Source organism: Equus caballus, chromosome 19 (assembly GCF_041296265.1).
Source record: "Equus caballus isolate H_3958 breed thoroughbred chromosome 19, TB-T2T, whole genome shotgun sequence".
Classification (NCBI taxonomy): Eukaryota; Metazoa; Chordata; class Mammalia; order Perissodactyla; family Equidae; genus Equus; species Equus caballus.
In genome coordinates, this window is record NC_091702.1 from 9,219,777 (window position 1) to 9,290,553 (window position 70,777).

The window sequence follows — 70,777 nt, forward strand, 5'->3', positions numbered from 1 at the left end:
ATATATAAAGCCTGCCATCTAACATTGCTTAAATTGGTACCTCTGCAATAAAGAGAAAATAAATTTTTCTTTAATTTGTATGTTCTACATGCGCTTTGCTGCTCCTTACTTTATTCCTAGGAGTTACCCAGTAGAATTGAACTAATTAGCCATTTTTATTTCTATTGAAACACTAGAAAAAAGTGTTTGTGGCACATGGAATTTGTAGTTAACTTGGTCCTCCTAAGCATTTTTATAAGAACTGCCTAGCCTAAGTCCGGGCTCTGCAGTGAGGGTGGTCTCTGCCCAACAGGGAGAGCAGAGTCCTCCCTTGTCACCCATGGGGAAGAAACGGAAAGAGCCAGCTGCTGCTGAAGAAGCTGGAACGTAATTTCCAGTTAAACGTCACTTTGTAATTTGTATTTTAAAATCACATGAATCAAGTTAGACTATGACCAAATATGGCTTATTTCAGCAATGAGGCTAGTCAGATATTAGAAAATCGATCATCGTAATCCATTGTGTCACCAAAATGAAGGAGAAAGTCCCACGATTACATAAATAAATAGAGAAAAGTAATTTGGTAAACTTTAGCCAGAATTTCTAATAGAAAGTCTAAGTAAAATAGAAATAGAAAAAAAAATACCTCAATGTAATACTCGGTTTCCAAAAAACTGACAGCAAAGGGTACGCTAAGTAGCAAAAGACTCAAACTATTTTGAGTAAAGCCGGGACTATACAGACTTTCCTACGATTTCATTATTATTTGACATTGTTTCAGATATTCTAGATCTGACCTGTTCAATAGGGTAGCTATTAGTCACATGTCGCTATTTACATCTAAAGGTTTCTCAGTCTCACTAGGCACACTGAAAGTGCCCTACAGCTACGTGTGCCTAGTGGCTACTGTGTTAGCACAGCTGTAGAACATTTCCATCATCAGAAAACTCCATGGGCCATGCTGTTCTAGAGAATGAAGTCAGAGAAGAATATCTGTATGTATAGTATGAAAGATGAGATTAAGTGATCCATCTCTTTTGGTTAACATATGTTTATATACATAGACAACCCAGGAGATTTTAGTAACCAAAATGTATAATGAACGAGCCAATTTAGATCCAACATAAACACACAACAATGAATAATTTTCTGTGTTATAGCTGTATACACCTAGAAAGGGAAATGAGACAAACATTACATTTACAAGAGCTGAAAAAACAACTCACAAGCCAGACACAGAAATAGATCTACTGCCTGATTTCACTTATGTGTGGAATCTAAAGTAGTCATACTCATAAAGGCAGAGTAGAGTGGTGGCTGGGTCTAGGGGGGTTGGCGGGAAATGGGGAGACGTGGGTCAAAGGGTACAAAGTTCCAGGGCTGTAGGATGAACACGTGCTGGAGATCTAATGCCCAGCATGGTGACTGCAGCTCACAATCCTGAATTGTGTCCTTGAAATTTGCTGAGAGTTAATCTTCAGTGTTCTCAGCACAAAAAAATCATAACTGTGTGAGGTGTGGATATGTTAATGAGCTTGATTCTGGTAATAATTTCTCAAAGTATACATATATCAAAACATCGCCTTGTACTCTTTCTAGTGAAGACCACGTACCCAGAAGCTCCAGAAAAGAGGAGAGACTTATTCCACTATAAACATTAAAAGTGTATTTTTAGAAAGAGAAATATAAATCAATTTATTCTGATATTTCCACTTCGACATTAAGACTAAAGAGTTTGTTCTCAACTTCCTTAATTTTATATTCATATCTCTTTTATGCTGAAATCTCAGTTGCTAGTTACATTAACATAATTATTTCTTTACTTTCTTCTACGATATATATCTTACAGTTTAAAAATAACAATTCCAGTATTATTACTAACAAATATGATTATTGAATGTCATTTACAATTTCTTTTGGATTCCTTTTGTCTTTGGGGTATCTCCTACCAGTTTTGTGCAATTACTGTGCCTTAAGAAACCTGGAATAATTCTCTCTGTTGCTCCTGCCAACAGCTGATTTATATTTAAGAGTCATTTGTTGTATTTTTTTCATGTTTTAGGAATTTTTTGGTGCAATTTTTATAATTATGAAAATAATTCCAAAGTGAAAATGATGAAACACATTCGGAGAGGTCTAGCTTCCCCTCCTGACCCCCAACCACCTGTTCCTTCTTCTTAGAGGTAACCATTTTTATTAGGTCTTAGTTTCTACTTCCATTGTTTATTTTGAAAACATAAACAAGTAGTCATATCTGGTCTTATATTGCCCCTTTGTTTCGTGAAAAGTACCTCCTGTAACACTGTCCTGAACCTTGCTCGTTCCCGTCCTGGTATGTCCTGGAGATCAGTCCGTAGCAGTATATGGAAACCTTCCTCATTTCCTTTGACAGCTGCTTGGGGTTCCATTGCTCCAATGCACCATATTTTATCCAGGAAATCTTTTATGATGGACTCTTGCTGGCAGAAGTGATTGCTGCTGGGTGTGTGGGAAAAAAGTACTCCGAAATAATAGGAAATACCTATTTTGGCCTCTGCTCCCAGTTCCTGGCACAGAGCTCCTGAAACCTTGTGCTGTTCTAAATGATGGAAGCACCAGTAGCATCTTCTGTTCTAGCATTTGTTCTTTGAGCCTGGGTCCTGACACAGAGCTCCTGAATCCTTTGTAATTTCCTGGGTGATAAGAGCATCAGTTGTTCTAACGAGGTGACTCTTCGTGGGCTCCTGAATAACTTCAGGATCTGAGCTCATCACCAGAAAGCCCAAGGGGTGATTAGAAGTTAGGCACTTCCAGTCCTACCCCATCCTCCAGGAAGGCAGAGGGTCAGGAAACGGAATTAGTGTCCATCAGGCCTATGTGATGACGCCCCCATAAAAACCCCACTAGTACAGGGTTTGGAGAGCTTCTGAGTTGGTGAACACGTTTACACACCAGGAGGGTGGCACATCTCAAACCCATGGGGACAGAAGCTCCTATGCTCAGGGCCCTTCCTGACCTCGCCCTATAAATGTCTTCATCTGGCTCTTTATCCACATCCTTTATTATGCCCTTTAATAAACCCGTAAATGTAAGTGTTCCCTGAGTTCTGTGAGCCATTCTAGCAAATTGTCACACCCAGGGAGGGGGTCATGGGTGCCCCAGTTGATAGTTGGTCAGTCAGAAGTGCAGGTGACAACCTGGCCCTTTTCAACTAGCGTCTGCAGTGGGGCCAGTCTCGTGGGACTGAGCCCTTAACTTGTGAGCTGTGGTGCCCACTCTAAGTAGTCAGCGTTAGAACGGAGTTGAATTGGGGAAGCCCAGCTGGGGTTGGAGGATGGCTTGGTGTGTGGAGCACTGCCGGGGTCCAGCCTCGGCAGAGTCCAGGTTCCCGCGGGAGAGATGGCGTCGGCGAAAACCTGAGGGAGGGGGAAATAAAGAGGACGTGAGGCTTGGGTTGGTGTTAGCAAGTCCGCCTTTACTGTGCACAAGTGTCGTTTATATATTTTTCAGGATTAGTACAGAAATGGTTCTACAAATATTCTCAGAGAGATAAGGAAGTAAAAAACGAGCACGAGAATATTTATTAGCATTCTATTCTATAGAGCATAAGGTTAATGCTAGTCTTCTCCGCAATTAACTAGTGTTTGTTGTCTCTAAGCTAAAGGAGATAGGTACCTAGACACCTGTTGTAATTCATGGCAAAGTTAAATCAAAGAGAGAAGGTCCAGGCCTCCGGACAGGACAGCAGTCCGTCTGGTTGCATCCTGGTGGAGCCATCCCTGCCTCCCTCAATCATTTACTCCATTAGTGTAGATGGTTAATGGGAACAAAAGGCGACTCCAGGGTGTCTTATCCCCAGGGCTATCTGCATTCTCAGCGGGCAGTTAAACATCTTTACTTTTTCGTGCCCTTTAGGGGGTGGAAGCATTCCTTTGTCTTTTAGATTGTAGAGCTAACAGTCCCTTAAGCACACTGCCAGAGAAAGTATCATTTTGTTAGTAAAGTAAAGGGCTGAAAAGCTAAGCTAAACTATATATCTTCAGGAATAAAAAACAGAAATAAGTATAAACATAACCTTACTAGAAAGCGTGCATATAATTCAGAAAATATCAGGGGTGTCGGCCGGCCATTCTTCACCGAGGGGCATTCTTGCACCCCTCGGCCATTCTACTCATCAATCATTTATTATTTATTGCTTTTAGGAGAAAACCTCTATAACATTTTAACAGAAAGCAGAAGGTCCAGAATAATATGTAGATACTTCTTGATCATCCAATCAACCAACTTAGAAGGACGATGCATATATATTTAGACAAAGAACTGGAGGGAGAAGGAAACATTAAGCAGACAGAGGCCATAAACCTAATTCGACATCTTATCTGGGCAGGATTCCTTTCTGATTGTCTCAAATGGGACTGTGTGCTCCTCCAATAATTAACTGAAAAATATCTTGAAAGTTACCTGCAGGTGGTCACATTCTCTTACTATATCTAATTTTCCCAGGAGGTAGTGCCTCCCAAGCAGCCACCCAAAGGAGTGAAAACTGGAGGTTAAGAAAGGAAAAGGAATGAAGGGCAATTAGAAGCAGCACAGGTTTCAGAACTATGTGAGGGGCTGGCCAGTTATTCTTCACCAAGGGGCGACCCTGCACCCCTCGGCGTTAATCGGCTGGACCCTGTCAAACAGCCGATCAAATGATGTAGCCACGGCTCCCAGCAGAGCACCCACACATCTGGCGTCAGGAGTGCTGTGTGGCAGTGGAGTGAGAGTCAGGAGGCACCCGGGAGGAAGAGTGTTTTTTCTGTGCAGGCACTCTCACACATTGATGGGAGAAATATTTAGTATTACAGCCATGGTAAGCAATCTGGTGAGAGGTATTGAAGATTTTAAAGATGTATATAATAATGTCTCATCTTTCCAAACAGTCAATGATCAAAAAAACGTAACTACTTTATGTGTCTATCTATCTATCCATCTGTCTGTCTAGGTGTATCTCTGTATGGGGAAAATAAAAAGATACGTATTAGGTTGTTGAGATGTGGGGCGGGGGTAGAAGTGGAGAAGACTTAGGGTAACCCAGAAAAAGCGAAAGAAAAAAAGGCTGTGGTTGATCAATAAAGCACGCGCATATTCACACTGGTGCATCTAGGAAAAACTGTGTGAATATACATGGAATATTTTAAAAATTATTTAGCAAATATAATGGGGGAAAAGTTGCCATTTAATATAGCAGTGTGAACTTTTAGGTTGCCCGGGAATGAGGTAGATGTAGAGGCCTGTGCGTAGAGAACTTTGCGTCTTACTGAGAAACATAAAGAAGGCTGGACAGAGGCATTGCGTGTTCCCAGGAGGACACTCGATACTGCAACACTGTCTGCTCTCAAATTATTTTTCCCTGGATTGCAGCTCCCGTAGGATTCTTATGCTGCAATTTGGTGAAATATTCTGTATTTCATGAAAGAGAAACAGCCCATTTTGGGGGAGCACAACAGTAAGCAGTACAGCATGGCAGTGGTGCAAGGCTGGGTGGTGGGTGGGTGACCAACTGTCCCAGTTTGCCCGGGACTGAGAGTGCCCAGGACCGGGGCTGCCAGCGCTAAAACTGATACAGTCCTGAGCACACTGGGGTGAGTGGTCGGTATAGCCGTGGGAAAGAGCGGGCAGCTCAGAAGAGCAAACGTTCACAGGGAACAGAGGATCACACTTCAAGGGGCCAAGGAAGGACTCTGTAAGAGGTGGTGCTCAGAGGAATGGTAACTATTTGGAAAAGAGCAAATCAGACCCCCCTCATACCATATTCCAAAAGAAATCCCATATGGTTTGGTGAATTAGATATACATAAAAAGTGAAAATGTGAAACAGTGAGAATTTCTATAGGTAAACATTTCTGCCATTCTGATGTAGGGAAGAACGTTCTAAGAATAAATCCAGCAGAAGATACCACAGAACAAAACACTGATCCATTTGAATATAGAGTTTATTTTTCATATACATCAGGAAACAGCACACACAAATGAGAAAGGGAGATTATAAATTGGAAGGAGGATTTGCAAAAATGAATGCTAGGCAAAACCCGCCTCAGCGAGAGGAGCCCAGGGAGCCCTGGCGGCTAACCGTGCGGTGCATCCTGGGTGGGACCCTGGGACGAGGGACTTAGGTGGGAACAAGGAAACAGAGTGATGTGTGGACTGTAGCTCGCAATAGCGCGTCAGTACTGGTTCACTACTACCGGCAAACGTACCATCCCACGGAAGGTGTTCACAGCGGGGAAACTGGGTGTGGGGCATGTGACAGCGCGCTCTACTATCTCCCAACTTTTCTGCAACTCCAGAGCTGTTCTAAAATCAAAGTTTATTAAACATATTCCTGATAAAACTGGCTAATATCTATACTATATAACTATATAAAACCTAATAGACAATATATGTAACATATATGCATATATACACACATAACATATACTGTAATGTATGACATAATGTAATATATAACTATACAACATAGAAATTAGAAAAATGAACATGTCTAAAGAAACATGGACAAAGCACATAAATAAGGAAATAAGTGGAGATGAGCAGCACTCGGGGCCTCTCGTGGTCAGCTTCACAGTCTGTGCGTACTCTGAGGCTGTTCAAACGTATGGAAGAAGAGTGTGGCATCAAGGGCGCAGGTTTTGCAGACACATCTCAATTCAAGTCGAAGCACCATCAGCAGCCGTGTGATTTGGGGCGAATCACTTCACATTCTTTCTAAGGCCCAGTCTCTCGTCTGTAAAATAATGCCAATAACACATGTAATCCATAGGGGTTTTGTGAAAATCAAATGGGATTATTCAAGTCTTTAGCACAGTGCCTGGCAGATAGCTTAGTAAATAGCAACTCACACTAATTTACAGATGAGACAATGGGAGCAGAGAGAGGACCAGTAACTTACCCAAGGTCACACAGCTGGTGAGTCATGAGCTGGGACTCAGACACAGAACGCTTGACTTCACATCCCACGTTCGTAACCACAACTCAAGTCTTCTTCGCTCTTATTGATGCAGTTCCGCTGCTGCTGCATAATGACCTGGGAAAATGCTCATGGGAAAACGCTGAGTAAAAAAAGTACATACAAAATTATGTGTATTGTATCAATCTGATTTTCCCCTGAAATTTTTGTATGTGTACTAAACATGCATAGATGAAAGACTGGAAGGAAATAGGCCAACATATTAAAAGGATGATCTTTGAGTAAAGCGTTGAGCACATAGGAGATGCTGTGTTCTCGCTGTGATCACTTGTGCTGGTGTTCTGGTGACTCACCTAAGTGCCTTGGGTGTGAAGGCAGCTGTGTTCTTCCTGCTCAGGACTCACTTCCTGAGCTGAGCATTCGCATCGCACTCCATCTGTCTGGGAACAGTCTCCCCATTGCTTCTGTGAAGGTGACTTTTTTCCCTTAGCTCTCTGTGTCTCTTTCCCTCTCTTTCCTATTTCTGTTTCTCTCTCTGTGCTGTGTTCTGTGTCCGTATTCCATTTCACCACTTTTCTCCTTAGCTGTGCTCAATCTGCGGTTTAACCTCTCCATTGAGTTTTTAACTTGAAAACGTTTTTCTTTTTAATTTCTGGAATTCTCTTTCACAACCACTTGGTCTTTTTCTAAAAACAAAAGTCTGTTCTTACTCCCTGTTTTCACTTAGACCTTTAATCGTGTTAACACGGCCGTTTTAGCCTGTGGGTCAGATGATTCCACTGTCTGAAGGGCTGGTGTCGAATGCAGCTCCTGGTTCTCACAGGGGCTCGTGGTGGTGCTCTCGTGTGCTCTGTGAGTTTTTGTTGTGCATCATGCTCGGGGCGGCTTTGCCTGTGTGGATCCTGTGGGAAAGATGACCCTCTAGAGCCGTGTTTGTTGCTTCTGCCTGGATTCGAGGGAGACCAACAGCGAGGGGTCCTTCATGCTGACTTTGACCTGGAGGATCACTGGACCTTGCAGGAGAGACACATCCTGAGGCCCAGGCCCGCGTGCAAGCAGGCTTGGAGCTCCACGTCCTCATGGGGGACCTTTCCCTCCACCTCACCAGGCCCAGGCTGTCTCCACGCTCCTGAGCCGGTTCTCATCTAGCTCGCCCTCACTGAAGCTGTGGGCCTGTGAAGGCTCCAACTTTCCCCAGGGGTCTCGATTCCAACCCCGGCCGTACTGAGGTCCAAGGCTCTGTCTCCTGCCTCCACATGGCCACCAGAACCTGAGCACCTCACTAGGGAGATGACCAAGCTGCCGTGGCCCAGCCTTAGAGCTGCCGAACTCCACGTCCGCTAAATGCTCTGGGCGTGGACCCCTAGGAGTTTCTTCAATTACCTGCAAACTCAGCTTTACTTAAAGAGGCTGACGTTTTTTAGTCCTTATTTCTAAGTGTGTCACTCTGTGGGAGGAGTTTCAGGTGATTTTGGCCCCCATGTTACTGGAAATGGACCCCAAAGATTATTTTTAAGGGAAAATAGTCTTAGGGTGTCAGGCAACATTGGCCTAGAAATTGTTTTCTTTTAGAAGGCCATCCTGTTTCTTTCATAGGAGAATGTCAGTGGATTTTTTTCTGCTCTATTTCTTCATCTTTAAATAGTTTTGCTTGCCTAAAAACGAAAACAAAACTGTCAGCCTTCCGGTTACCTGTGCTCTGCTGTGTCCTGTTTCGTTTTTTCATCCTAATCCCAGCACATTTGGCAAGAAGCCAGGTTTCTTGCCAGCTTCTTGCAAAGGACTCTAGTGAGGGTGAGGACAGGGATGCATCTCACATCTGTGCTTATAGATACACTATGAATGGGTCTATTTTTCTTTCTTTTTTGCCAAGGAAGAGTCACCCTAATCCAACATCTGTTGCCAATCTTCCTCTTTTTGCTTGAGGCATGTTAGCCCTGAGCTGACTTCTGTGCCAGTCTTCCTCTATTTCGTGTGTGGGTCACCCCCACAGCATGGCTGATGAGTGGTGTGCGTCTCCACCCAGGATCCAAACCCCTGAACCTGGGCTGCTGAAGCAGAGCACGTGGAACTTCAACCACTCGGCCACGGGTCAGGCCCTATGAGTCGTTTATAAAATGAGGAAAATGACCAGAGTAATGATTCCAAACTTTTTTGATGAGCCCTGCTACAAACGTAAAAGCTGTTTGGCATGCTTCTTAGAAAGGAGAGTGTAATTAATTTACTTTCATGCCTTTCAGAAACAATCGTGTACTGTGATGCAGACACAGAGCAGGTTGTAAGTGGTTGGTCATCCCCGTGTTTTCCTCTTGCTTCTCTGCCTTAGTCGTCCACAGGTAGCCTGTCTCCCTCGGAATGACGTTGTGCAGTGAACATCGATCTTGTCCTTGAGTCTTGTCCTTTCCGTCCTGGGCACTGGTGTGGTCGCATCTTTCTAAAGCCCCTCCTTATGATTCCCTAGAGCTTCCCCATGGCCTTCAGAACCACATCCAAACTCCTTAGCACAGCGTCACTGAATAGTCCGTGTCTAGCTTGCGATTCTCATCTCCAGAGATTCTCCAACGTCTGCCTTGCATTGAAGTTGCACCAGATTCCTAGGACTTCCGCCAAAGTCTACACTTTCTTAGGATAAGCTTCTGGTTGTTTTTTGTTTTGATGAGGAAGATTGGCCCTGAGCTAACATCTCTTGCCAATCTTCCTCTTTGTCTTTAAGAAGATTGTCCCTGAGCTGACTTTCTGTGCCAATGTTCTTCTATTTTGATGTGGGATGCTGTGATGACTGGTGTGGAGGTCCACGTCTGGGATCCGAACCTGCAAATCCCAGGCCACCAAAGCAAACACATGAACTTAAGCACTACAGCATCGGCGCGGCCCCAGCTTCTGTTCTTTGTTCTGTTTTGTTTATTGTTTGTACTGAGAAGATTGGCCCCGAGCTAACATCTGTTGTCAATCTTCCTCTTTTTGCTTGAGGAAGGTTGTCGCTGAGCTAACTCCTGTGCCAGTCTTCCTCTATTTTGTCTGTGGGACAGTGCCACAGCATGGCCAGATGAGCAGTGAGCAGGTCCAGAGCTGCCAAAGAGGAGCCCACGAACGTAACCACTGCGCCACTGGGCTGTCCCCACGGTCTTTCTTATAGCTGGTAGGAACATTATCGCGCAGAAACAGTATTTAAGCACTGTCTTATTGAGAGACACGTGGGTTGTTTGCAGTCCCTTTGTGTGAGAAGCAATGCTGTCAGTCACCTTGTTTGTATGTCATTTTGCACACGTGAGGATATCTGGAGGGTGAATTCCTGGAAGTCAGATTTCTGGAATGGAAGGTTTGTGTATCTGTAGTGTGGTGGATATTGCTGGACAGCTGTCCGTGGAGGTGATGCCAGTCTACACTCCCAGCAGGAGTGTAAGAGAGCACGTGTTTCCTCACACGCACACACACAGAATGTGGCCGGACTCCTGCTTTGCCAGTCTAAGGGGTAAGGGACATCTCGTGGTAGGGTTTTAAATTTCTCTTCAGTAGGAACACCTCACATGTTCGAGAGCCATCCATATTCCCATTTCTCTGCACTGCCTCGTTATATCCGTTGCCCGTTTGTCTACTGAATGAGTGGTCTTTTGTTATTGCTTTGCAGGAGCCCTTTATATACTAAGGAAATTGGTCCTTTGTAGGGAAGTTTCAGTTACTTGTTCCCCAAGTGTTGTCTTTCTTTTAAACCTTGCTCATGGAAGTATTTGCTGTTTGAGATTTTTTATGTAGACAGAATGTACATGCTTTTATTTTATGGCTTCGGAGCTTTGTGTGAAGTGGGGAAGCTGGATGAGAGCCCACTCGGGAATAAGGCCCAGGGGGATCGTAGTAATCGCCATATCACTGAGGATGGTAATGTGAATCAGAGGTGCCTCTTAGGAATTTATACAGCTCCATGACCTTCGCAATTCCCCAGATTTATTCTTTGTGTTGTCTTCTGTCTGTCTCCCCAGAGTGAGTCAAAGCAAAACCCTCACCGTGCAGAGGGCCCTTGTGCTTGTCTTGAACAGGAGAATGGAGCACAGGGGGAACAAGAGTCAATCTGATGGGACGAAGAATCCCAGCGTGGGAGCAGTGTTCAGAAAAGAGAGCATCCTGGACCTGCCTGAGGGAAGGACAAGGAAGAAAGTGCTAGAGAAATGGGGATGGGCACTTTCCACCTGGTGGGACATCCTGCCACACAGCGATGATGCAGGACAGCTGCTCAGAACCAGCGCCAGGCAGTGCTGATAAGGTCCCTGTGTAGTGAGAAGGTGCCTCTACAATAGCTTGACCACATGGTACTTCTAATTTGAATGACACTGCTTGAGGATACAGGTCAGTCACGTTAGGAAGCAGACGGCCTGAGTCTGAAGCAGTTGACTAAAGGTCTGAAGCCCAGTTAACAAGTGCTGCTGAGTCCCTGACCCCACTCCGTCCTTCTCGTTCCTTTTTGTCTTTCTACTCCTTCCTCCTTTCTTCATCAAAGTCCAGTGTTCAAAGCCAAATGATATCTTAGCCTTGTTTCTCATGGCTTGTTTCTCAATTTCTCTGTTAAAACTCATAGAACATTGCGTTTGTGAGTAATCTTTTAAGTGTTTCTGACTGTAGGTGTGTGCTTATGGTCCTTGAATCAGCAGGTGGCAATAAACCATTCCCGGGGTCCCCCAGACACTGGAGCTCTGGACCTGGGATACCCATTTGCATCGCTTCCACTCCACAGCCCGTTCAACACCAGCAGGTCTGTCATCTTCCTCTCTTCCTGGTCACTTGTGCGCCCTTTGAAGCCCAAGGCTTCCTCTCATTGGCACGTGACTCTCCATCTGACCTCCTTTCCTAGCATCGCATTGATTCCCTCTCCACTTGACTGCAGACTTCTTTCTGACAGCTCCCCCACGAGCTCCTCTGTCCCCTCCTGCCCGGCCCCACTGCCACCCTCTGAGTTCAGTCGTCCTCGGTCTCCTGCCTGGACTGGAGAAGTACCCTAACCACTGTCCTCTGCCTCAGTCCAACTCCCATGTGGCTGCTGCAGTGACATTTCTAAGTGCTCATGGGAGGGTCAGGGGAGCTCTTCCTTCTAAGCAGCTCTATCTTGTTTGCAAGTTTCAAAACAGGCATGTAGCACTTTTATCACTAAAAAGTACAAATATTACTATATTACCCTATTATTTAAATCATCCAATAGCTTTCCATTGATTGCAGGAGGAAACTAAATTCTCAATGTTATATGCTCCATTAGCTCTGCCACTTCCTCAGTCTGTCAGCTTCCTGAAGTGCCTTCTTGGTTTTCTCTTGTTCTCCCAGACAGAGACTCTGCCAGGGTTCTCAGAGATGCTCTGTTCCGGTTAACAACAAATAGCAGCTACCATGAGGCCTCACCAGTGAGCCCAGTGCCTTCCATGGGATCTCATTTTTCAACCCTGTAAGGTAGGCGTGACCATCTCGGTTTTCAGATAAAGAAACTGAGGATCACAGAGGTGAAGTGACGTCTCTGTGGTCACACAGGTGTTGGCAGAGTCGGGATGTGAACCCAGTTCGGCCTAACTCTAAGACTTCTGCTCTTCGCACTCTCCCGAATGAGATGTTCCAGTCATTGCGGGCCTGCCTCTTAGAGAAGCGCTCCTTCCTATCTTGACACACCTTAGGAGGCAGTTTACCATGGGAGTTCAGACCATGAGCTCTGGAGTCAACCTGCCTGGGTTCCAATCCTGTCCCTGACACCTAATAGGTGCGTAACCTAGAAGAAGTGAATTTCTCTGAGCCTCAGCTCCTCCAGCTGTGAAACGGTGTGGTAGCAATAGTTCCTCCTGCATAGAATTGTAGTTTTTAGAAAGGTGATCCCTTGGAAACACATAGAACAAGGTGTGGCAGATAACATACATCCCCTCAATAAGCACAGCTCTTATCATCACTATATTGCAGACTCATCTCCAAATTCTGTTGGCCCTTTTCTTCATCTAGAGTTCCCGATCAGTACATCGGAATCCCGGTTTGCTGTATGCTAATTGTCCCTTGTATGCATTCCTGTGTAGCAGAAAGTACCGTAATTATATTGTGTAGGCTTTGCTGTTCTGAGTGACTTTTGCAAAATGGAGCTTTAGATACACAACACGAATTTTACTTGTTCGTACATTAAATGATGAACGGCTCAGGTGCTGCTCGCTCGTTCAGCTGTTACAGATTGTAAAGATTCAATGGTCTCATTGCTTTAGCATTTTTTGTAAAAGTACTAACAATAGTAATTCCATGCTTTTATCGCAGGGTTCATCTTTCTGGCCCCGTGTGTAGTGATCAGTCCCAGTCGCTTGTGTTCATCGTGGGACCTGGAGATGCCACAGTGACCTCCCGGTGTCTGTCCACACCCACTCCTCTGTTGCTCACCTTCTGTGTCCGGCATCCAGTTTGGGCGTTGACTTGAAGCAGCTTTTTTAGGGAAGCCAATCATGAACGCAGCCCTGGGCTGGAACCCTGGGTTTGCCTGTGACTTGTGTGAGCTTGATTCAAATGCACAGTCTGAGCAAGGCCTTGGGTGTTATCTGTCCCTCTGCAGTCATTCCCATGTCATCTTTCCTTCTCCCTACTGCTGTCATGACCTGCTCTGCCGTTGTTTTCAAGGAATGGCAGCTTATGGCCCTCCACAACTTTAGTGGTACCACCTGTGGTTTCCTTTCCGTCATTCTTGGATGTTTTTTCTCCGTACCTTTTGAGATGCCCCTTGTAGTCCATACCTGTTGCCCTTTGACTTGAGATCAGTACATCTAAAGAATTCTCTTCCTCCTGCATGGAATGAAAAGGAAGGTTGGCAGGTTTTTCTCCATCACCTTTTTTGAGTCTGGAAGATGCCCATAGAAATGAGGCTTGAGGAGAGTATGAAGAGTCTTAAGGAATGCAGTATTTGGGTGGTCTTTGGAATAACATCTCCCTAGGCCAAGATTTTTCATGAAGGTATTGACATGAGGGATAATGGGCTTAAAGAAATAAGGAGCATCAACTGCTTTCCACGTGAAAGGCTATTTTACATGGGGTTCATGGCCTTGTTATGTTTTTTAATTCAAGCTCCTTATAGAGATCTGTTTTTTACCATCAATAAATATGAGGATCTTGCTTGATTGCCTTGTGTCTCTCATCCCTCGTGTTCTCTCATGGATTCATGGGCGGGGGCCTGAGGGACTGTCTTTTTGATAACTTCCTTTTTGAGAGTTTTCATGATTTATGTGTAGAAATGCCATTGAGTTTTGTGTGCCATCTTTGTATCCTGCTAGTTTGCTGAATTCATTTATTAGGTTGAGTAGATTTTCAGTGGTCTCTATAGAATTTTCTCTGTATAAGAGTATATCATCTGCAAACAGTGATAGTCTTACTTCTTCCTTTCCAATTTGGATGGCTTTTATTTCTTTTTCTTGCCTAAATGCTCTGGTCAGCACTTCCAGTACTATGTTGAATGAAAGTGATGAGATCACACATCTTTGCCTTATTCCTGATCTGACAGGAAAAGCTTTCAGTCTTTCAGCATTGAGTATTTTGTTCACTGCGGCTTTTTCCTATATGGCTTTTAATATGTGGAGGTCATTTTCTTCTATTTCTATGTGTAGAATGGTGTTATCATGAAGGGGTGTTGTATTTTGTCTAGTGCTTTTCTGCATCGATGGAGATGATAATGTTTTTTCTTCCCTTCCTTTTTGTGATTGGCCTGTTGCATTGATGGATTTTTGTATGTTGAACCATCCTTGCATTCCAGGAACAAATCTCTCTTGGTCACATCGTATACTCTTAATGTGCTGGTGAATTTTGTTTGGAAATAGTTTGTGGAGGATTTTGCAACTCTAGTCGTCAGAGGTAATGGTCTGCAAATTTATTTTCTTTAGTTGTCCCTGTCTGGTGTTACTATCAGGGTAATGCTGGCCTCAGAAAATGAGTGTGGAACTATTCTCTTTCTTTCACTTCTTTGACGAGTGTAAGGAGGTTTGTTGTTAATATTTCCTTATAAGTTTGGTGGAATTCACCAGTACGTTATCTACTCCTAAGTTTTCATTTGTTCGGAGAATTTTTTCAGATTTATTCAGATGTTAGTGACGTAAAACATATGTCAGTTTAAGGTGTGAAAGACGATGATTTGATACAGGTATGTGTTGAGAAATGATTGCCCCAATAAGGTGAGTTAACACCTCTATTCCATCACATAATTAGCTTTTTTTTTCCTAGTGATAACTTTTAAGATTTACTGTCTTATAATCTTCCAATTATGTAATACAGTATTGTTAATTATGGTCACCATGCTGTACATTAGATCCCCAGAACTTACTCATTTTATAGCCGGAGGTTTGTACACTTTGACCCACATGTCCCCATTTCCCCCACCCTGCAGACCCTAGCAAACACTATTCTCCTGTCTATTTCACTGAGTTCAGTTTTTTTAGATTCCATGTAAGTGAGAACATGTAGTATTTTTCTTTGTCTGTCTGACTTATTTCACTTAGCATAATGCCCTCAAGGTCCATCCATGTTGTTGCAAAAGGCCAGATTTCATTGTTTTCTATGGCTGAATAATATTGCATTCTATATTATATTTGTAGTTACATATCTATATATCACATTTTCTTTACATATTTATCGATTGGTGTGCACTTGGATCATTTCCATGTCCTGGCTCTGTGAATAATGCTGAAATGAAGATGGGGATGCAGACATTTCCTCAACTTATTGATTTCAGTTCCTTTGGATATACACCCATGAATGGAACTGTTTGATCCTAGAGTAGTTCTGTTTTTATTTCTTTGAGAAGGTTCCCCACTACTTTCCACTGTGGCTATACCCATTTACCTTCATGCCATCAGTGCATAGGGTTCCTTTTTCTATGCAGCGTCACCAGTGCTTTCTGTCTGTCATCTTCTGGATAACCAATTTGGTAGGTGTGAGGTGATAGCTCATTACAGTTTTGATTGCATTTCCCCAATGGTTAGTGATTATGAGCATCTTTTCATGTACCTGTTGGCCATTTTTATGTCTTCTTTGGAAAAGTATTCAAGTCCTTTGACCATTTGTAAATCATACTTTTGGTTTCTTTGCTCTTGACGTGTAAGAATTCCGTATATATTGTGGATATTAACCCCCTTTTTTTGGCTGATTGTTTCTTTTGCTGTGAGAAAACTTCATGGATTGATGTAATCCCACTTGCTAAGTTCTGCTTTTGTTGCTTGAACTTTCGGTGTTCCATCCAAATAATCATGGCCAAGACCAATTTCAAGGGGCTTTTCCCCTATGTTTTCTTGTAGTAGTGGTACCGTTATGGGTTTTACATTTAGGTCTTTAATTCCTTTAGAGATAATTTTTTAGAGTGGTGTGAAATTGGGGTCCAATTTCATTCTGCATGTGCTTACCCAGTTTTCCCTACACCAATTATTGTGGAGACTTTCCTTTCTGCCTTGAATCTTCTTACCTCAGATGTGAACTGTTTGCTGAGTGTATGTGTGTGGTTTTACTTCTGGGCTCCTGATTCTGTTGTGTGGGTCTATGTGTTTATTTTTAAACCTGTACCTTACCATTTTTATTACCATATCCTTGTAATAAAGTTTGAAATCAGGAATTGTGATGTCTCCAGCTTTGATTTTCTTTCTTGGCATTGCTTTGGTTATTTGAGGTCTTTTGTGGGTCCATAAGAATGTTAGGATTGTTTTTCCTGTTTCTGTTAAAAATACCCTGGGAATTTTAATGGGAATTGCGTTGAATCTTGAGATGGCATTGGATAGCATTGGGTGGTAGTTTTAACACCATTAATTCCTTCTGATCCGTGAACGTAGGATGTCTGTCCATTTCTTTGTGTCTTCTTCAATTTGTTTCATCACTGTCTTATAGCTGGCAGTGTATAGATGGTTCACCTTCTTGGTTAAATTTATTCTTAAGCATTTCATTGTTTGTGATGCTTTTGTAGACAGGATTGTTTCATTCATATCTTTTTTAGATGGCTCATTGCTAGCGTGCAGAAATGCCACTGATTTGTGTATTTGTATCCTGAAGCTTCACTAAATTCATTTATTAGTTCTAACAGTTTAGGGGAAAGTCTTTAGGACTTTCTCTAAATAAGATCATACCGTCTGCAAACAGAGGTACTTATATTTCTTTCTTTGAGGTTCAGATGCGTTTTATTCCTTTCTCTTGCCAAATTTCTCTGATTAAGCCTTCCTAAGTCTTGTTGAGAGTGGGCACACTTGGCTTGCTCTCGATCTTTTGCAAGAAAGCTTTCAGCCTTTCACCGTTCAGTATGCTCTTACGTGTGTGTTTGTTGTGTAAACCTTCTATTATGTTTGTGTATGTTCCTCCAATAATCAATGTATTGATAGTTTTTATCTTGAAGGGGTGCTGGATCTTGTCAAATGCTTTTTCTACATCTGCTGAGTTAATTTTCTGATTTTCACCTCCATTCGATTAGTGTGGCATGTCACATTTATTGATTTGCGAATGTTGGACTTGATCATGTTGTATGATCCTTTTTTGAGTTCTGATAGTTTTATTATAATCTGCCTTGGAGAAGATGATTTGAGTCTGAAATGTTGGGGTGACGTATTAGCTTCCTGAACGTGGATGTCTAAATCTCTCTCCAGATTTGGGAACTTGTCAGCGATTATTTTTGTCAATCAACTTTGTTTTCCGTTCTCCCTCTCTTTTCCTCTGGTGATCCAATAATGCACAGCTGTTTTGGTTATGGGATCCCATAATTTACATCAGCTTTCCTCACCCCTATTCATGCTTTTTCTTCTTGCTCCTTTGACTGGATGATTTCAAACGTCATGTTTTCTTCTTCACTACTTATGGCTTCTACCTTGTTGAATCTGATTTTGAAGCTGTTTATGGAATTTTTCAGTGCAGTCTTTGTGTCTTTAACTCTAGTATTGCTGTTTGTTTTGCCTTAATGATTTATATTTCTGTGTTGATCATCTCATTTGTTCTTGCACGATTTTCCTAACTTCCATTAGTAGGGATCTGAATTCAAGAGCTGACTGAATTTTTCAAGAGCAGTGTTCTGAAGCGTTGGTCAGATAGTTCTTATATCCCCATTTCTTCTTCAGACATTGGAGTTTTATAATTCTCTTTGGTGGTGTTATGGGTCTTTGATTATTCACGATCTTTGTGGCATTGCTGTGAGGTCAGAAAATTTGAGGAAGTGGGCGCCTCTCCCAGGCTTTACTGACGGGCTTGGGCACAGTGAGCCCATCTCGGGGTTCCATGTGGGCCATCTGGTGGGGTCCCGGGGCAGGCTTGCTGCTGGAGTCCTTGGGCAGCCCGGTGCTGGGGTGAGTGGAAAGCTTGGTGCATGTCATCCAGTCTGGTCCTGGGCACAGCTGGGACCTGAGTTGGTGAGTACCAGCCCTGGAGCATGGGTTTGCACGTGGTGATTGAGAACCGGGGGCGGCAGGAGTCATCCGGGGCCATGGGAGTTGGTTGGTGCTGAGGTGAGCTGGGAGTCTTTGTTCACGGGAGTCTGACAGAGCCAGGTGTCATGAGAGACAGCATGTGCTGGAGTGGGTCAGAAGTCTGGGATCCTGGGAGCCAGCTGGGAGCCAGGAGCTATGGGATCAGCCAGGGGTCGCAGGAGCCAGCAGGTGCTGTTTTAAGGTGGAAGCCTGGGTTCCTGGGAAGCTGTTGGTACCTGGTGCCGTGGGAGCTGTCGGGGACCACCTGAGTCAGCAAGCACATGTGTTAGTTGGGGACCTGGTTGTGGAGGGGCCTGCCAGGAGCCTGTTTCCCTGGGAGCTGCCTGGGGCTGCTGGACCTGTAAGGTGCCCTGGTGAGACATGGGCCTGAGTTCCCAGGAGCCCATCGGGAGCCTGGTGCCCTGGGATCTGCCTGGGGTCGCTGGAGTCAGTAAATGCTGAAGTGAGCTGGGGTCCTGGTTTGTCAGAACCCACTGGGAGCCCTGCCATGGAAGCTGCCTGAGGCCACGGGAGAAAGCAGGCACTGCGTCAGCCACAGTGTGGATCCTCCACTACCCACCAGGAGCCTGGTCCCAGGGACAAAACTTGGGGTCACGGGAGCCACCTCGGGCTGCTGAAGATGGCAGGCACTAGGCTGAGATGGGGGCCTGGGTTTCTGGAGCCTGCTGAGTCCCTGGTGCCAAGGACTCTGCTTGAGGCCACTAGAGCTGGCGTGAGCCAGGGTGAGCCAGGGGCCTGCGTCTGCAGGAGCATGCAGGGCGCCAGCAGGTGCATAGGAGTCAGCCTGCTGCTGGGCAGGCCGGCTCTGCATCTGCGATGAAGTCGGGCCCTCACTCCCTCTCCTCCTTGTGGGAGATTTGTGATCACTGACTCAGCCTCCTTCTCTGTCACTGGTCTCTTCAGTTGTCTGTTTCCTCATGGGTGAGACTGGGTAGGTTGCTTCTAGGAACTTACTCAGTCTGCTGGGTCACCCATTGTGTTAGTGAGCCAGAGCTCAGAAGCATCTCTATGATCTTTTTATTTCTGAAGCATCAGTTGTAAGACCTGCTCTTTCAATTCTCATTTACTTTACTTGATTCTTCTCTCTTTTCTGAGGCATTCTATCTTCTAAGCATTGGTCCATTTTCTTTTTTCAAAACATTAGCTCATCCTTTTGATCTTTTGCCTTCCTCCTCTATTTCCTTTTTTCTGTTCTCACCTTTGTGACTTCCATCTCTCTGCTAACTTTGGGTTCAGTTTTCCCTTTTTCTAGTGCTGTGTGTTGTCAGTTAGGTTGTTAATTTGAGATCGTTCTTTAAGATGTTACAAGTTAATCACTGTAAACTTCCCTCTTAGTATTATTTTTGCTGCATCCCGTAGTTTTGTTGTGTTTTTAATTCTTTTTGTCTTGAGCTATATTTAAATTTCCCTCTTGATTTCCTCCTTGACCTAATGTCTGTGTAAGAGGCTGCTGTTTAATTTCCATCTCTCAGGAATGATGCAGGTTTCCTTGCGATGTTAATTTCTAGTTTCATGCCATTGTGTTCAGGACAGATACTTGGTATCATTTCAGTCGTCTTAATTTTGTTAAGATTTGTTTTGTGACCTCAAACATGATCTCTTCTGGAAAATATTCTGTGTGCTCTTGAGAAGAATGTGTATTCTGCTGCTCTTCAATACAGTGTCCTTAGTATTTAATGTCATTTATTTCTGCCATTTCCTTAGTTTCTGTCTGGATGTTCTATCCATTGTTGAAAGTGGGGTCTTGAATTCTCCGACTTTCAACTTGTATAATGTAGTCTTCAGAATACATAAATATCTCTTAGAAGTCAGTAATAAAAGAGAAATAAAACAATTAAAATAGGCAAACGGTTGGAATAGACATTTCTCCAGAAGATATCCAGATGGCCCATAAGCACAAGAGAGATGCTCGATGTCATTCATGATTAGGGAAACGGAAATTCAAACCACAATGTGCTACTATTTCGAACTCAGTATGTAGGCTGTATTCAACATAAAGGAAAATCACAAGTGTTGGTAAAGATGAGGAGCAAGGGGAGCCCTCATACATCACTGGTGAGAATGTAAAATGATGCAGCCACTGTAGAGAATAGCCTTGCGTTTCTTAAGATCTTCGAGCAATCAGTACCATTGAGCTGGATAGTCCATTGTGAGGCGGCTCCAAAAGAACATGGAAAACATATGGTCACTCACAGGAAAACCTGTCCATGGACATTCGAAGCAGCAGTATTCGCAGTAGTCCAAAAGTGAAAGAAACCCAACTTTCTACCAAATTATGAACACATAAAGCAAATGTGGCATATTGATACTATGGGATATAACACAGCCCTAAAAAGGAAGAAAGCACTGCGACGTGCTCGGCCCTGGATGATCCTTAAAAAAAGTGTCTAATTGAAGTGGTACACAAAGCCACAGGTTCTTTGATTCCATTTGAATGAAATGTCCAGAATACCAAATCCGCAGGGAGAGGAAACAGATGAGGTGCTTCCATGGCCTTGGGTTAGGGCAAAGCACAGAGGGAGTGAGTGTGGTTTCTTTTCAAGGTATTAAAACTGCTCTGGAATTAGATAGTAGTGATAGCCACACAACATTCTCATTGTCCTAAACCTCACTGACTTGTGTACTTTCAAATACTTAAAATGGTGTATTTTATGTTGAGCAGATTTTCTTCAGTGAAAATTTGAAATTAGGGTAATTCATGCAGCTATTAGGGGTAAGGCACGGTGTAGCCCTGAGAGTAAACATCTGATTAGGGTCTAGAGGCAAGTACGAAAATCACACAAGCAACAGTCTGAGATCCAGTCCATAGTCATGGTCTCCACCTTGAAAAGACCAGCCAAGAAAATAGGTCAGTGGTCTTGGGGGCCCTGGGAATCTGTTCAGAGATCTCGGTTATACTCGACAATATTCTCACCTCTTGGACCCTCTGGTGTAGGTAGGTTTGAACTTGTCAGTTGTTGATGTACATGCAGGTGGTAGACCATGGGAGGGCCCCGACCCCTCCTTCCTTGGTCAGTAGAGATAGTCTGAGGCCAGGTGGTTTCCTAAAACCATTTGGCAGAGACTTAGGCGACTGTCCTACAAGTAGTAGAATAGAGTCTCATGGAGCTGCTGTCCGTGTTGGGTTCTGTTTGTCCACACTTCTGGGTGGCCTCAATTACCTGCTTTTCTGTGGCTAGGGCCACTCCTCTATGCCAGTCCAGTCATCCTAGTAGAACAGACATATCTCTTTGGGTCGGTGGTAGCCTGTCAGGGCAGGAAACTCAGGGACTTGTGGCCTGTGGGGTGCACCTCTAGGGGCAGGTCCGTGGAGACAATGATGTACTGCAGAACATCGCCTGGGGAAAGCTGGTCAGAGGATGTGGGGGAGAGCGGGGTACCAGGGAGCGCCTTGTGACGTGCGCCCACAGGAAGACCCGAAAGTGGACGTTCCCACTTTAAAATATTCACAGGGCTCTTGGTGGTCAAACCAGTGATTGGTGCCCATCTAGTGGCTCCCTGTGCTCTACGATTCCAGGTGATACAATCAAAGCGTGTGTGGGCCAAGAGCTGCTTGTGCCCAGGCACAGAATCACCAAGGTGGCCTCAAAGGCTCCCCCAAAATGACTCCTCAAAAAACAGCTGGGGCAGAAAATGTGTGGAGTATTTTGAAGGGAAGCTTGGGGCAAAGATGCTGTTCGATGGAGCTGGCTAAAATTGAGTTTCTCATCAGGGCAGGCACTTCAGCTGGGGTACCGGTGATTGGAGGCCGTGTGACAGGCTCACCAGTTTCTGAGTCCCGATGCTGGGCAGCCCGCTCAGCCCACTGGACTGATGAAGTGGTGCTTACGAAGCCTCTTGCTGGCCTTGTGGAAAGCAGGGCAGTGTGGTGGGAGAAGTCGTGATAGTGTCAGAGGGAGTCATGGCGGGGATTGCGGTGTGGAAGGGGGAGAACTGGAGGCAGGGGCAGTGGATGTGTGACCAACAATGGTCAGGAAGGGAAACCCGGGTGTACCCGGGGCCAGCAGGGGGCCAGCAGAGTCATGAGTCAAAACCAGACGTCGGGCCCCAAGAGGAACCTCTTACGCTAAGCCCCATGTCACCAAACTGAGTCTTGACTTCATTAGATTTTCGACTCTCCCGGAAACAGAATCTTAAACCAGTGGATTAGGAATCCCCCAATCAGCCCTAGGTAGGTATTCCACATCATAGACTGCTGCTGTCCCCTGAGGAAAGTAACCTTGCAATAACCGAGCGATCCTCCCGCCTGCTGTGACTTCTTTTCCGTCTCCCTTTTGCCTTTCAAAGTCTTTCATTCTGTACAGCTCCTTGGAGCTGCTTTCTATCTGCTAGTTTGGATGCCTCCGGATGCAGGAATTGGTGAATAAAGCAATGAAGTTCTTTAGACTTACACAGTTGTATTTTCTTTCTTAACAGCTTGGTGGCAGCAGCGGGATTCGAAGGACACTTCTCATGGCTTCGGGGATGAGAAACACATGCATTGGTACCCATGAAGCCTTTGGATTCTCCATCTTTTTTGCTGTCTCTGAGGGCCATGGGTAAGTGTCTCGTGCATCTCAGCTCCACTCTCCCTGCATTGAGCTCCTGATCTAAGTGACTTTCCAGGCGCAGGTTAACGGGCCAGTGTAGTCTGACAGGATGCTCTAGCAGAGCATCTGTCTCAGCCCTGGGTTCGTCCACAGTGCCAGTCAAAGTGGTAGCAGGCAGCTGGAGCTGGCAGATGGTTCCCTGAGACACTGAGTCTCTAGCCCTTGGTTAGTCCACAGTCCCAAATTTGGTGGGGTCCGCTGGTTCTGCCTGCAGTGCCGACTGTTAGGGTCTGCTGGTTCCGTGCGTAGTTCTGGCCAGGGGAGATGGTGGCACAGACGTGTGCTACATCCACACCCAGTCCTTGAAAACTTCCCACATGCATTTGACACGCATTTTTCTCTCCCTTGACTGGATGCAGATGTCGATGAGTTCTGAGGAAATGCTGAAGGCACAGTGTGGAGGAATTCTGGGACTCTGCGTGACTACTTGGAAGAGTGCTGTCCCCTCCACCTGAACAACCACCCGGCACTACCAGAAATGAGAGGCGTCCTGTGATCGTGGATTGGAAGCCTCCTTGTTGTTAAGATGTCAGCTTCCTCCAAAGAGATGAACCAATTAAATGCAGTCCTTATCAAAATCCCAATGACATTTTGTGCTGAAAGACACCCATCCTAAAATTCATATGGAATCTCAAGTATGCCCAGATGTCTAAAATAGTCTTGAAAGGAAGTACTAAGTTGGAGGACTCTGTTTTTACTGATGTAAAACTTGCTACAAACCTACGATATCAAAACAGCATTGTAAGGGCATAAAGACAGACACATAGAGCATCGGAACAGAATAGAGAGCCCAGAAATAAGGTGGCCAAGGTTGTTCAACGTGGAAAAGACAGTCTTTTCAACCAGTGGTTCCTGAAAAAGTGGATATTTTCATGCAAAATCTAAACTTGGATTCTGACCTCACGCCAGATATAAAACTTAATTCTCAATGGATCAAGACCCAAATGTAAGAACTGAAACACTTTGAGGAAAACATGGGACAAAACATTTCACAATAGGACTTGGCAATGATTTCATGGATATGACACTCAAGGCATGGGCAATAAAAAACAGAGTACAGACGCCAAAATTCGTGAATATTAAAACCTTTTCTGCCTCTGAAGACAACATCAACAGAGTAAAAACACAACCCATGCAGCATGGGAGCCCATATTTGCAAATGATCTATCTGACAAGGGCTGAATCTCCAGAATAGACATAGAACTTCTCAACTCAACAACAAAAAAACAAACAACCCAAATCAAAAATGAGCAAAGTACTTGAATAGACTTTTCCTCCAAGAAGATACGCAAATGGTCAACAAGCATCTAAAAAGATGCTTAATGTGACTAATCACTGGGGAAATGTAAGTCAAAATCTCAATGAGACACCACCTCACATCCATGTGACGGCACCCCCAAAAAACAGACAGTGAAGAAAGGCATGCTGGCAAAGATGTGGAGATATTGGACCCACGTACACTGTGGCTGGAATGTAAAATGGTATAGCTGCTGTGGAAATCAGCATGGCATTTCATTAAAACAATTAAAAATAGAATCACTAAATGACCCAACAATTCTACTACAGGATATATACACCTCAGAGCTGAAAAGTTGGTCTCAAAGACATATTTGAACACCCATGTTCACGGCATCATTGTTCATGATCGCTGAAACGTGGAACAGCCCAAGGATCCATCCAGGGATGAATGGAGAAGCAACATGGGCATGTATACATATACAATTGCATGTTATTCATCCTTAAAAACTAAGGATATTCTGAGATATGAGACAACATGGATGAACCTTTAGGAAATTATGCTAAATGAAATCAACCAGTCCCCAAAAATACTGGCCTTGTGTGACTCCACTTATATGGCATTCCTGAAATGGTCAGATTCAGAAAGACGGACAGCGGATGCTGTTGGCCAGGGGCGGGAGCAGGGGAAGGGGAGTGACCGATGAGTGGGGACAGAGCTTCAGTTCTGTGGGGTGACAAGAGTTCTGAAGATGGACTGTGGTGATGGCTGCACCACCGTACGACTGTGGCCAACACACTGAGGATGCGCGTAAGGAAGTCAATGTGCTTGATGGCGTGCGCACAGAAAAATGGCCAGACGGTAAGTTTCACATTATGTGTGTTTTAAGCCAATAAAAATAGATTTTCTGTTAAAAGTGCAAATACAAAGAAATGAGCAGAGGATGATTTAGTGTTTCCATTCGTGCTCTTCCATTCTGACCCTGGTGTTTGTCTCAGCCCTTGTACCTGAGGCAACTTTGATCAGACAAATGTTTTCATTCTGGGCCTAAGAGAACCTTGAAATCAGAATTATACAGAACTCTGCAAAATTTTTGTGACCATGTATTTTTCAGAGAAAACATAGTAAGACATTTTTAATATTAAATTTAAGTTTGTTTTATATCAGTTTCAGGTCTACATCAGAATGATTCAATATGTGTGTATATTGTGAAATGATCACTATAAGAAGTCTGGTTGACGTCTATCATCAAGAGTTACAAATGTGTTTCTTGTGATGAGAACTTCTAAGATTTACGCTATTAGCGACTTTCAAAATGCAATATAGTAGTATTAATTCCTTGGCTGCTATAAAATAAGCACCATAAAACAATTCCAGTGTATCCATTTTGTTATTAATTCACTGAATCTATTTTTTCTCAGAATCAATTAATTGTTATGCAAATGACTGAATTTCTTTTAATCTACATCATAATGTACTGACTACAGGTTCTGACATTTTAAGTTTTGTTTAGGTGTTATTCTTTCTAGCAAGTAAACTTTCCTGAATCTTATCAGTCATATCAAAATATATTCGGATGTATTTCTTCTTCCATCGATATTTAGTCACTGATAAAGTTGACCGTGTGCCATTTTAACCATTATCAGTTTTGTGTGCTGAGGGTGATTTTACCCAGTAATAGACACCGTGTAGGTTCAAAGTCTCCTTGGAGGATAAACAGTGGGGGGAGGTCAAAGCATGGTACTTGTTTCATTTGCAGAGGGTCCATTTTGACTTTGCTCTTACAAAACGTTTTCTTTGTCCATTTGGGAATCTGAGGCCCAGAAAGTTGGAGGGACTGACCCAGACCTCAGGAGGGGGTCAGAATCCAGAGAATCCGGCAGGGCTCTGGCTTCCTCGGCCAAGGCTCAACCCCTTCCCTTCGGGTTTTCTTTGGAAACAGGGACCTCATGGTCCTAGGGGAGCCCTGCCCACCCCGTCCATGGGGGGGGTCATCTTCCTGTTCGCATCCAATCATGCACAGGCACACTCACACCGATTTCTCCTGTGTGGACCATGCAGGTACCCCAGGAAAGAGCAGACACCAGGGAAGTGACAAGAGGCCGAGGAGAAGGCAGTTGGAGGCAGCTCTGCCATGAACAGTAGCATCCGTCCTCCTGCCTACATGACCAGAAGGCCCGAGACGGACCGAAGAATCCCTGAGGTTTCTAGGTGTGTACCTGTTCCAAGGGCATCCCTGACCCAGCCTGGAGGGCACAGGACTGGGGAGCTGGAGTCCACTCTGTGGGCACCTGCTACTCTGATGAGCCGTTCTCCTCTTGTGTAGACATTGGGTAGAGGAGAGAAGACCTTGGTGTCCTCCTGTGTCAAGTTGAGTGCGTCCAGCGGGTGACTCCCTGGGTTCCGTATGATGCTCACGAAGGGTCTGTGGCCCTTGGTTCTCCATCGATGACGCCCTGTGCTCTGAGCACCTGAGAAAATGCTTTGCCACCTGCTGGAGATCCTTTAGAACTGAGAGAGGCTTGGGGGTTCGGGTGGATGAGAACTTGGGATAAGGAAGAACATGCCAGAGCACTGTGAACTAAGGCCAGAGTCCAGGGACAAGACCAGTCCTTGTTGGACTCCCGAGGTCCTCACTTGGCTGGAGAGGAGAATCATTGCCTTGGTTGAGGTCAGGATGCTTCCTGAGAAAAAAGGACACCCAAGTGGAGGGACAGAAAGATGAGGGAGAGGGAGGCTCCTGAGGTTCCTCCCACGGCCTGGAAGCCTGCAGGTCCTGCTCCTTTACCCCTGGGACAGTGGGGAGCCTCTGCCTTGAGGACACCCAAAGAGACTTCCTGTTTGGTGGCTTCTGCCAGGGCTGCAGTGCTGGTGCTGGCCACCAGGGGGCAGGCAGCCTCCAGCGTCAGTGGTGCCCAATGAGGTTGGGTTTTCACTGTTGTCACTTCTATTGGGATGTAATTGCCACACAGCACTGCCTAAGTTAACACTGCTGTGTGGTACATTTCAAAATTGCTAAGAACCAAGAAGCTAAACTTCTCATCACAAGCAAACACTTACTTTTCTGTTTTCGGTGACGGATGTTAAGTGAACTGGTGGTGTCATTGCGCAGGCTGTGTGCATCCAGTCCCTGTGCTGACTTCTTAAACTTACACGGTGCCCACTCAGCCTGCCTCAGCTGCTGGAGCAGCGAATAGCCGTGCAGAGGCCTTTCCGGCTGTGCCCCGCCTCAGAGAGAACTCACTCCTCCTGGTACTAGCGCTCCTCTCCACAGTCTGACTTGGTGAAGAGCAGGAGGAGGGGACACGGGTTTCACAATTCTTCACTCAGCGACTGTGCACCGAGCACTCACCCTGTGCCAGGTGCTCAGGTGGGTGTAAGTGCAGGGCTGACAGTGACTGAGTGGTCCCTGCCGGTCAGGAGCTCACACTCTGGAGGGGACAAGGACAAAAGCATGAAAGCAAAGACATGAGAGGGGAAAGAGCCAGCACTGAGGGGACATTCAGGGGCCTGTGAGGGAGGGCCAGGGGTCACCGGGTAGGGGTCTGAAAGGCCTCACTGGGGCGACATTTCCTGGGACCAGAATGACAAGAGGGAGCCAGCCCTGCACAAGTCTGGGAGCGGCGTGTCAGGGAGAAGGCACCCCTGCTGTAGACGCTCATGGGCAGAAGGGGGTTTGGCCAGAGGATGTGAGAAAGGTGGCCAGTGTGGCTGGAGGGAGCCTGGGGGGAGAGAGGAGGCGGCGGAGGGCAGGGCCAGATCCTGGGGCCTGAAATCACGGTTCCAGTGCCTTGCATCTGTAAACGGCAAATGCCTCATATCTCACAATTTTTGTGGTTGAGGAATCAGACATAGATTAGCTTGGTTCTTCTGCTCGAGATGCCTCAAGGCCGCGGCCGCGGCCTCAAGTGATGCTCGACTGGCAGAGGATTTCCTCTCAGGTTCACTCAAAGGAGTCGAGGTGCACTTTGGACTCAGAGCATGGGTTCCTTTCTGTCTGTTGGCCTGGGCGCTGCCTCGGTTCTCTCCCATGTGGGCCTCTGTGTATGGCAGCTCAAAACGTGTGTGCTTGATTCCACAGCTCAGGGACAGGAGAGAGAGAGAGACACGGGAAAGAGAGAGAGATGGAACTTAAGAGAGGGAATAAGAAAGAAGTGAGAGACTTTCTGTGTTTAAAATTTAGACATGACACTCGTCCACATTGGCTGTGTTCTATTGGCGAGAGCCAGTCACTAAGCACTCAGTGGTCACACAGGAATCTGTGAGGGATGTGTGTACCACGGGTGGGGATCTCTGGGAGCCACGGTGAAGGCTGCCCACCTCACAGATCAAGATGAGGCTCTTGGGTCTCTTTCTAAACAGAAGAGGAAACAATGGAGAGGTTTGAATCCAGAGGATGACAGTGTCTGGATTTCATTCATCAACCCTCTCCTTGTGCTGACATTGAAATGAGGCCAAGAGAGGAAGTGCCTGTTGCAATAGCGCATTGCTGAACCCAGGCCTGGTTTGAGTGGTGTTCATGCTACATCCCTTCTCGTAATTCTTCCATCTCTTTGTGCGTTACTTGCACTTGACACCACCTCACAGGTGGTATGGATATTATTTCATATACACCTGATGATGTCCCTAGCAAGTAGATTCTAGGCGGATTCCCCTTGGGCAGGTTTGGGACTGGGGAGGCCCTGAGAGGTGCAATGAGTTTTCCAGGACAGAGAACTGGTAAGATAAAGGAGGTCTGAATTCTGCTCTGCCTCCTCAAAGCTGGGACCCTCATCACATTCCCAGGGAGCTGTGGCTGGGGCTGTGGAAGCTCCTCATGTAGAGTTAAGAAGAAGACATGGGGGTGGTTTGGGTAGGTCCGATTACAGGAAGCAGCCCAGATAATGGAATCTTGAAAAAGTGACCTCACTTCCTTGGCGATAGACCCCAACAGATTTAGAACTCTGGTAACCAGGCAGTTAATTCTAGAGACAGACCCCTAGCCAGTTCATCTGACTGGAGACACTTCGGAGTAAAACATGTTTACTTGTTGTGTACCAGTTTTCAGAGGCTCTAGGCTCAGGAAAACCCAGAGTGTGAGACTGTTGTGTTGTTGTGGACATCGGATCAAGCCTCATGGCCAATTTGGCAGGAGGTACCCAAAGGTAATGTGGGGCAGCCCAGGGCAGCCCACTGTAGGGCAGGACACAACTCGGATCCCACCTGAGCAGCCCCATAGCCCTTGCACCTTGTGTGAGGGTTTGTGTGTGAGTGTCGGTGTGTGTGTGTACGCGTGGGCGCTGTGCGGGAAGGCAGCAGGTGAGGAGTGGGTCCCTCCTGGGCAGGAGGAGAGTGTTATGTGCTGTCAGCCAGGTGAGTCTGTCATATTCATACCCCGGGGCTCGGCTGGCAGCCTGAGCAGCTGGGTGCTGGGATCAAGCTCCTCTGCCCTTGTGTTAATCCTGAGCCATAGAAGTTTCATCTAGTTCCCTCCCTGGTCAGATGTCTGTGCAGACGTCCCTCTGTGCCTGAATTAGGGAACAGAATTCCTCATGGGGGTGTCCCCCTGTGGCGATGTGCAGGCAGGCCCCTGATGCCTCCTGGCCCATCTGCCGGGCACTGTCTTTCCAGAACTCCACGCAGGAGGTCTTTGAAGAGCTACATGATGGGTTCGACTTCTCTCCCTCCCTAGTCAAGGGGCAGGAGCAGCAGGCCGCCAGCAGCATCCTGTGCCGGTCTGAGGTGAGAGCAGGAGCAGAGGGTCTCCCCGCCCACCACCCCAAGATGTTCAGGTTGGGCCTGGAACCCAGGTCCGAATCTGAGCACACCCCTGGTGCCCTCACAGGGCTTTCCCACTGAGTGTCCTATGGCCTTACTCCCAAAGGAGTCTGGGCCTCCTCTCCTCCCCAGCCAGCTGAGGGCTCGGGTGGAAAGACACTCTCCACATGTTTCTTGGAATCGTAGAGGAAAGGTTTACTGTTGTTGTCACTTCTCACGAGGCCATGAGGACCTTAGCATTTTGCTCCTGTTTTGATTGATGTAACTTCCCGGCTGGGAAGCTGTAGCACTCAGCGCCACTGTCCTTGCAGACCTGCTCCAAGCCTCACAAATCATCACACTTGCTAGGCTGATTACACACAAAGAGCATGGGTGTGGATTACAGGATTCTATACATTTCTCTGCACCTTGTCATCTCACAAAACACTTCGAATCATAGCAGTTTGTTACGTGCTGTAAAACTGGTGAGTCTGTGATATTCATACCCCAGGCTGGCAAGCTGAGCAGGTGGGTGCTGGGGATCAAGCTCCTCTGCCCTTGTGTTAATCCCGAGCCTTAGAAGTTTCATCTAGTTCCCTCCCTGGTCAGATGTCTGTGCAGATGTCCCTGTGTGCCTGAACTAGGGAGCAGAAATTCTCATGGGGGTGTCCCCCTATGGCGATGTCCAGCAGGCTCCTGATGCCTCCTGGCCCGTCTGCCGGGCATTGTCTTTCCAGAACTCCACTCAGGAGATGTTTGAAGAGTTATGTGTTGGGTTCGACTTCTCTCCCTCCCTAGTCAAGGAGCAGGAGCAGCAGGCCACCAGCAGCATCCTGTGCCGGTCTGAGGTGAGAGCAGGAGCAGAAGGTCTTTACCCCCAACCCCCCAAGATGTTCAGCGTGGGCCTGGAACCCAGGTCTGAATCTGAGCACACCCCTGGGGCCCTCACAGGGCTTTCCCAACGGAGTGTCCTACGGCCTTGCTCCTGAAGGAGTCTGGGCCTCCTCTCCTCCCGAGCCAGCTGTGGGGTAGGGTGGAAAGACACTCTTCACGTTTCTTGGAATCATAGAGGAAATGTTTAATGTTGTTATCACTTTTCACGAGGCCATGAGGACCTTAGCATTTTGCTCCTGTTTTGATTGATGTAACTTCCCGGCTGGGAAGCTGTAGCACTCAGCGCCACTGTCCTTGCGCACCTGCTCCAAGCCTCACGAATCATCACACTTGCTAGGCTGATTTACGCATAAAGAGGATGGCGGTGGGATTACAGGATCCTATACATTTCTCTGCTACTTGTCATTGCACAGAACACGGCAACTCATTGTAGGCCGCTCAGGTCAGGAGCTGAGGCCTTAAGTGACTTCATCATATTCCACAGAGGAGGACATTTTGCACAGTGATTCAGCCTTTCGATGCTGTTGGACCTTGACATGACCCAATTCTGTTGCCATTTGAGCCAACACTGCAGGGCACATTTTAAGCGTGTCCGAATAGACTCTAAGTTTTCCAGGTCTGCCATGACATAGAACCGCAGATTGGCGGAAGGTCACTAATCATCTCTTTGCTCCTGTCTGTGGTGGGGATGTTCATTGATGACTCCCTGGGATAATGCTCTTACCTCAGGCTCTTAATGCACAGAGGTACAATTGTTCCTCAGGTCACAGAATGCCTTGAAGGTACTGAGTGTTTGTCATTCCCCTAAAAATCAAATTGTACTTTTAAGTCCAAAACCATTTTCAAGGCGGGCTCTCGTCCCTCTTGCACAACTTCCTGAGGTGCTGGGAGGTTCTGGTCTGAGCTCCAGACCCTGATGCTCCTGGTGGTTCATGGTGATTCCACTGACTCTGTGTCCCTCCTTGTCCACATGGTATGCCAAGGAACCCACCCTGTCCGTGGCTGAGGCCCGCACGATGCTGACCCTCAAGGCAGGCGCAGTGCAGAAGGTGGTAGGCTGCCTGCAACCATCTTTCCACGGCAGATCCATCTCCGTCACCACCTTCCCGTGTGTGTACCAGGCCTTCTACCCGACCCCACAGGTCCTGGACCAGCTGCTCCAGAGGTGAGTGCCCACCCCTCCACAGCACAGCAGGAAGTCTCCCACCTAATAAACGTGTGCCTTGGGAACGTCCCCACACCTCTCTGAGCGTCACCTTGCTCATCCGAATAGTGGGGTGGTAAGAGGGTAAACCTCACAGGGTCACTGAAGGAAATCACGGGAGAAAGCACGGCAGACGCTTGCCTGGTGCCGGACTCCACAGAAGGGGCTGCTGCTCATGCTGCGTGTCCTCTCGCTTACAGCTTCCGTCCCCAGTGAGGAGACTCCCTGCCTCTCCCCTCGGTGGCCTGTGGCCTTCCTGAGTGTGGAAAAGTACATGAAAGCAAACTGTTTTCCTATTGGCAAGACAATTTAGCGAGTCCATCTAGCTGATCCTGGTCCTTGTCTTCGGTGCGGCCAGAGCAGTGGTCTCTGTGGGCAGCAGAGGAGGCGCAGGCCCACTCAGAATTCTGGGAAGGCTCTGGATGGCGTTCATTCATTCAATACTATATGTTAAGCTCCTACTACATTCATACCCTTTCCTACACACTAAGGATGTCCAATGAAGGAAGCAGACACTATCCCTGGGGCTCAATTCTAGCCTGAGAGCTAGAAGCTCACTTCTGGGCATCATGAGTATTGATGCCCAGAGGACGTTAGATGTCACATCCTCTTGGCCTCCTCTAGATATGGACGCATCCTCTCATAGTCAGACCACGATGACAGACTTCAAGGACCAACTAAGACCATGAGTGGTGTTGGGTCCAGAGGGAGGGCCTCCTGTGTCCACAGAAGGGGCTAGGAGACCATGGGGACTGTGGCTATGGATGGACTGGCAGACCCTGGATCTCACACCTCTTGGGGTTTCTGTGGGAGGCCTGAGGTCTGCGGTCTTCCCTACAGGAGGAAATGAATCAAAGAGACCTGTTCATGGGGTCCCAGTCCCGCCATGGGAAGCAGAGGAGAGGCTGGGCTGAGTCGGCCACTGAGAGACTCCTCGCTTCCACAGTTCCCTCTCCCTCTCCCTGCCCTCTGCACATGCACCTCTCCTAAGCACCGCCACTGGGGCCCAGAACAGTAGGTGGTGAGCAGCCTGGTCACAAATCTGCCTCCAACCTCAGTCCTGAGGCTCGAGCGTGGAGGATGGGGCAGGCTATGTCCAGGCCCTTTGGGAAAAGAGTGTCAGGTGGAAGACCAGACTCACACAGGCTCTCTGTTAGATTGGCTGATGACCAGGCCTTCCAGTGCAAGGACAGCCACCCAGGGATTGGAGTGGCTGGTCCACCCTCTGGGGCTCAGGCACAGAGAAGGTGCTGTGGGAACACAGTGTGGAACAGCAGGCCAGGCCTGTGACTCTCTTCACACATGCCTCTCCCCAGTGCCCTCTCTCCCATCTGGGGCCCCCGGCCTCAGGAGAACTCCCAGGATATGTGGCAGATGCTGCGCCACTCCAGGATCAACCTGACGTTGGCGTATCTCCAGGACCTCTTGCCTGGCTCAGTCCTGAAGCACCAGGCCACCCCTCTTCTCATCCAGGTGGACCTTTTCCAGGCCACTGAGTTGGAGACAGAGGGTAAGGGAGACCGTAGGCTTGGAAGACTACCCCAGTGGCTGGGTCACGACTGGGGATTCATTTAAAGACAGTGGGATCTTTCCTGTTTGGGGAAAGGCACATGGAAAGCAACTTATGTAGCTGACCCTTTCTCTTTCTCCAGCTCCTGCCCCAGCTCCAGCACTTCTGCCAGGTGCAGAGGCAGAAAAGGGGCCACATCTGGAGCTGGACGGAACTCCAGTTCTATTTCTGCCATCACTTCTAGCGCTGGAACCGGCAGCAGCGCCCTCAGGTGCTCCAGACCCCGAGCGAGTGCCATCAGCAGCCCCAGCCCAAGTGCCAGGTCCTGAACTGGACTCAACGGGACCAAGGGGTCTGCTGGGATTTCCACCTCAGGCTCCAGTAACAGCCGCAGACTCAGCTCCGGTTCCAGAGGCTTCCCACCCCTGTCGAGTGACCGGGAAGAAGCAGCCCGATGGGAAGCCTAGCCTCATGGCCTTCTCCCCAAGGGACGTGGCAGAACAGCTGACGGCCATTGACGCGGTGAGCACCCGGGCTCTCAGGGCGGGGTGGGGCAGGCCACCCCTATGCCATCAGCTGGCCCAGACCTGCTTTTCCCTGTGGCTGCTCCTGTGACCTGGGTCCCAATCCCAGCTCCACCACTTCCCAACCATGGGATCTGGGCAACTCCCCAGCCTTCGTGTTCCACCCTCACACTGTAGAGATGGGGACCAAGAGGCCCTGCTGGACAGAGGGGCTGAGCACATGGAGTGAAGTAGAACACAGAGGAAGCCTGGTGGGGCCTGGCCCGAGAGGTCGGGGAGGAGAACTCACTGTGTGCAGCCAGGAACTCAGGCGGTCCAGCCATCTGCTCGGGATGCTCAGCAGCCTCAGCATTTGTGATGCACCAGTCGAGTACTTCACTAAAAGGGAGACAACCTGACAAAGCCCGTGGGTGTAGCTGGCACAGGGGAATGTGCAGCGGAATGGGGCCTGGGACCAAGGATGCTCAGGATGCAGGGAGATGCCCCCTTGGGAGGAGCCAAGCGGAGCAGCCCTCTGGAGCTTGCAGTTTGTGGGGGTGGGCTGTGTGTAAATGCTCCTGTCCTTTCCCCACCAGTCTGGAGTCCCGGGTCCTCCTGTGCTGGGTGCTCTCAGTGGAAGAACAATGAAAGCGAGGGGCTCCCACCACGCTGAGAACACATCCTCAGCTTCCTGAGCCCCTCCTTAGACCGGTGACTCCTGCTTGGACACTCAGCTGGGCTGTGGCAGGGCTGAGTGACACTCCCCCTCCTCCCCAGGAAGTGTTCAAGAACGTCGAGCCCTCTGAGTGTCTGGGCTCCACCTGGGGCAAAAGAAACCGGCCCGGACATGAGAACGTGGCACCCACCGTCTGGGCCACAGTGGTGCAGTTCAACAGAGTAGTAAAGTGTGTCATGACGTCCTGCCTTGGGGACCCAAACGTGACGGCCCGGGGCAGGGCCAAGGTTCTGGAGCGGTGGATCGAGGTGGCCAGGGTATGCGGGGGGAGACCCTCTCCAGAGCCGTGGAACTGCCCCTTCTCCTTGATCAGCTCTCAGGACTGAAGGCTGCACTCTAAGCCCCTGCACAGTCGCTAGGTCCTTCCTGTCAAGGGCACAGTGACCTTGACTCGCATGTCCCAGTGGTGGGATGCTCACTTCCTCCCTGGCTCCTTCCTACTTTGAGCGAAATTCCTCCTCCTGGAAGTGTTACTCTTTGGTCCACCTGTGCCCACCCTGGCGCCCTGGCCCTCTGTCCCACTCAGGAGGGGAGAGTGGAAGGGAGGGGGACTGAAGCCAGAGCAGACAGGGCTCCTGCTCCCCCTCCCAGCTCCTCCTCTCCCTCCTCAGGAGTGCCGAGCCTTGAGGAACATCTCCTCCCTGCACGCAGTCCTCTCGGCTCTGCAGAGCGTGCCCATACACAGACTGAAGAAGACCTGGGGGAAGGTGTCCAGGTGGGGAGGCCTCTCCGCAGGAGGACCAGGGGGAGTAGGGCGCTCCCACGTGTCTGCCATTGCCCTCTCGTAGGCTGGAGCTTCCTGGGTGGCAGTAAACCCTGGGCACAGGGCCTGGGTGGGTGTGCAGTGTCCCTGATCCTCACTGGCAACTTAGGCCCCCAGTTCTGCTTCAGGAATCAGGTTCCCTGGATGTCACATAGTAGGTTGAACCAAAGTGGAGATTTTCAAGTGTTTGCCATACAGCAACAGAACTCTGTGCCCAGTGGAAAACCAAACCGGTCAAAATACAGCTGCTGCATAGAAAAGGGAGTGGCAGCCCCAGGTGACCAACATGAGAGCCCCCTCTGCAGTCCCATGGTGACGTCAGTGCTCAGAGGACCCCCACGAAAATCCTCATTCAGGCAGTTTGGATTTTCCAGATTCTCATCGAGAAGGGACTTGCTTATGCCCCCTGCCCCATTGCTCCTGAGTTTCTCCTTCCTCCTTTCCCCCCTCAGGAAGAGCTGCCGAAAATTTAAAAAGCTCTGTGATGAGGACAACTCCCTTAGCTGGGAGCTGCTCATCAAGGTAGAGTGGAGGCTGGCATGTGGAGGGAGAGGCGGGGTGTGGGGAAGGGGGACGGGGCAGGATGTGGACTGTCATTTCTCACTTGAAGTTTCTGTGTACAATTCCAGTCTTCCCTGGATGAACAGGAAGATGGGGTATGTTTGTTCCAAGGGCAGGTGGGGGAGGTGTTTGTGGGGTGGGAAGCCCCGGTCATGGCAGGAAGTGGGGGTGTCTGGGCTGATCCCGGAGGGGATGCTGAGCTGGCCGGTGGAGCAGGGGCTGCCTTCCATTTTGGTCCACGCTGTCAGCACTTAGATTCTTCCAGGCTGTCGCATGGATGGGTTGGACGGGCGTATGTTTCTTCCCTGAAGCAGCTCAGTGTGTCTTTAGGAAGCCAGGCCCCCACTGCTCCTTCTGTCTTCACCACTTCTCCACGAGGAGGGCACCCTGCCTGCCCTCGGGATGGGCACTGCCAGGCATTCCCCCAGGCCAGGTGGACAAATGGGCTGCCCAGCCTTGAGTCTGAATGACTGGAGCATGACAGATGTTTGTGCATGTGTGACACCCCACTGGCCCTACCACGGTCCCTGCTAGTCTGTCCCTGTCAGGAACACTCACCTGGGTCCTAGTCAGCAGTAACTGGTGCCCAGGTGGCTTATGGGAAGTGTCCAGGAAACTGGTGGTGCTCAGTGATTCTTTCCTGAGTGGACCTCATAGGCACCACATGAAAGAGAAACCGAAGTGTCCTCTCAGCCCCGCCCCACCCTTTCACGCTGGGTGGGGTGAGAGCCAGAACCATGTAGACTGACGCTGAGTCCTCAGGAGCCCCTGCGAGGTAGGGGGAGTTGTCACACTTTCCAGATGAGGAGGCTGACTCAAGGAGGACAGGCCTTCGGCCCAAGGTCACACAGCGAGAGTGTTGGAGCTAGGATTGTTCTAGAATCAGAGTGTGCTGGAGGATGGAGTAGCATGGGTACCAGCTGACTTGGTTCAGACGTCCAGGGCTGAGGTCAGAGGGGCTGAGAAGTGGGGTGAGGGGAGGATGGCCTCCTTGACCCTGTCCTCAGTCCTGGCAGAAGCAGCCCTCCAAGTTTGCCACCCTGCTGAGGACTCTGCAGAGAGGCCGGAAGAGGCAGCAGCAGAAGGTGAGTGCGCCTGTGGGGAGGGGCTCCAAGGTCAGAGGAGGGGACTCTGCCCTCCCAGCTGGGGGCTCCAATCCAGAGAGGGGGCCTTCCTCCTGCAGCCCTCCTCCTGTTGCCACAGAGCCTGACACCCGCCCTTAGAAGTGACCAGGAGGAGGGCCTGGGGAGCTGCAGCAGGATGGGTCGGGAGAGTGGAGGGGCCAAGGATTAAAGGCCCTGTGACCAGCCAAAAGCAGGCCCTGGGAGGTGACCAGGAGGAGTCTGGTGTTCTTGGAGGGTGAGGGGTGGGGATTGAGGGCCGGCTATAAAGGGTTTGAGGCTGGCCCCGGGCTGGGCCAGGAGGCTGAGCATGAGGAGTTTTCAGGGGACTGTCATGGGCTCACCTGAGACCAGGGGCTCATCCCATCTAATCCCAATGGCACAGGGCATCGTCCCCTTCCTGGGCAGCATGCTAACTGACCTGATCATGCTCGACACTGCCATGGAGGATTATGTAAATGTGAGTGAGCCTGGGTGCCAGAAGGGGGTGACCAGGTTGGGACTTGGGAAGACACAGTCACAGCACCAAGACCTGAGTGGTCAGAATGTGGTAACTTCCTGTCATGACAGCCTCCCAGGCTCCCCTGTGGGCTGGGACAGTGTGCCCCTCTTAGGCATGAGGGAACGAAGGTTCCACGTGGAGCCGGTCCCGGGTCCCCAGGCTGGCAAAGCAGCAGAGCTGCCCGCCTGCAGAGCCGCATGGGCTTTGTTGGAGGCGAGAGAGAAGTCGGCCTCCAAGTCAGGCAGCACATTGCTGGAGCTGTCCCTTCCTGCCTGAGGACTCAGCCTCCCTGTCTGTCATCAGAGAGGCTTGGGCTACAGGGTCCTTGAGTGTCGGCCCCCATGTCCTCCCTTCTCTGGAGCCCAGAGCCTGGCCTGGGTCCAAGTCCTGTTTTCTGTCATGCCCAGCCCCCTCCTGGACCTGGAGCTGGGCACCATGAGAAGGGGTGCACCCGGGGGCTTGTCATAGCTAGGGGGCACGTTCTGATGGACTTTTGCTGTCTGCCTTCCAGGGCAATGAGATCAACCACGAGAAAAAGAAAAAGGTGAGCAGCTGTGGCCTTCCATGTCAGGGAGGAGAGGGGTGTTGAAACCAGAGACACCCCTGGGCAGAACTCTCATGGGCTCCACCCCCTGTGTCTTACATTTATTGAGAGTGTTGGATGACAGAGAATTAGGAGACCCATCCAGTAGGGGGGTGGGGGCTGCGGTGGGCATCAAGCGAAACTTTGTGCAGGAGGGGCTTATACCCATCTCTGAGAACAGGTAGGACCTGCATGGAATTGGAGGGAAGGAGGGTCCCATGTGAGCAAGGACCCAGGACAAGTCCCCTGCCCCACTCCTCACCCCCTGAAGACCCTGCAGCATCCCCAGCAGGCTCTGTCGGCATCGTCTCCTTTCTCTGGTCCCAGGAACACAGCGTGATGATTGAGATCGTTCAGCTCCAGGAGGCTGCAGAGAATTACAACCTAGAGACCCAGGAGCTATTCAGGTCCTGGTTCTGGGACATGGATCAGCTCAGTGAGGACGAGAGGTGAGGCCAGCCAGGAGATGGGGAGGAACAGGTGGACTCTCCCTGCAGGCCAGTCCGGAGAGCCTGAGTCCATGGCTCCCTTGTCAGCCCTGACCTGTCCCATGGCTATGGCTAGGGCACCTGGACTCCAGCTGCTGGGCAGATGCTGGGAGGGACACCTGGGCTGTGGATTGTGGGAGGCTCACAGGTGCCACTCTGTCCTGTAGCTACATCCTGTCCTTCCTTCTGGAGCCCCCTTCCTAGTTGGCCAGCAATTCTCTCCAGGCCCAGAGAGCACGGCCATCATGAAGCTGAGGAGTGAGTGAGTGTCCCGTGGCCGTATGTCCTCTTCCTTAGCACTGGGAAGCCAGCTGGGGCACTCAGGGTGCAAGGGCCCCACCACCTGCCACCCCTTCCTGAGGCCAATTTCCATCTCTGTAGGGGTGAGAATCACTGCTTGTAAATAGTTCATGCCAGATTTGCAGACTGTTGTATTAAAGTCCTGTTTCTCTTAGAGCCTGGGAGTGGTGGTTCTTACACATTCTGTGCTAATTTAAACGCTGTCCAGACTCTCAGATTCCTCACTGGAGAAAGAAATTTTGCAGTCATCCGATTATTGTGTGTGGGAGAGGGGGGAAGGTGCAGCCCCTCCCTGGCTGCTGAAGGAGACCCCCAAGTGCCCCTCCTCAGAGGACAGGTCCGTGTCAGCATCGTGAAGCTGGGCCAGGAGCAGAGACAGCCCCTCAGACCCCTGAGATGGGAGGTCGAGGTGTTTTCTCAGGCCGAGCATCCACCACGGAAATATGGGGGGCCCTAAAGCCACCACTTGCCAGGCCCACTCTGTGCCCCAGGGGTGGGGCTGCCCGTCCACACTCTGGAGGGAGAGGAAACATTTCCTGCGTCTCTTGTGGACGTGTCTCTGGACCCCATGTTGGGAACTTGTAGTTTTCTAGTTCAGCCTCTGGAAACGCATCAGCTCTAAGTGGGGAAAACACGTAAGGAGATCAAACCGTGCGTGTGGAGAGGACAAGGCAAGGGGAAGGTCATTTGTGCAGGGACTTTGGGCAGGCAGGACCTCCCCTCCTCAGTGTCCCCCTGGGGCTGCATGCTCACCCTTTCCCTGGCCTGGAATCCTGCTGGGAACTTGTCCCCAGCTCCGAAGTCCTCTCCCTGCTCGTCTCCTCTCCAGGGGAACACTTGTGGTGCAGCCGTCCAGGCTCCAGCTGGGCCCCGTTCCCGACACCCTCCTGCTCCCTGTGACCCAGGACCCCAGCCCCTGCACTTCCTTCTTCACTCTTGTCAAGTCAGAAGTCCCCTCAAGGCCCCACCCTCCCTCAGGTGCCTCACAGCCACTCCTCCCTGGCTGGCCTGATGGACCAGGATGGGTTCTGACAGGCGGGATAAGGGTCCATGTACCTGGCCAGACGAAACCCCCACTCGGTCCCTTGCTGACCAAGGTGACTTCCGTGTCTGTGTGGTGCTGACGTCTTTGGTCTAGGAGATCCATCCGTCACACCCTGAGTCATGTTATTCCTGACTTGTCCTGCGTTCTGGCTTGGCCCGAGCCCCTAGACCTTTGCCCCTGGGATGGCTGTGCTCTTCTCCGAAGTCTTGTGCTGTGGTTACCTCCTGGGCTGTGTGAGCCATTTCTGTTGGGGGCTTTGAAAGCTGAGGCTGAGAGGGGCAGGTGTAGGGAGGTCCTCCAGGAGAATGCCACCCAACTATGATCTCTGGGCATCCATGGACACGGCCTTGCCTGTTTAAATCCTGAAGGGCTGGCAGTATGGGTGGACAAGAGCCACTGCGCTGAGTTCACACAGAGTCCCCACCCGGTGATCAGCAGCTCAGGGGTCACTGCCGAGTATTGTGAATGTGCTCCCACAGAAACACCCAGTCACAGCAAGACCCAGATGACTTGTTTAGCGGTTCAGAGCTCTCCCCTCTGGATGGAGGCTGCCAGTGGCCCTCAGACACACAGGGGGCCTGGCCTCTGCCAGCATGGCGTTCAGGCTGCGGCAGGGACGGAGCACACATCCTGGTTGCCCACGGCCTCCCTGACAGGGCACAGCCATCCAAGAACGTGACTGGCTACACGGCAGACCATCCTTTACCTCCAAGAGCAAGAGAAGCGCCAGGACCCAGGGCTGAGCAGGGCCGGGGAAGGCAAGAGGTCTAGGTTAAGAGTCTTTGTGCGTATCCACTCATTTTGCCCTCAGAATAATTTGGAGTGTTGTGGGTAATATCCCAGGTTTTTAATAACGTAGAGGAAGCACAGAAAGGAGGAGTAATTGGCCGTTGTCACCCACACCATCTGGCCTGTCCTCCTCAAACATTCCTGGGCTCTCTTGCTCCCTCACCTCCGCTCTTCTTGCCCGCACCTAGGATGCCTGCCCACCGCATCTCTGCCCCCTCAGACAGATGGCTTAGCCAGGGACTCCATCTTGACGCAGGGAACCTGTTGTCCTCGATGTGACCAGGGCCCAGGTCAGTTCCGAGTTGGTCCCCCTCCCTTGGCCGTGAGAGACAGAGAGAGCTCAGTGTGTGCCTGATTGTCCTACCAGATTAGAGGCTGAAGTCATGAATTTCCTTCTATCCTACCCACCATCAGGCCCAGAAATGAAGGAGCAACTGGAATCTTGTTGGATTGGGGGCACATTTTGTGCCAGAGAAGAATAGCGTCACACAGTTAAATGGTCCTGGTGTGAGACTTTACGATGTTCTTCAGTGACACAAAGTTCTGCCGTGTAGTCTCACTAGCTGTTTCTTAACAAGCATCCCCCCAAGGCTGCTCCTGACCACAGAGAGTGGGAGTCAGAACTGGGCAAAGTTTCATCATCAGAACTCTTCACTGGTCTGTGGTCTTTTTGCCAAGAGAGTGAAACAGACCATGGGAGATGTCCCTGCTCCCCGCAGTTCTCATGCCATGAGTGCCATCCCACCCCATTGCAGGGGACAACTGCTGGGTAGTCGGGCCTTCTCTCAGGGGCAGACATTTTGGAATGGCCTGGGAGCAGATTTGGGAAGTCAGCGTCAGCTCTCCGACCATGTCTCCAGAATCTTCACGAGCTCACAGGAAGCAGGACCTGGTTTTGAGTTTCTGAGCATGACTACACTAAGGTGGTCACTCAGGGCCTTGCCCAGGAGGCACCTCCTCCTGGAAGCTGCCGAGATGCAGGGACCTAGGCTAGCATCAGAGCAGGTGGCCTGGGGGAGTGGCAGCTTGTCTGTGGTACTCAGAGGCTGTTTAAAAGCATCCTGGATGGTAGGAGGTGTGAAAGAAGGAGCTGGACCAGGACTCCTGGGAGCTGAGGATGGCTGGAAGGATGTGAGGTTGTCACACAGAGCTGGGTGTCCACCGTGATGGAAACAGAGGTGAACAGAGGCCAGGGCAGTGCTGAGTGTCCACAGACCAGTCAAAGCCAACTGGTGGGCTTCCCAGCAGAAGGTAGAGCCCAGTAACAGGGGTGTGAGGGGTGGGAGCAGACAGTACACAGCCTGGAGCGGGCAGGAGTTGGAGGCCCAGAGAACTTGTGGTGAACAACAGGGCACGTTAAGGAAAACGGGGCCCCGTCTCAGAGAGCAGCAGGCATGCAGCCTGGGCGACGGATGGAGCCTCAGACAAACAGTGCTGGAGCCCTCAGCCAGCACGACTGGAGTTCATTTCCAGAAAAAAGAGAGGCTCCCTGCCACGAGGACATGACCACGAGGCTTCGGGGGTCCCATAGCCAGGCTGGAGGGGCTAAGCCTCCTGATGTCCTGGGTGGAAGGGCTCCCAGGGCATGGGGTATGGAGCAAGGGGGCAGGGAAGGGGCACCCGAAACACCTCAGGAGCCCAGGGGAGCCTAGGGTGCTTGTTCCCTGGTGTCCACCCCAAGCGTGGATTCAAACGGGAGTGCTGACCTGCTGAGTGGTTCAGGCCCCAGGGCCTGCTGGCCTGCTGCCCCTTCCTCGCCCTGTGGCCTGGGACCGGGATGTGAGAAAAGCTGCTGAGCACGGGCTTGGTGTGACCATGGCCCACAGAGGGCATGCCAACCACACTGAACCCTGCATCCAGGAGGCATGTGAGGCCCGGCAGCACCTCTCAGGAGGGCCCAGGATGCGTTTTTCGTGTCCTAACGACGGCAACAATAGTTCCCTAGTGGAATGTGTCCTTATGTGAATGTAGTAATGAGGCAGACGGAGCTGGAAGGAGGCACAGAGATCCCATGCTAACCTGTGCATTGTATGGGGTACCTGAAGTGCAAAGGGCCCAGGAGCTGCTGCGGCTCATGTGGAGAAGCTCAGTCACTCAGCGAATGGATGGGGGCGTGAGCGCACACGGGCCAGAAACCAACACCAACTACCTTTGCTCCGTGCACATCGCTCTGATTTTGAAGTGTTTCAGCTGAATAGACCATTTTCTTAACTAAACAAATGTCCAACTGATGCCCCCACTGATTCTGAAGGGGCCTCTTTCTCAAACTCTCAGAGCCACGCTGGCGGGCATGAGACCGCTCCTTGTCCCGACGGAGCTCCGCTGCCTCTTTCTGCCTCCAGCGTCCCTCACATGTGTGGCAATCTTCCTCTCTTTTGTCTGTGGGACACCTACCACAGCATGGCTTGATGAACAGGGCATAAGTCTGCGCCTAGGATTTGAACCTGTGAATCCTGGGCAGCCGAAATGAAGCATTTGACTCAGCCACTACACCGCCGGGTTGGGTTTAATGCTTAAATATTCTTACGACATAAATGTGATGGAAAACTATGGCGCCTGTGTATTTTAGTTGGGGATATAACGCCTCCTTACTTTTCTACAGGATTCTGCAGCATTGTCTTGCGCCTTCTCAGCCTCAGCCTGGAATCAGCCTTTTCCTCAAGGAGCACTGGTTCCTTGTATGAGACCATGGCATTAAAAACGTGCATCTGTGAGCTCAGTGTGCTGGTTGCTCCGGGGTGTCCTTGCTTCTTGGCACTCTCGGTGACAGGATGCTTAAGTTAGGCTGGTGTGCTGATCCTTACCGTGTGTACACTGTCTGCTGTATATGTGTCTATATGGAAACAGCCATGTTTAGATTAAGGTCAACGTCAGTTCAGAGCACGGCTTCCCAGTCGAACGCATGGCCACATGGAGCCCTCCAGCCCGCGCCCTGCCCTCCCCGAAGCCTGCCCCTGCAGTAGTGGAACCCTGGCTCCTGCCATCTGACGACCACTCAGTCCTTTCTCCAATCCCGGTCTAGATGCATAGGGGCCTCACAGTTATTAACCAGTAACTGTTGAGAAAGAACTTTATCAATTGGGGCTTTCTGCTTGCTCGGTGTCTTTTCCTGTAGTTGTACAGATTCCAGTCATTTCCAAAGGTCCTTAGGTCAGCACCACTTCCCCCACCACTTGCAGTCAGTTTGTTTCTTCCATTCTCAATACGGTTAGACTCTCTAGTCTCATCTGCATTCCATCCAAGGATCCACCCACCTAAATCATTTTACTAATTTGTGTAAGTCAAGATTTGCTCTTTCCACTGTAAAAATCTGGGGATTTTGTCAAAGGCAGAGAGGCAAGTATCCGCCATTAAAGCATCCCACGGATTTCCTGACCTCTTCATCCCTCTCCCCCGACCCCAGCCCTGCACAGCTCTGGGAAGCTGATCTGTGTATCAAATTGATAGCTTTGTGTTTGCAGAATGCCATATCAATGAGACCGTACTCTACCAAGCCTTCGCAGATGCTTCTTTCTGTTAGAAAGGTGAATTTGAGATTCCTCCATGTGTTTTCATCTTGATAGCTCTTTCAGTGTTGGCACCTGATAGCATTACATTGCATGGATGTACCTCATTTGGGTGTCCTTTCATTTATGGAAGGTTATCTTTGTTCATTCAAGTTCCCTGCCTGTATAAATGAGGTGCAGTCTATATATGTGTGCTGGCTTTTTTGTTGACGTTCTATTTGAAAACATTGTGTAAATACCTAGGAAGATGGTTGAGGGATCACGTGTTAAGATGATGTTTAGCTCTGTAAGAAAGTGCCCAAGTGTCTTCCACAGTGGCCGCACCACTCGGCATGGGCAGCAGTGACGACAGAGAGTCTGTGCCGTCCTACCCCCCAGCCATGAATTGATCTCGTCTATTTGTGTGTCGAGGCGTCTCACTTTGTTTCAACTTGCTTCTCTCTAATGATAAGTGATTTTGAGCATCTTCTTGCATGCTTATTGTATGCTTGCACCTTCATTAGCGAGGTGTCTGTTCAGATCTTGACCCATTTTTCATTGGAATGTTTGTTTTCTTATTGTTGAATTTATGATGCTTTGTACATTTTAATACAAGCCCTTTCTTAGATAGGCTTCTTCCAAAGATTTCGCACAGTCTAGGGTTGGTCCTTTTCTTCTCTTAACAGTGATTGTCACAGAGTAAAAAATTTTAATTCTAACAAAGTCCACCTTAACTGGATTTTTCTTTGAAGACTCGTTCTTTCAATGTTGAAGATAAAAGGTCATTATGAAATCTCAGGTCATATCTTCTCCTTTGCTAGTTCTGGAATTTTGATAGTTTCGCAGTTTATGTTTACATCCATGAACAATTTTTGTGAATATTTGTGTCATGTGAAAAGTTGGCATCTTTGTTAAGTTTTTTCCATATGGTCACCCGATTGTGCCATCACCATTTGTTTAAAAGACTAACTTTTCTCCATCAAATTGCCTCTGATCTTTTGACAAAGATCAGTTGCCCATGTTTGTGAGTCTATCTATGGACTCTGTATTCTTTTCTATTTATCTCCTGGCACATTCTTACCCCAGCATCACACTCCCTGTACCTTTCTAAATCCTGGAATGGGGAAGTGCGGCTTACTCAACTTTGCTCTTCAGTGTTGTGCAGGATATTCCAGGTGCAGAAACGGTTTGTAGAGATCTACAAAGTGTCTGACTGGGACATTGATTGGGGTTGTGTTGACTCTATAGGTCCAGTCGGGAAGAGCTGACATCTTCATTATACTGAGTCTACTGATCATGGAAGTGAAATACGTCTCCTATTAGGTAGGTTTTCTTTGCCAGCTTTCCACAGCATTTGGTAGTTTTCTGGATACAGATTTGTCTTTACTTGTTTAGATGTTTATGTAAGGATTTTATTTATTTTGATTTTGTACCCTTTTGTGAAGGGTATTTTCTTTTCTTTTAAATTCTCCTCATTCATTAGCAGCACAGAGGATGCGCACCGCGTGTTGCACTTTGACCTGTACTTCTTGTTATCATAATCCACTCTCATCAAGGCCTGTGATACTGTGCCCATTCCATTTGAACTTCAGAAATTAAGGGACTGAACAGTGTGACCACTGAGCTGCTGTGCCTCGTCTTAGGAGTCCCTGCTTAGCGGTAGCCAGCTTGCTCCCCGGCCGGGGGCACAGGGCGCCCACCACCGCCTTGTTCTGACCGGGGCCCCAGAGACCAGGGTGTGGCGCTGGGTGTGCCACCCATGGACACAGCTTCCCGGCCCGGCCCCAGTGTGACAAGAGCTTCCTGTCCCCAGTATCGACGTGCCGCTCCCTCGGGAAGAGGATGCTCCCTGCCCGCTTCTGGCCCAGCAGGGGCCTGTGTGCCTCCTCTGACACTCTCCTTTGGTCTTGCGCACAGAGCTGCATGGTCTGGACTGTTCCTGGGGCTTGTTCTCTACTCCCTCAGGGCGTGTGTTCCTGAGGCCTATTGTGCACAGGATCGTCCTTTATGGGGCTCATGGGGCGATCACAGCCCGCTGTGCTGTGTCACAGGCTTGTGAGGTTTGTGGGAGGAATTGTGCACAGATTCAGACACACAGGTGCCCTCGTGAAAGGATGTGCAAGATGTTGGGCCTTCCCGGGAGGGAGCTGGGGACACAGGACACGCCTGGAGACTACAGAATTCCTGGGCGAAAGGGAAAAGTGTTCAATCCTACATCTGCTGCAAGAATTGTTAATGCTAAATTTCCTATGACATGGAAGTAGCTGAAAATATATTGAAAGATAAAGATGAGATGTATTAATAAACATTATTTTAATTTTCAATGTTTTATATATATCAAAATCAGAAATTATTATAATTTTACATTCCTGGCTTTCAAGAAAGACAAATTATCTATACTATTTGTAAAATGCATTTCTCTGCTTATCTTGTTTTCAAATGAGAATATTGCCGTGATTGACGACATTTTCTCCTAACAGAGGGACAGTCTTAAATATTTCTAAATATTAGCTTATTGAAACATCTTTTGCAGGATTCCAATGTGACTAGAATTGTTACAAAATAGTAATAAATCTAGGCCACTACCAAATGTTTTGTGAGAATGTGATAAGAATATATTCTGAATCAGTTTTAGAGGGGATCCGAACACAATAGTGATTTTTAAAATACCATTAAAGTGATTAAAAATACTGCTTAAATCATTGAAGATGAAATATATTAAACTTAAAGCTCCATTTCAGCTGACCACAGAGACCCAACAAGCAGGCCTGGATCCAGGGACCAGCCCCACGGACCCACAGACTTGTCAGAAATAATATTTCTTGTTTTTTGTTTTGAGTAACTAAGTTTTAGAGTAGTTTGTTACACAACAAAGGCTAACTATATAAAAGTGAAGAAAAATTTGAAACTGCAAAAATTTCAATAAGCAAAGAAAAGTCACCAACAATTCCAGCAACCCAAAATAACCAGTGAGAATATTTTGGTGTGTTTTCTATCATTTTTACATTTATTAGTTATGTAGCTAGAGAGTGAGAGACAGAGTGAGAAACAGGAAGATGATAGAAACGCATACAGAATTTATAGGATGTTATGTAATTGAAGTCTTGCGTTTTGCCCTCATTACCACTAATTAGCACTGTTTCCTGTCATTAACTATTTCTGGAAAGTAGGACATCACTGACTTGGAAACATCTTTCAAACACCACAATTTCACTCCTGGTCAGCCACATGTAGATGTTCCCCGACACTGATGGATGTGTGCACCTATGAATCCAAGTGCCATAAATCTAGTCTAATTGGGGTAAAATGAAACAAACAGACCTTTATGGGCCATCTGATGTTGTTCAGATTTATCTGAATAATTGACTAGGGGGTGAGCTTTGATTGCTTACATTTGTCACTGGGGACAGTGACTCCGGCCTTCCTGGGGTGTGTCCGCTGCCCCTTGCTGCAGGACCCAGCCTGAGGGGATGGGAAGAGCTGCTGGAGGAAGCCCTTCTTGGCCATTTACTCCCGTACCAGCTTAACCCCCAGCCTTGCTCCCTGGGGGCAGTGACCTGGGTGGGCAGACAGGCGGGCAGCCTCCTGCATGGAACTCATCCTGGAGAAGAGACAGCCCTTCAGGCTGCAGGTCTGCTCGGGGGGCCTGGGTCACCCAAGAGGACGGGCTGTTCTGAGGACTGAGGCTGCCTCGCGTTTACATTTGTTCACGTCTGAGTCCTAGGAGAAGAGGGGACTGGAATGGGGCCTACTCAGGCCACAGCTGGGGTGACGTTCAAGAAGCATGGTTCAAAAGCCACAAGCAGACCCACAGGAAGTCCAGACCTTCTTTTTGGGACACAAATCGCGTCAATGGACTTCGGGAGGAAGCTTCGCCTCTCTCGCTGGCCTCTCTCCTGCCGTCCCCATCCCATCCTCTCCTCCTGTAACACAAAGCTGGGAATTTGCCTGGCAGAAATGGTCCAGCAGCCTGGAGAAATGAGGACAGCCACACAGGACCGTCTTTCCTTGGGGGAACAGGGGAAGTAAGCATGAGAGTATGCCACTGTGATAGACATTTCAGGCTGAATTGACAGCTGCTGTCTTCACTAAAACTCCCAGGGGACATTGGGAAAGCAGGCAGGCTGGTTGTGGTCACCTGTCCCAGGGCATGCTGCCAGAGCTCAGCCCTGGGCATCGGGCACTTCTGCCGTTTCCTTGTTCACTGCTTCAGGGAGATGGGGCTGAGGGCAGGGCCAGGGGAAGTGGGGCACAACGGAGGCCAAGGATGTTTGCTCAAGTTGTACATGTGACAGTCCTAGGGGCCACCTGGAAGTAAAGGGCTGAGTCTTGTGCCCTCAGGAGCCAGTAGAGACAATGCAGTAAACCCTTAGATAAATGCAGTAAGAATTCTGCCTCTTCTCACCTCCAGGCTGGTGTGACTTGAAGAAACCCTGGTGAGACTAGAATGACGTTCATGCCAGTTCCCACGGTCTCTCTCTCAGAACTCTGCTTTTCTCAGTGCTCATCTCTTTGAACATTTGTTTTCCATTCGGCAGCACCCCCTACATGTCAAAATGCTCCTAAACAGCTCATAACAAAAGTCGCAGATATCAGTCCACTGGGGTAATCACAATGCAGAAGTTCAATGAAAACCAAATGTTTTCCTGAACGATGGGCTTTGCCTTTGAATTGTTGGTGGTTAGAATTGTCTCCACAGGCTCTCAGGTTATTGTAACACAGCAGGACACTCTCAATCTCCCAATATACAAATGGCAGCCTTTATATTATATATAAATTATTATATTTTACTATATATTATAAATTATATATGTTATATAAATTATATAAATATAATTTGTAAATTATATTTTATATATAATTTATATATTATATATATAAAAATATAATAAATTATACATAATAGACAGGCAGACCTGTCTATTAGAGGAGACCAAAACTGCATCTCCGTGATCATTCTCCTCTGGGCACGTGCATCTAGACCCCGAGGTCACGGCTGGGAATCCCTGAACTCAGAGGTGGGGCCAGGGTGGGCGTAGCCTTTGTAGCCCACCAAGCCGGCACACGGAGGAGCCTGCTGGTCTCGGCAGCGACTGAGAAACGGAAGGGCGTGCACATGCTGTTTCCTGGGATCCTGGGGATCCGGTCGCTCGAGGGGAAGAGGTGGGCTTTGCAAAGCGGATCCACACTATCCAAGCTCAGCACAGCCTGGGCAGCCCCATCCTGGCACCGAATCCTGCTCCTCTGTGCTGCAGGCCCAGTGCAAATGAGGCCTTGGAGATGAAAGCTTCTCCCCATCCCTGAGCGCTCTCTGAATTTCAGGCCAAAAATTCTCCCTGTGTGTACAGCTCTGGAGAGAGGTTCGCATGGCCCAAAGAGCTTAGTTGTTTATATAAAATGTGCACCATGTCCTGCCAGGTAAGTAGGTTTTAATTTCTTCAGAACATTGATTAATTGACTGATTCATTCATTCATCCACTCATTCATTTACTCATTGAATGAAACTCTGATTGAGCCACGACTGTGTCCCTGGCCCTGTGTAAGCTCCTGGAATATCAAGAAGAAGAAGAAAGCACCGCCCTTGCCCCTGGGGAGTTAGATTCTAATGAGGGGAGACACAGAGGAAGCAAAGCTCCACCAGAGATGGCAAGAGCTGTGGCAGAGATGGAGAAGATGCTGTGCGAGCCACAGGAGGGCACACTGACTCTGCAGAGGAACACTGGACAGTTTGGAGGAGGTTCCTAAATGCTGATAGCAGAATGGCAAGGACAGTGACAACTGTGCCACTGGGAAGATGAAGCAGCTGGGACTCTCATTTGCTGCTGGCGGGAGTCATAGTTGTGAGGACCTTGTTGGAAGTGCTTTGCCCATGACCTCCCAAAGGTAAACATATGGTTGGTTTCCTCTGACTGAGCAATTCCACCCAGGGTTTATTCCATGACACGTGGCTGCACACATCTGCCAGATGACTCTTATGGGAATGTTCATTGCCAGTCTACTCACAATAGTGGAGAACTGGAAACAACTCAACTTTCCATCAAATAGGATAGATAAGTAACTTGAGTATATTCACATGATGGAATACTACACAGCAACAAAAAGCAATAAGCTCCTGCCACCTGCAGCAACAGTGTGACTCTCCCAGACATCATGATGAGTGAAAGAGCAGGACAGAAAAGACCACCCACTAGGATCCTACTTCTATCTCTGGTGGTAGACCTCAGCATAGCCATTTCCCAGGAGGAGGGTTGTGACAAGGGAGGGGCACAAGGGGTGGAGGCATGGGAAATATTCTACGTCCTGCCCCGGGAGGTGGTACACAGGTTGCATAGTGTCAACTGAGAGAAAGCTGCAGGTGATATTAGTGACGGAGTTCATTCAATACTCGGGGTGAGGAGTGGGACCCCGAGAACCAGTTCCACAGGGTGCTCTGATGGGACTGCTCCGAGGGTGTGAGGTGAAGGGCAGCTTCTGTCTCTTTTACCAACAGTGTACGTGCAGGGAAGAGGAGAAGAGGGAAAAAAGTTGCCACTAGATTTCATCTATGTCACAAAGGATACGGTGCATCTGGGTGACATAAACAAGCATCTTCAGTCACACATCAAACAAGTTCAGAGACGCTGACGTTATCTACGTGTGGAGGGAGACGAGGACCAGGGTCGTTAACTATTCCCACAATCTCTAAGCAATGCAGCGGGGGAGGGTGAGAGCGAGCTGCCCTTCACCTCTTCCTGCTCTGCAGAGGTGCAACTGGCGTCTTCAGTCATGAGACGTGGGGACGCAAGGTCGTGTGACACAGGCTGAAGACGGCCTGCACGGCTCCTGCGCAGCACAGCGTGGGTGTTATTGGACTGACTTAACGCCTATGCAGTTTGTGGGCTAGATTCACCCATCGGGCCAGGGAGAGGGGTTCCAGAAACCTGTCCACAAGACATAGGTGACACTCGTGCAGCTGCATACTTCATATTCACGCAATTTTCTGAATGTATGTTATAACCCAATGACACATTTTAAAGTCAAAAATCAAGTAACAAACACACAGCACAGAATGTTATCACTTGATATCCTAGAACACAGAAAGCATCCCCAAGTCATAGGAATGATCAACAATAAACCGGAAAAATGATGTGATTCTGAAATGTAAATGTTCCAGTACCAGGAAGATCACAGGATAGGTAGAGATCAGCTTGGGACTGACCGCAGGCACAGCCTGTGACTCTGGGCGACAGCTCCCTGGACCTCATTTCCTGCTGATTAACACTGGTGTTAACAACAAGGTAATCACATCTGAATTTGTGTAATATGGTGTCTGCACATACACTTTCATCAATAATTGTTACTGCAAAGACGTCAGTGTTTTCTACAGTGACTCCCATGTTTTGAAGCGTGAGCACCTACTTCAGTTTTTCCCAGTGAAAGCCTTTTTAGTTTTAAGTAGAAACCTTTTCAAGCACATGGAGAAGTAGAGAGAAAAGGGTAATAGCTACCCTAATACATCCATCAACCCATTTAATAATTCACATTTTGTTATATTTGCTACATTGTTTGCCTGAATTAGACTCTTTTAAAATCCATCTTATTATGGAAAGGCTGAGTATTAAAAACAGAGGAGTAGAAAGAATTGCCATGTAGCCAGCACCCGGCCTCCATCATTATGAAGTCATGGCTCATCTTGTTTCTGTTATAACCCCACCTCTTTTCCCACTTCCCACCCCAAAATTAGTAGAGACAAATCTCAAATAGGATATCATTTCATGCACAAATATTTAAATACACATTACTAAAAGAAAGGACTTTGTAAAATAGAACCACCAAAGCACCGCCATACCTTAAAAAATTAACAATAACCTAAGGCCTGAGAATGTGCATTTCTAACAAGCTCCCGAATCACGCTGATGCTGGTCTGTGAAGGCACGTTGGGTGGCACTGCTCTAGTTTCCCACAGTCCAGAGTTAGCTAGCTGTGTCCCCACGGAGACTTTGAATCTGTTTTTCTGCTCCTCAGGCATTTTGTTAAAATTGACTCAGCTAGATTCAGACATCAAATTTGTAGACTTTCATCAGGAGGCACCATGTCTGGCCATCTCTCTTTGAGACCTTTGTAGCCACCAATGACCATTCCTAGATCTGTTGTTTCATTAGGGGGTGCAAAATGGTTATGCCCTCACTCCATGGATCCTTTTTCATTCATTACCTGGCCCATTTCTATAAGGGACTTTCTCTCGTCAACTGTTTGAATACCCTAAGGTAGGGTTCTTACAGAAGTCAGGATAAATGCTTGAATCTCTCTTTTCATTAACCCATTTTCCAAAGATTGTGTTGGTTCTCTAGCATCCTGAGCCACCAAAGGGATGTTTTCTGTTTGCCTTTTTTTTAATCTATCCTAGCGAATTCGTGAATGCAGTCACGCCCGGTATAATGACGTTTAGGTCAACGACAGACCATGTATATGTTGGTGGTCCTGAAAGATTAGTACCATAGAGCCTAGGTGTGAAGGAGGCTATCCCATCTAAGTTAGTGTAAGTACACTCAGTGATGTTCACACAAGGGCAACACTGGCTAAGGATGGATTTCTCAGAACGTATCCCGTCGTTAAGTGATGCATGACTGTACAAATATTTTGGTGTCTTTCAAGTCACTGTTATTACTTTTGATGCTCAAATTGCTCCATCTTTGACTAATGGGAGCCTAGTCAGGTCAGCTCCTGGGTCCTTTTGACAAGACTCGAGTTATCTTTGATGGCTTCCTATCTTTGGATACGACAAGATTTTCATGCTCACCTGCTACATTGCTTGTCCCAGACCTGGAAGCAGCCATTTCTCCCAGGAGCCCTGGTTGCAGTTAATGAGAAATGGTGCTTGGAGTCCACAATCTAGACACTAGAAGCTTTCACTAGTGCTGGGTGTGTCATTGTTTCCAGACCTTTTAGTGCATAAAGCTGGAAAGCGTTTTTTAAAATACAACGTATAATGAGTTGATCAGACTGCTTCTGGTTAAAATTCAGGAGCTATTTCACTTGATCCCATCAGTCTTAAGTCTCAGAAGAACAACCCTAACCATAGAGTCAATAACACGATTGTGAATACCCTTTAAGTTGTTCTTTCTTTTGTATGTTCTTCCTGTTCTTCGGGTATGTCTTACTAAGGATGTACAGTCAAATGAGTATTTTAAAGTCACATGGAATAGTTTCTGTCTTTGTGGTCATGCCACAAATCAGTAGATGGCTAGGTTTATTTATTTCAATTTGCTCTTGACTTCTAGGGATTTCTTTCCTGAATATTTCACTTCATTTTATACTTGTATAGGACTACATTCATGGTTTCAAAATCACACCTACAAAGTATATTCAGTGGAGTCTAGCCTCTTCCTTCCTCCTTGTCACGATCCCTTCTTCCCCTTATATGGAATCATTTAAAAATATTTATGGCTTATCTTTTCATTTAGAAAACAAATGTTTACATTGGATAGTAGTTCCACTCGGCATTCGTCGATTAATAAAATAAACAAGGACAAAAAACAACAATGCATTTGGTAGTGTTTTTAAGTAAATTTGTTAAATAAGTATATTAATCCCAATGCATTGATGTACAAGTAGAAATTGTTAGTCCTCCTGTCTCTTCAGCTTATGATAAATCTACTTGTGCAAATCTTGAGACTCAGGAACCACAGGAGGATTACCACATTTCCATTTTTGTCCTTTTATTTATTTAGGTGTCCCTTTTTAAAAAAGGTAAACTTTTAAATTTTGGAATCACTTCAGATTTACAGAAAAGTGACAGAGATAGCACAGAGAGTTCTTGCATACCCTTCGCCCAGTTTCCCCTATTGTCAACGTCTAAAATCACACGGTCCATGTGTCCAAGCCAGGACACTAACATCGGTAAATTACTATTAACTAAATGCCAGACTCCATTCGGAGTTCACTAGTTTTTCCACTAATGCCCTGTTTCCAGGATCTGATCCAGGATGCCATATCATTTTTAATGTCTTTCCATTTTTAATTGCCTTAAAAATCTACCAAGGTTAAAGAGTGCTCTCATCTTATAGGCGATAAGGGAAAGAAACCAAATGCTTTACTGGCAGTGGGATGATCACAGGATTTAAGTCCAAATCTGGGTGGAATCTGCTTTTATAAGAGGCAATTTGGTTTAGGGGAAGAAAATGCGGTCTCTGGAATTAGGCAGACCTGGGTGCGAGTCCTAGTTTGGGTTTGCTACTTAGTAGTTGGGGTGTCTTGAGTAATTTATTTAATATCACTGAGGCGTAGTTTTTCGTTTTTAAAATGGTAAGCTAAAATATCCCTCACAGGGAATAGGGAAGTTTATAAACAATATATGTGAGGTGTTTGGACTGTAATATATACTCAACAAATGGGCACTGCCATTGTCATAGTGTCAGTGCTGTCAGGCCTAAGATAGCACTTGGGAACTGGGTGTCTGGTCATCTGCCACCCGGAATGTAATTGTCTTGTATACTCAGGTATGTAGTTTTTATTCCAGTGGCTCATTGTCAGGTCAGTACTCTGATATCCAACCTCTGATTAAAGTGACACTACGTAGAGGAAACCCTGTGGCTAGCCATGAAGCATGGTCTGACACAGTGCCAGAAGGTGAGAGGGTAGCACAACGGCCCCAGGCAGGGCTCCCCTCTGCTGTGCACAGGGTGCCCTGGGAGTGGGCATCCGTGGAGGGCACCAACACCACCACAGTGGGGGGCTTTCTGAGGGCCCTTGGCATCTGAACCTGCAGGGACTCATCCATCACTGTCTGGCCCTGTTTCTGAGATGGGACTTTCCACCAACAGGTATTGACATTACTCCGCAGACATCTTACCAGATAAGCATCTAATAAGTTAACATATATATGTTTTATTTCTGAAAGGACTGTTGACACATTTTAAGTGCTTTCTGACAAGGTTTTTTGGTGACAGAAAACAAATGCTCCTTTGTAGACTATTACTACAGCCTAGAATTCTGGGGAGCGTGTATGCGTGTGCCTGTGTGTGTTTCTTCCTCTTCCTCTTTTGCAAGGATACAAGAGATTTTTGTGTCACTTCCCAAAATAGAACTCAAACGTAAGTCGGTGAAAGAAGCGTGAAATAGGTCAATTGCCATAAGTATAAGCACCAGAAGGAAGCGGGGTTCAGCTGTAAAAGAATTTGTGCTGAGACTGCTGGCGTCTGTTCTCTTAAGGACTAAGGGACCAATTTGGGGGGTGACACAGATGCTCTATTGTCTCAGCGCTGACTGCATGCATCTTCTCTCCCCAGGATGGTCACCTCTAGGATGGAGATCGTGTTGCTGGTCACCATTGGGCCCACACTGGCAGATGTAAGCCTGATGGTCATTAGGAAGCTCAACATGGGGTTGGGGACAACATGCTGCTCAGGGATGAAGACGCAGGGCACGTTCTTCCTTCCACGGGCAGGTGAAGCAGTGGCTGGTTTTGAACAGCAAAACCACACTTTTGGGTACTGCTGCTGGTGTTCCAACGCAGTGGCATGGGACATGGAATCCAATTCCACGTCAGCCCAGCCAGAGCGAGGCTGCAGCTCCCTGGGCTGCTGGAAGTGTGCCTTAGCGGCTCGGGCTGCAGGCACGGCTTCCACCCGACTTCAACAGTCTCCTCTTTGCTGCCTCATTGCTTGCTCACCACGGTGGGTCATTTGTCCACACGGCACAGAAGACTGTCTGCATCCTGCCCCCAAGAGAGACAGCATTTTCCTGAGGGGACAGGGTTTTGATTTCCCATGATTAGATTTTGTCACATTACTTGGCACTCTACCAGGTGCAAGGGGTTCTCTAGTACATGAGATGATAATTTTTAAAAAACCTTCAAATTTGATTTTGTGACCCAGTCCCTTCCATGTGACTTTCTGAGTAAGTACCAGCCCACACTTCTGGTTTCAGATGATTCTCACTCATGCTTACTTATTTTTCCCATTGTTGGTAATATCTCCCAGTCACCACAATGCTCATCCATTGTCTGATTCCCAGAACAAAACACAGTTAGAGATTGTTCAGAGTTTTAAAAGTTTTATTTTATTCCATTAAAGTTAAAAATAGTACCAGATGTAACAGACTTAGTTAAAAGTCAAAGATTGAAAATAAAACATGTCCTAGTACAGATTGCTAGCTCTGTGGAAACCAGTTCTAACTTCATTTGCAATGGTGATAGGCCTTAGTTGGAACAATTATGGAGGTTATTGGGAGAATGGTCAGGGAGAGGAATGAAGTATTGTCTACGTATCCTCTTCCACCTCAGCACAAACACACACGCACGGAATCACTGTTCTTGAGCCTGGAATGGAAAGCTGAACAGAGAGGAGAAGTCTTAGAGACCCAAGTGGGAGCACGCTCAGCCAGAAATTGCTGTCCCTTCTCTTTGCCAGGCTCTGGGCCAGGCATGGGTCGGCAGACATAACCGTGAGCAAGTCAAGGGGCCTTGCCACCAGGGACTCCCTGTCTAGCGAGGCAGACAGGCTCACACAACAATAATTAGAGTGCAGAGTGCGGAGCCTGACACTAGCAGTGGATACACAGAAGTGTGCAAGCAAAAGAAGGAAGTCTCCAATTTGCCTGGAGTCATAGAAAAGACAACACAGAGGAAATGGCCCCACTCTGGGCCCTGAAGGGTGGATCAGCTGGTGGAAAGAAGTAGAGGGCATTCTGACATCGGGAGAAGCCTGTGGAAAACCAGGAATGTTCAACACTTTTGCATGTCGAGTTGTCCCAGATGGCTAAAGGAGGGGCTGTGTATCGGGGTGGGAGAGAGACACAGCTTGAATGCTGGCTGTGGTCAGGTCCCACATACCTCATATGCCTCTGAAGGACATTCAATATGTCAGTGGAGACAACAGGGATTCAGTGAGGCTTTGTCAGATTTTCATTTTAAAAGTGCTCTTGCAGTAGCAGTAGCTGGACTGACAGAAAAACAAGCTTCAGGAGCCTGTGACTATCACCAAGAGGAGGCCCCAGGATTCCCAGCCCTGGGATTGGGGGGCAGGGCAGAGGGGTGCAGACTCAGGAGGGATTTCTGAGGTGGAATGGACAGGACGTGACACCCAATCAGAAGGGCCTGGTTGAGAGAGAGAGAAAGGAAGGGGCAGGTGTGACTTGGGTTTGGGGCCAGCATCAGCAGGGGGGAATGGAACGGAGATCCTTGGAACCAGACAGACCCAGCTTCCAACCCCAGCTGTCCTGCTATCAAGTATTGCATTCATGGGCGGGTCACTTTTCAGAGCCTCCATTTGTTCCTTAAAGAAGAGTAATGAACAGGATTCGGTGGGAGCTGATGAGATCCTGGAGGCCTGGGGCAGAGAGATCCGAGGCAGGACGGAGGCTGTCTGTGAGGATTATTGTAGGCAGGCTCAAAGCTATGCCCTGTCACAGGACCGGTGGGTCATGGGAAGAGGGCCTGTGATGAGTACTGGTGAGAGTAGGGAAAGGAATGCTGGCAGGGTCTATGCCAGGGAGGCAGTGGGGGACGTTCCCACTGACAGGATTTGGAGGCTTATGGCATTGGGATGCTGCTGGTCAGGATGCGGTGGTGAGAAAAAGTGTCAGATGCTTGGTAATTGCTACAAATTTAAAGCTACATCAGATCCTAGACCAGAGCTCAGTGCAGGAGGAAGAACAAAGGACCCCCAGGCCCTGGGAACTTGAGTTGGCTTTTCTGCCCAAGTCCATCGAGGAGTTAACGGGAGAAAGGGGCTCTGTGTGAAAGTGCTCATCAGAGCAGCACAGAACACTGAGACCCAGGAAGCGGGCTGGAATAACTCCCGTGAAGGAGTAAGGCCGAGCACGCCACAAGCAAGGCTGTGTAGCGAGGCTTGGGGGCCCAACACACCCATGTCAGAGGAGTCGGCCTCCGCAGACCCACTGGGAACTGCTCCTTTACCCCCACAGGGGAAGCCAGTCCAGCCTCTGAAGAGGAGTTCCAAGTCTCCACCGCACAGAGACCCACCACCAACAAACAGACGCAACAAACCAGCCGCTGCTTCCCACGGCCTCCTGCAGACCCTTCTCGGAGCTGCACGGCCACACTGGGCCTCCACAGTCTAAGAGAAATCAAGGGACTGGAGTGGAGCCAAAGGAGAGCAAAACATGATCCAGGGAGTGAGAAGAGGACCCACGAGGCAAGTTAACGAAACCGGGGCTGATTTGCCTAAAACAGCAAAGAGGAAATGGGAACGGCGTTCACATTCATGAAGAGGGGCCGGGGTCCAGTTATTTCCCAATTTCAAGAGCACAGAATAACAGGCAAATGGCCTAACTTGCCACGAGAGAGATCAGGTAAAGAAGGAGTTTCCCAAATGTCTGTACCTCTTGGAAGGGCCTGCCCTGGAGGAGCTGTCAAGTACGGTTGTCCCCTCTCCCTGGGGGCAGCCTGCTGGAGACTAGATATGAGGCCCTGGCTTGTCTCCAGAGACCCACCAATCCCAGCTCTCCTGGCGCCTGGAGCCTGGCATCTCTTCAGAGCAGAAACCTGACAAGGGTGTGGCCAGCCTGGACCATGGGAGCATCTGTGCTTCCCCTGGTGGGGCTCCCGATCCAAGAACAAGCCTGACTTTAATCCCGTTTTCTCTTTGCTGTGTTCGAGATACAGCCAACAGCAGGTGCCTGCAGGTTCTTTGGCAGCTGGTAGGAAGTGTCTTACACCTTCCGCAAGTGGCAGTTTGGTCTGATCGGTGTGTGTGGTTCCCGGCACAGTGAAGATACTCAGAGAACCCTGGGAGGCTCCAGCTCCCGGGCAGCTCTGCTCTGCTGGCTATGGCTGCTACCGGGCTCACGTGTACTGTCCACCACTGGGAGTTCAGTCCCTCAGCCACCCATTGCTCACGGAAGGAACCGAGTCAAGACACAGAACCAAGCCTGAGGGCCTGCCTCCCCCTGCCCCCAAAACACCACGTAGGAGACGTATTTACCCACAGACAGGATAACAGTGCAGTTTGTTAGTAACCAGGACACTTGTGATAGTGAAGGAGGGGTGCTGTTGATAATCACGCTAGAACAAAACTGCCACCTATGGCCACACAATCTATCACTCATATTCAAAGCTCAAAGATAAGAGGGAGGTGCCCTCGGTATTGAAATTCTTCAGGAATCCTTGGAAGCTAGAAGAAAATACAGAAAAGGAACATCTGTTTTATCAAATGTGTATTAGTTATCTATCACTGCTTAACAAGTCACTTCCCCATATTAGTGGCTCAAAGCCACATTCATGATGTCCTGCAGGTTCCGTGGGTGGGGAATGCGGGAGCGGCTTAGCCAGACCGTCGGCCTCCGTCAGACACTGCCCTGGCTGCCACCATCTGAAAGCTTGACTGTGGCTGGGAGGTCCACTTCCGAGCTGACGCACTCTCGGGGCTCCTTGGCAAGAGACCTCGGCTTCTCCCTCAGTTCTTCCCCACGGGGCTGCTTGAGTGTCCTCACCACAGGGCTGCTGGTGTCCCCAGAGACAGTGATCCGAGTCCCTCAGGCCTGTCCTGATCTCGTCTCAGACTCATGCACTGCCACTGTGGCCACTTTTCCTTCATTAGAACGAGCCACTGAGCCCAGCCCACACTAAGAGGCACGGAGGTGAAGCTTTCCTTGTGGAATGAAACACAGTCTTCAAGTGTTTGGCCATTGTGGTGAGTTCCTGTCTGCCTTTCTCCGAGCGCTGCCTTTTCATTCAGCCTGCCCCAGGGATCCCGGGAAAGCACGGGCGTGTACAGCCAGGAGGGCTGTCTCAGAAGCTGCTGTTCTGGCCACGCTGGCTCTCCGTTCCTCCCTGGGGTTTTCAGTCACTTGGGGTACTTCAAAGATGGCCTCTCTTGGGAGGTAATGAGTTCCCCATCACGGTATGTATATAAGGGGAAGTGGGATGGTCAATCGGCAGGTGACACAGGTAAGTAGAGATGGGGAGGATTTAGCCTAAGCGACCTCCCGTGTCCCTCCTGACCGAGAGCATCCATGAGTTCCTGATCCCCCCAGGAACATGCTTACTTTGGCATCTGGATGGGCCACATAAGTACCGAGTCTGTGCTGTGTGGTAACGGAGGTGTCAGAGCCAAGAGGGGTTAATCGGCCCAGAGGAGGCTCTCAGGAGCAGGTTTCTGAGGAGCTGAAGGCATGGATTCTTGAAGGGAGAAGATCTGGGAAAAGAAGCGGGTGCGAGGATCAGGAGCTTCAATCTCCCCAAGAGATGGAATTGACACGATTTCCAAAATGGTAATCATGGGGGGTTGTCCATTTCCTTTTGCAGCAAGCCTTGGGAGCTGTGCTTGGAGAGGTCAAAGCTGTTCTGGGAGCCCATGTCTGAAGCTCCATCAACAGGTGGAGCTACAAGGAGGCCGGCCCTTCACTTACACAGAGATCAGCATGGGCTGCCTGTAAAATCCTGGCTTAGGAAAATCGGCCTCCATTTTCCACCTGCTAGTACTCAGAGCAGATGGAGCCAAATGTGAGCTTGGGTAAGAGATCAGTGCCCTGTTCGTGGTGAATGCCCAGGCTGTTGAACAAAATAGCACACAGGCACAGGGCAGTTCTGGAGAGGAAGGGACAAGGAGCCACCTATCTGAGATTTCAGGGAGCAGATCCTGGCCTCCGACCCATACCGTCACCTACCAGTCCAGGACCGAATGCCATGCCGGCTCTCACTTACTGTGAGCGAGGAGGCTGGTTCCCACGCAGGGGCCCACCATCTGCCCCAGGGGAGGTCTGCTCTCGGCCCCACTGGCTGTTACTGAGGAGCGTGGAGTCCTCATGGACATAGCGCCAGCCCGGGCTCCCTGCTGCACGGAGACGGGGACTAGAAGGCTGAGGAACCAGGGCTTGCGGGTGGATTTCCCTTCCTGTTCTCTTCCCCTTGCACTGGCTCTTCTGTTTCATTCCATCAGGAACAAACCAAGGTCAGTGCTGGGGCACATTTAGCCCCTTGGAAAGAGCTCTGCAACTTCCAGGTTTAAAAAAAGAAAATTGGACTCCTACAGTCAAGGCTAGCAGCTGGATATTAAAGATGGAAAAGAAGTGGGTCTTTAGGAGGGAAAGTGTGTAACGCCCAGCACCTACCAGGTCCATTACGAGCGGACAAGGTGACCAGTCAGGAGGATTCAAGGGGCCGGAGCTGGACTGTCCCCAAGCTGGTCCGTCCCCTTGACTTCAAAGGAAACAGTGTTTAAGTTTCAGGAGCAGCGTTTCTGAAAGTTCTCTGGAACACAGGGATCAGAACCGCCCCAGTCCCAGTGAAACTGTCCTTCTCAGGCCACCCTTCCTAGGGAGAATCGCCACTGCAAACGCCAGGGTGGGAATTCTCACCACAGCTCAGGCGTCACATCAGCCTTCCATGCTCACAGCCCCCTGGAAGGTTTGCCTCTTACTTTCCCCTAACAGATGTGTCCCCGAAGTCTGGCAGTCAGAAACACACAGGCTGTGTCTGCAGACAGCTCTGGTGGGGGCTCTGACGTACCTCCTAGCTGTGTGACTATGGGAAAGCTACTTAACCTCTCTGTGCTGCAGGTTCTCATTCGGATAGTCAGGATTTTAAAATGAAATAATGCATGGGAAGCACTTTAGCACAATCCTACGATTATTTGAAGTACATAATAATTGATGTAGCAGTTAACAAACAATCGAATGCTTATTAAAAAGTTTAAGTAGCCAGCTCACACGGTTCGTTTGATAGTCCTGATTTGTCAGTCTGTCCTACCAGACAGAAAAGTCTCTGAGGCAAGCGGGGGTTCTCATTAGTCGGGTTTCTCAAGCCCCTAACACAGCGTTGCTAATTGCTGATGGAGCAAACGAATGAACAAGGAAAGGCTGTGCAGAGCGGGTATGTGGCAGGGCTGGACTGAAGCTGGGGCTGGACCCTAGCCTTGCTTCCAGGAGTGTTGAGATGCCCTGGCACTGACGGGGGCCTCTGGGCCAGTGGGTCCCGCTTTTGGTTTGTGAAGAAGGCCTGCGCCTTATTGAGAGGGTTGAGGGTTCCTGGGCACTGCAGACACGTGGGGGCAGGAGGCAGATGGAGCAACAGCCACTTTCTAGGAGGAAGGAATGGTGAGGGAGGGGGTTTCCTCAACTGCGGGCTCTTGGCCCCTGAGACTGGGTGGGAGGGCACAGGACAGGCTGCGGCGGGGCGCTTGGTCCTCTGGCCTGCCTGCACAGTGGAAGCACCTGGGGCTTTGACTCAGGCTCTGCCCATTTGCAGGGATTCCGAGTTAATTAATCTGGGTGGGGTGGTTTTATCTCAACGCGCTTCCTTCTAATAAGTCGCCAAGGTTGGGGATCGCCATAGCCCCCCAAGGTGGGTCGCAGCCCCCCTTGATACAGCCAGCCAGCCCCTTGAGTCTGCGTAACCCCCTCGCTGAGCTCCGGATGGTCCCCAGAGGGCACTGGAGTCCTGACTTCACAGCTCAGGGAGGCTGCAGTGGAGGAGGCGGGGACGCCAGGAACCAGGATTGAGGGCAGGGCCCTCCACGCGCGGCATGCTGCCCACCCCCACCCCCAGCGGTCCCCTGGGTCCCCGGCCTGGAGAGTCCCATTCCAAGGGCGTGGGAGGGCGCCCGGGAATCTGTATTGCTCACACACAAACCCAGATGCTTCTCTGGATCAGGCAAGTTTGGGAAACATCGCCATGCGCTCTTTCCTGGATCCAGGCCATGGGAAGGAAACGGGAGTCAACCCGCCCCCGGAAACCTGAAGCACTGCGTCAGAACCGAACGCCCGGAGCCGCCCGCCCCTGAGTCCAGGCTGATTCCTCAGGCCGCCGCCGTCGGGGTCGGTTTTGAGACGTGGGCGGTGGACCGCTTCTCAGACCCGCCACCCGCCTCCTGCAGGTTCGCCGGGAGTGGGGGAGGGATCCGCGAGCCACCGCTCCCCGCCTCCGACTGGGAAGCTGGGCCGGGCCGCGGACCGCGCCGCTGGCAGCCGGCGCCCGCCCCCGCGGCCGCATCCTCCGGGGTGGGATGCGAGCGCTCCGGGCGCCCGCGCCGCCACCAAGCCACGTCTGCGACGCTGGGCGCGCCGCCCCAGGGAGCCTCGCTCCCAGCCGCCCCGGGCGCGACCATGTGCCCTCTCTAGAGCCCGCGGGACGTCGCCGGCAGCTGGGTGCGGGGGAGACGATCGTTTGCCCCTGGTAATGAGGCCGGTGACTGTTGGCCGGGGATCCAGACCACTGACCTCCTTCTCTCACCAGGGATCTTCCTCCTCCCGGGCTAAGGCTCAGGCTGGCTCCTGCCAGCACAGCGCGCGCGCACACGGGGGAAAGCTTTGAAAAAATGACGGCGTAGACGAGCTCACCGGCGGCGGGGCTGCGGAGCGGTTGGAGTTGACTCCCTGCAGCAGGGAATCCCTCGGTCCCACGCCCGCTCCCCGCCCGCAAGCTGCGGCACTGAAGGCCAGGGACGAGGGCAGCGAGCGCGCCGCCCGAGGTAAGTCGCCGAGCCCAGGCGGCTCCCCGCCGGCGCCCAGCTCTCCTCTCCCGCCCGCCGCCCGGGATCGGCCGCGCTGGGGACCTCGCCCCGAGGGGCACCACGCGCAGCACTGGGGCGACGCCAAGTGGCGGGGCTGCCCCGCGAGGGGGCGCACTGGGGCGCAGCTGGGGGTCCTGAGGCTCCTGGCGGAGGGGACAGCCCCCCACCAGATGCCAATTCCCGGCGGGAGAAGGAGCGCTTGGGTCGGGCCCAGAAGCTGCCTGCGGGTAGCCGGATGGCACAGCCTCGAGGCTGCTGCCCCATCGCCTCCCAACCCTCCCCCTGGGGGTCATTCGCTAGGGTGTCTGTCTATGTCTTGACAGTTATAGTGTTGCCCTGGCTGATGCTCCTCGGGTCATCTTACTGACCCTGTCCCTGAGTGAACGCCCCGCCCCCCAGGCTCTGGGTCGGCCCTCTGGAAGTTTCCTTTCCACCCCTGTCTCCCCCAGAGATACACCTGGGGGACGCGCAGTAGCCACGCAGGTGAGCAGTCCCCTTCTCCGCAGGTATGCCAGGTGTGTTCCACGCTCTCTATTTGTAAAATAGACACTTTGGTCGACTTCTTTAGTTTTTCTTTCTCTTTTTTAAATTCCGAATTGCTCCCTAGTTGTCTGTGGCGGCCAAATTTAGCAGATTTTTCACGCCTCCCTCCACACCATCAGTTTCTCACCTATAAAGTCAAATCAGCCTTGTGTAAAGCGACAGCTCATTTCGAAATTAAACTAAAGTGTGGCTATTATAGCTATTTTATAGATATAAATTTTCCCGAGTTGTATCTCCTTAAAATTGGGCACCCGTGGATCCTTTCTTTTTGCATAATGAGCACTGACCCAGCAGGTGCCTTTTTAAAAGTTCAGAAGCTTCTCTGGATCTCCGCCACCGCCGCCATCGCCTTTCTGCCGCTAGAGGCGCTGTCGGTCTACCTACGAATGACTTGCTTTGGCCTCCAACTCTCAATTTCTGTGATTCTATGTAACAGGCGTTTATTTTTCAACGACAGGCCTCAGTCGCGAACTGTACCACTTTATGGTACATTTTATTTTGCAATTGCCATTGCTGCCCTCCGCCCCCACCACACGTACAGTAATGTGGCTAAAACCCAGCTCTCATTAAAATCCACAGGGCAGTGAAGACTCATTTGGGAATTAATGATTAAGTAAGACTTGCACAAAGTAATGAAGGAGCAGTAAGAAGGCCAAGAAAGAATACCGCTGGCCATCAAAGAAGTCGATGAGCTGCAAATGGAAATAGTGGTAGTCCAAAGTGTTTTGAAAGACTTTTCTACAAATTGGTCCTTTTGAAAGTGTTTTCAGAGAGACCTTTTCAAAACCTGGAACTGAATCTCAGAGTGTGCCTGAGGGATCTCCAACCGGGCACAAGCTCTCCGTGTAAACAGAAGTCCACTGACCCTGGACGGTATTATCTGTTAGAGCCAATGTTTACTAAATCAAGCTAATAATGGGAAATTATTTCATAGAGGGGGACTTTATTAATTTACGACTGCAGCTTTGGTGGAGAGAGCTTTCCCTTAGGATAAATATGAGTCGAAATAGAAAACCAGTTAGGCCTAAACGTTTTGAGTGGGTCACAGTTTGTGACATCCCGGGATTCACTTGGATTCTCAGTATCAGCTCCTAGTCAGTGCACCAGATTGTATCACTGAGATTATTTCAGAATCCAAGCATTTCATGAGAGATTCTTCATGTTGGCCAGAGACAAGGGAGGAGGCTACTTGTTGAAGGCAGAGCACATTCCTGGGTTTGTCTCTCTGTGTGTTACCCTGAGTCCAGAACATTCGCCTGCCTGGTGCCCTTCAGTGGCATCTCAGTCCTAACAGGTCCAAAACAGAACACTGGATTCCAGACCCTCCATTCCTGAACCCGTTCCTCCCCCAGAATTCACACCTCAGTAACAACGTCCTCTGCCTCCTCAAGATGCCTCATAACACCTGGAAAGCCAACCCTGGGAGGCTCCCCTTTCCCCCTGTAAGGCACTAACCTCCAAAATGTGTTCTATCTACCCACCTGCCCCCATTTCTCCCATCTTGGCCACGTTTTTTTCCTTTTCCTCTCTTCTGCAGAAGCCTCTTACCCCTGTTGTCGTATCCTCTTAACTGGTCTGCTGGCTTTCTCTCTTGCCCTGCCCAGCGCATTCTTGCCAGCACCACAGCCAGCGTCATCATTGTCCATCATGAGTTGACTCCTGCCGGTTTCTTGTTTAAAACTCCCCAGTGGCTTTCTGTGGTTCTTAGGGTGATCCAAACCTCTGGATAACCCAGTCTCTGTTCTCCTCTATGATCTGCTTTCTGACCATTCTCCCCCTTGCTCATTCTCCTCCAGCCACACTGGCTTCTCTTCTTTCCAACTTTCCAGAGTAATATTGCCACAATTTAAAAAACAAAGTCCCATGTTTGCACTTGAACGCTTTGCACGTACTGTTCACAGTTGAGCTGCAGTGTCCTATAATTCTATTTCATCCCTCTTACAACTTGTTGTTTTTCCTACAGTTAATAATTGCTTTCTGTTTTTGTTTTTGTTCCTGTTTGGCTTTGTTTCCTGTGTCCCAATCTTTACCTCTGCACTTTCTGGGAGAATTGTTAAACTCTTTTCAGTGTGATCAGACACACAGGGAATTACCCATTATCTGTTTTCCTTGGCGGTCTCTCTCCTGGAGCCCTTTATCCACCTGCTCCAATATAAAACGGGGACTTTCAGGCATGCCATACGGCTGCCCTCTTTGGACTGCCCTTTCTCCGAGGTGCTAGGAATGCCTCTGTGTCCTTTCTGAGTTGCATCACCTGTTTTCTGAGCATCATAATTTTCTTTTTCTTAGTTTATTCCTTAATTTTGTGGAGCACATCTTCTAGTAACTACCTGAGGTGTGAAGTGTGTGGGAGATAAAATTTTTCATAACTTGTTTGGAATGACTTCGAATGGAAATAATAGAAAACCTGACTACAGCAATTTTCATTCCTTTTTTTCTTTGCCTTTACGTGAGAAGCAGTTGTGAAGTAAGCAGTGTGGAAGCTGGTGTAGTGAGTCAGGATCTGATAATAGCAGGGACCCAGGATCTTACTTTTGTTTGTATCTGCCATACTTACATGTTGACTTTTGCCTTTATGCTTACTGACTCCTGGTGTCATGATGGCTGCTGTGGCCCTTGGCATTATATCTGTATTCCAGGCAGTAATAGGGCAGAAGAGGCAAAAATCAGAGTCAGTGAAATCTATTTTATCGGGAGAATAAGAACATTTCCAGAAACCTTCGTAGCAGATTTTTCTCTTGGCCTTACTGTGGCACAGGGCCACTGCTACCCACATGGGAAGATAGGAAAGGAAATAGCTGTACACATTGTTGTTTCAAACAAAACAGGGTTCTGCGAGTAAGAAAGAAGGTTGGGATGTGTGTCTGCTATACTTTGCATGCAAATATGTCTATGTGTTGCACCCTTGACAGCTGGTTTGTTTAGGTATAAAATTCCAAGGTGGAAGTCGCATTTCCTCAGTATTTTATGACATCTCTTCATGGTCTCTAGGCCCATTGCTGCTTGAGAAGCGGGTGGCACTCTGCCAATCCTTGGAATTAGCCTGTTTGTTTCTTCTGGAAGCTTTTCTCCTCTTTCGATCCCTGGTATTTCCACATTTCCTGATGGTGTGCTTTAGCTAAGTGCTTGTCAGTGCTGTGCTGGGCACTCTGCGGCCCTTCCTGTGAAAGCTCACGCTGTAAGGTGCCGGGATAATTCCATGTATTATTTCTTCAGTTACTTCTTCCTCACTGTCCTTATCCTGCTTTTTCTGACACTGCTATCAGCTGGATGTCCCAGATCCCTGACAGCATCCTCTAATTTTCTTACGTCTTTTTCATCTTTGCATTTTTGTTCTACTTTCTGGGAGAGTTTCTTTAATTTCCTTTCCCAACCCTGCTATTCAGGTTATTTGCTTCTGCTACGATATTTAATTTCCAAGAGATATTCTTGTTCTGTGAATGTTTCTTTTTTTAGTGTTCTATTCATTTTCCTGGGTGCAAGAATTCTCTAAACTCTTGGAGTCGTTCATTTTTATTTTTTAGGCATTCTTTTGCTGACTTCATTCTCACTAGTAGCTCTGAGTTTCCTCCCCCCACCCCCCCCCCGCCGTGACTTTTCCAAACGTCTGAATTTCGGCTCTCTGTTTATATTTAAGGAGACACCGAGGAGCTGATCGAAAGTTGTCTGTGCTTCAGAAGCACACATTTGGCACAGGGACCTTCATGCATCGCTGACCTTCTGTGTTTTCTTAGCCTGGTCTGGTTCCCCAAAGAAGAACCCTGAAGCCTCCTGCTGAGGGTTTAAGCTGGATGCAGGGCCTGTGAGCTGACGGGATCAGAGTTCAGGTGGATGTCTCACCCTTGAGTGTGCTTTGTGGTTGTTCTTTAATCCTTCCGTTTCCTGGTGGGCACCTTGCTCCCACCCTCCCTCGAGCTATGACTGGGGTCCCTGAGTACAGATCTTCCCTGCCTCAGTGTCTGCAGAAAGTACATCTCCTAGTCTGTGGGACACGGGGGTCAGCCGGCCAGCTCTGCTGGCTTGGCAAGGGACCTGGGGCTCTGCTTCTACTTGGACGGCCCCTAAGCCCAGCCTGTGCTGGCCCCAGAGATGCCCCCAGTCTGCCATTCCCAAGCCTTTCTGGGATGCTGCTCAGCCATCTCACCCTGCTGATGGCCCCCACCGGGAGACGGGGTTCCTGCTTGCTCTCCTCTGCTGAGTGGACAACCTCTTCCGTCTTCCAAAGCTCGGTCGCTCTCTCTTCTCTCCAACTCTTTGAGTGTTTTATGGTGATTATTAGGATTCCTTACGGTAGGGTCTCAGGAGGGCGTGCAGACGACCCTGAGGGTCCGCCGTGTCCATGAGCGATCAGCCCTGCTTTTGTGACCGTGCTCCCCAGACGGACGCGGTTCCTTCTCTCACTTCTCATTCTGCTCTTTCTGTTCCTGCCTGTGGAAACAAGCATCACATCCATTTTTAAATGCTTCAAAACTTTCTTTTAAAAATCTATAAATACAGTTAACATAGACCTAATTGGATAGATGTTACAGCTGCGGAAAGTAAAGGCTCTTTTAAGGAATGCAACTACATCACCTAAAGAAGCTGAGCGTTTTTCTTCCTGGCATAGATGATGCTGTAATGAACTCATTACAGTTGCAAAAAAATTTTGTTTTGTATCAGAATGTGTTCCAGAGGCCTTTTAAGCTAAATTGTTCCTACAGTATGATTTACCAAGACCGGTGAGAGAAACATTTTCCGATGTTTCTTCTGTACCAAATGGCTGGCCCTGGGGCCCTGTGACCCCCGGAGCTGTACTAACCAGCTCCGTAATCTGTTCAGTTTTCTAATTATCAGCTCTCTGCCATGGAGAAAGTGAAGCAGATATAATCTAGACACAATGTTTTAGGAAACAGTCTCCGTAGCTGTTTCTCTCTGTGTGTTTAGTATTTTATTAAACTTAACGTTCTTATCCCAGCACTTGTTACTTAAAAAGGCGTGTACTGATTGCTTCCCTGCCGGGAGCTGTCTGCAGACCTTGGCGGCACGGTCTCACAGTCCTGGCGGAGGAGTCCCGCAGCCTGTCCTGTTAGTGCCCTCGCCGTGCAAAGGAGGGACATCGGCTTCGGCGGGTGAGCCTCTGCTAAGAGGCAGGTGCAGGCGCTCCCCAGCCTGTGTCATGACGCAGATGGGGTCTTAACAGGCCGTGGTAGACATTTTGTAATCTTGTACTCTATCTTTGGGATACTTATCATGTCTATAGCAATGAGATTGTAATTTCATTGGGTTTTAAATAGAATGGCAAGGTGGTTGTGATAAACTTTGTCATTTGAACTGTGTGCACTGAATCTCACGCTTTGTGACAGGCTGCCGTTTCCATCCTCACACTTCCTCCAGCTCATTCTTCATTCGGCTTCCTTGTGCTTTGATTAATGCCCAGAATACCTTGCCTCCAATTGCTAGATGGGATGGAGAAGCCAAATAATTCAGCATCATATTGATATTTTTTTATCCTTTAAGCTTTCATGTCATCCCAAGGCTACATTATGAGCTCAGCTTCCAGGCAACTGCTTAAAAATTCAGGCCATCTCCTCGGACTCACCCTGGACCTTCCGGCCGTTCACCTGCTCTTGGGAGCTGGGGCCGCTGGGGCAGTCTCGATGGGCCAGTCTGGGGACTGCTGAGGGACCCTGCCACGCCATCCCTCCGTGGGCCGTGCTGAGTGCCGCCCTGCAGCTTGACCAAAAGATTCCTCGTTTTGTGTTTTGCTGTATTTGTAATTAAAGCCAGGATAGGATTTAAGCATTTCTCATGAGGTCTATGCTCACATGTATCTGAATGTCATCTGAGAACCTGGTTTGGCTCTTTTGCTTTTGTCTTTTAAATCCTGGGTTTTGGCAGTGATCTTGGGCGCCCGCACTGGAATCAGAGTCTGTGTTAACTCTCAGAGTGCAGCTGCGCCCACGATGCGTTCCTGAAGTGAGGCATGCCAAGGAACTTCTGAACTAAAATCATTTTTCCAGCCAATTTCAGTATAATTTGAGATATTATCATGGAAAAGATGATTGAAAAACAATTTTGGTCCCCATCACCCATTGTCTCATAAAATGTGAAATATTTTAGAAGTTGAAAAAACGACACTAACTGTTATACACATGTTCTTGCCAACCAGATTTTACTAAATATACGCTTCAGAAGTACTAAAACTTAAGCCGTGAAATGTTAAAGATCTATTTATCAGAATCCCTGTCTCCCTCCCCATTTGATTCCTCCTCCTGCAGAAGCAACCACTGCTCCTAAGTTGGAGGGTTCATGTGCATATGCAGAGCCCTAATCAATACTTGATATTGTTCTTGTATTTAAATATTATGTAAATGTACCCTACTATATACAACAACAGCCTTTGCCACTTGTTTTTTT

At 48.9% G+C, this 70,777-nt stretch overlaps 1 protein-coding gene across 6 annotated transcripts; it reads left to right on the top strand.

Moving 5' to 3' along the window:
- The first annotated feature begins 24,308 nt into the window (after positions 1-24,308).
- On the top strand, positions 24,309-60,012 carry LOC138919097 (ral guanine nucleotide dissociation stimulator-like). Of its 6 annotated transcripts, none has more exons than XM_070243160.1 (16): positions 24,309-25,028; positions 26,229-26,378; positions 30,641-30,751; positions 31,781-31,962; positions 33,318-33,511; positions 33,654-34,033; positions 34,792-35,007; positions 35,362-35,465; positions 35,966-36,035; positions 36,143-36,169; positions 37,082-37,159; positions 37,581-37,655; positions 38,209-38,241; positions 38,608-38,729; positions 45,636-45,710; positions 55,655-56,531. In XM_070243160.1, exons 3-15 carry the CDS (start codon positions 30,656-30,658, stop codon positions 45,670-45,672), a joined length of 1,614 nt encoding a protein of 537 aa, XP_070099261.1. In that variant the 5' UTR covers positions 24,309-25,028; positions 26,229-26,378; positions 30,641-30,655; the 3' UTR covers positions 45,673-45,710; positions 55,655-56,531. The 6 variants fall into 6 exon arrangements, with proteins under 6 accessions (XP_070099261.1, XP_070099260.1, XP_070099256.1 ...); XM_070243155.1 differs by lacking the exons at positions 24,309-25,028; positions 26,229-26,378; positions 45,636-45,710 and adding exons at positions 29,053-29,311; positions 29,778-29,888; positions 58,293-60,012 and having other exon boundaries at positions 55,655-55,715; XM_070243159.1 differs by lacking the exons at positions 45,636-45,710; positions 55,655-56,531 and adding an exon at positions 38,936-39,224.
- Positions 60,013-70,777: the final 10,765 nt, after the last annotated feature.

Coding starts and splice junctions, on each gene's coding strand:
- LOC138919097 (XM_070243155.1), top strand. CDS start 29,186: ATGTTTACTTGTTGTGTACCAGTTTTCAGAGGCTCTAGGCTCAGGAAA. Junction 30,752..31,780: donor GCATCCTGTGCCGGTCTGAG/GTGAGAGCAGGA, acceptor TGGTATGCCAAG/GAACCCACCCTGTCCGTGGC. Junction 38,242..38,607: donor ACCACGAGAAAAAGAAAAAG/GTGAGCAGCTGT, acceptor CTCTGGTCCCAG/GAACACAGCGTGATGATTGA.